Below are 71,527 nucleotides of genomic sequence, written 5' to 3' on the forward strand. Positions count from 1 at the left end.
TAACATGTGAGGAATGAAACAGGGCCAAAGGAAAGTAGCTCTGAGACAAGAAAAGAGTCCCTTCCACACTCTTGTGCCTATGACCCTGTGGTTACAAGGTCACCATTCAAATTTGTGTCAGAAGCAGTTTATATCTCCCAATGTCTTCAGTTTCAAAAAAAAAACCCAAGTTCTGCAACTTACAGAATTGAAAATTAAGAAAAAAAGACAAAACATGCAGAAATAAATAGTACCATCATCTGCTTGAAGTGGATTACAGTGACATACAGGAAAACTTAGGTGTCTGTTAATATTTGCCACTAATACATTTAAGGCATGCTTTATAGACAAAGTAATTTACATTATATGAAAAAATTTGATTATTTAAGAAAAACGGCTCTATTTTTAGTCAGAAGCATCCTTTAGTCCAATTTATACTAGTAAATCAGGGAATTTTAAATCTAGCTCTACATCCGACAGTATAGCTGCAATTATAACCCTTATGTTTTATATAAGCTGCCTTTTTTAATAGAAAAGCCTCTTCCTATTTGAATCAAGTGCCTAAATAAAGAGATTAAAAGATCTGGCAGAAAAAAATAAAGCTATTAGAAGCCTGCCCTTATTTCCTTGGCTTTCAGAGGAGTACATTGAATTAAAATCTCTTATGTGTCGCAGATGAAAAGATCGTTTGTACCAACAGTTAGGAATAAGTTAGGCAAAGCCAACCCACAGAAACAATTAGCAAAACCAACCCAGAATAAAACTGTCATGCAGTTGAAAGTTAATTTGCATTAACATTAATGCTTAGGGGGGGAAAAAGGGTTTTTTTAAAATTCAATCGCATGAACGTGGTTGCTGACTGCCTTGGCAACAAGCAGCCAAGCGCACTCCTCGTGCCTGCCCTGACCTCATAAGGGTTACTCTGACATAACCTACAGCAGAGTATCTCTGCAGCCATCATAATAACCATTTACCCCCATCACAGAGTCACAGAATCATAGAGTACCTTGGGTTGGAAGGGACTACTAAAGATCATCTAATCCAACCCCTCCTGTAATGAGCAGGAGCATCTTCAATTAGCTCAGGTTGCTCAGAGCCCCATCCAGTCTGAACTTGAATGTTTTCAGGGATAGGGCATTTCTGGGCAACTTGTTCCAGTGCCTCACCACTCTCATAGGGAATAATTTCTTCCTAATATCCAATCTAAATCTACCCTCTTTCAATCTAAAGTCATCACTCCTTGTCCTATCACAACAGATCCTGCCAGAAGGTTCCCCTCCAGTTCTCTTGCAGGCTCTTTAGGTACTGGAAGGCTACTATAAGATGTACCCAGAGCCTCTTGTCCAGGCTGAAAAACCCCAGCTCCATTAGGGTGTCTCCAGAGAGATGCTCCAGCCTTCTAAGCATCTTTGTGGGCCTTCTTTAGGCTCACTCCAACAGATCCATGCCTTTCCTGTGGTGAGGACCCCAGAGCTGGATGCAACACTGCAGCTGGGGTGCGACAAGAGCAGAGTACATTAGAATTCAACATGCTGGTCACTCTTTTTTTAACACAGTCCAGGATGCAGTTGGCTTTCTGGGCTGCAAGGGCAGTTCAGAAATACGTAACTCCAGAACACATTATTCATACACACTTGCGTTCAATAACATAATGTTCTCCCCTGGAAGGACAAACACCTTCAAGGCAACTGATGACATGAGTGGAATAATCATCCTCATGACTTCTGGCAGTTCTGAGTACCTCTTGCTTTCATGGCTTACAAAATGGCACATGGTTGCAACAAGCAATTGCTTCACTGCTATTTAAGTAGCTTCAGGGTGACCATGAAGACAAAGCCCTGCTGGACATCTCCAAAATTTGCCTTAAGGTGTGCCTCAGCTACTAGCCCAGGAACCCAATGGCCTGCTACCTTCCAAACATCTTCAACACAGCAACTTCTTGAGGCATTTGATGTAAATAAGCACAGCTCTCAAAAAACCAGCCTGTTTGTTGTACATCATGGCCAGGAAGCAGCTTTTTGTGTAGTGCTGACTTTCAGCTGCATCGGGTGGAAGAGCTGGTGATACAGAGAAGGCAGGATTATACAGCAAAGAGGAGGAAGGCCTGGACCACCTCTGGTGTCAGCAGCCCATCTTAGAACAGTTTAAGCTGATACCTATGGATATGAACAAGCAGAGCAGCCTCCACTTGACAGCAACAACTGCTACAGACAGATCAGGAGAGTTTTTGCAAATGTCCTGGGCAGAGCATACAGCTCTTGGGAGATGCTGAATTCACCAGGAATTTTAGCTATCTGTTCACGGTGGCCATCAACCTAAAGGGGTTGTCATCCACACCATCTAATAAATGTATTTCTATATCTTAGGACAGGTTGTCACGGCTTTTGCTTGCTTTTACACAATGCTATATAAACAGCCTATAGTATAGGAATAACTTACATGGCCAAGAGGTGCTAAAGGCAGGAAATTCCACCCTTGTGTAATGGTTTCCTCCTTCTAGGGAGTTCACCCCAAAATGGTGCCAGAAGTGACGAGATCCATGTATGTAGGGACCAGACCCCTCAGTGAAGTCTTCTGATGAAGGAAATAGGGACTGGAGAAGTCAGTGAGCCAGGTTCCTGTCTGCACTGTTGTGACATGAGCACTCTCTGTCTGCTGCTCCATGTCCTGTACACAGTGGTCTCTTTCCTGCTGGTGGACTGACGAGAGTTTTGCCTGGCCTGACCTTTAAACAAAGAGGCGAAGGGTGACAGAACAAAGATGCTGTCAAAGACCAATCCAAACCATTGACCAGCTGTCAATTTTGGGAGGAAGAGGCATACGGCTAAGGATGCCACACTTTATTGATCAGTGCTATCAAGAACTGCATAAAGAGAGGAAAAGTTCAAACAGCTGAGAGCAGGTGGCAAACAGCACACTATGATGGCTAGAACTGACCATGCATAGGCAGGTCTGCCAAGGGTCTCCACCTGCAGTCAATGTCATTAAGGAAACAAGAATGTTTAGATACATCAGTTGTGTCCTTTAGGGTCAGAAATTCAAGGCAGCAGTTCCAAACTTGCATACACAAGATGCCTGGCTTCCAGAAACAGCACAGTATCCCTGTTAGTGGAGGAAGGCATGCACCCAGGGGCTTTTGCTATACCCCTTTCCCTGTACACACACTGGCAGGATACAGTGGAAGATGCTCTGGGATGTGCCTCTGCTGGGCCAGATGTACCAAGGCATTAAATAAAAGTCAGTCCAGCTCTTGCAGCAAGTCACACTGGCAAAGCAGTGGTCATGTTCCAGCAGCTCTCACGTTCCCTGTGCAATCACCCTTCTAAAGTAACACATGCCCACACAGCCTCAACCTCCTTTATCAACTTAGAGGCTAAAACCTGCATTCCAGTGAGCTAGAAGTAACTACCCTCATTTTTATTTGAACCCAGGACGTGAAGAGAAGACTCTAGTCCCAGAGCCTTCAGAGCACATGAGGGTAAAGGCAGCAGAAGTATGAGGCCCCCACTTCAAGAGCCCTGCTCTCCTCAAGTGTGGAGGTCATCACCCTGTGCCCTCTGCACACCCCAGCATCCCCCTGAGATGCCAGGGACACGAGGGAAAGATGGCTGCATGCTTCAAGCTATCCCAAGTGTCACTCTTCTCTTAAGCTAAGCAGGCTCCAGCTCCAGCATCTTCACTCATCTGAAGCACCGACAAGCATCCCTGTGCACTTCTAACTCCACAGAGGGTAATAGTAATTAATTTTGGAGCAGCTTCCAAAGGACGAGAAACAGAGCTGTGAGGTGCAGCAGAAAAGCAGAGTAATAGCCAAGTAAGGAGAGGGGGGGAAAAAATTAGAATGGTATTGTTTATTGCAGTGTAATTTATATGATCTGGGTATTTGGGAAAAGGATAAATGACACAAAGGGAAAACCTCGTGTAAGATGTACTTCTCCTTAGTCTGTTCTTGACTATTAGACGGAAGAGGCTCTATTTGTGTACTTTGCTCTCTGCCATCTTAATTCTTCTGAAGCAAAAAAGATCCTTCCATTCTTTTCCTTCAAAATACAAACTGCTGCAGACCAGGCCACCTCATTAGCAGTAAAAGCAGTGTCTTTTTTCACCACTGTGCCCTTCTTAATCTCAGAGATGTCAGCATTCTCTTGGGATTCCTTGCTACATTCCTCAGTATTTGTCACTGCTTAATTTTTAAACCAACTGAAATAAATCTGGACATTACAAGCTTTTATATATAATATACAAGGGCATATTATGTCAATAATTTTTGGTTTTGCATCATATAGCAAATGTCCTATGTTTGCATAACTACATACATAATACACATTAACTTTAAAAAGGCCAAACTATTCACAGTTCAAGGGACTCCAACTGATCTTTTTAAAATGGATAGCAAGTGTGTATTCCATAGCAAATCAGTGTATTCCATGAATTCAGAGCTCTGCCTGCAATTTTTACAAAGATGACAAAACAGTGATATATTGGGACTGTTGGGAAGGATTGAGATTTGTTTCTAATCCATGAGAGACTGAAAATAGCTCATGCAAATGTGCAGTAGCACTTCTCAGCTAGTGACACATGAAAATCTGAAAATCAATTGCGTGAAAGTACACTGTTCGCAAAATCCCACAAACACAGGGAAAAAAAAAGTAGTAACAGAAAATCCAAATGGACATAAATTTCAGTGTGTAAAAAAGACCATTTTACTTAACATAGAATTAAAAAAAATCCGAACATGTAATAATATTTGGCAAGGTCTTAAGATATCTCATACCTCCTAAGTCAGGACACACTCTTTTTTAGATCAAAGAGCAGTATTACACATCTGTCGTCCTTGTTATACTTCACTGCTAAGATGGAAAAGATCCTAAATTGAACCTGCCCTGTAATTCACTAGTTAGCAAGAGAGAGCCTTGTTTTCTTGTGGTAAAATGTACTTTTACAGTATCCTGGGGAACTGTACCTCTGTCCTAAGCCACTTGGTACTCTGACCGTTTCTCGTCCTTACTGCAGGTACAGTGACACACCTATGGGGTCACTTCCAGCACGCCAAGTGCTTTAGCACAGGCCTTAGCCCGGCTGAACCCACCGGGGTTGTGCCTGACGCTGCTCCGCATGGCCTCACAAGACGCCATTTTCCAGCGCACTTTCTAATCTATTCTTTCTCCGCCTCCTGCTTCCCGCTGCCACCCGGGGACTTCTCGCCCAGCTGCACACGTCGTCTTTTCCCGGTCCCACTCCAGCAGCCTGGGGTGCTCCCCCTAACAATCGGCTCTCCCCCATCTGCGGTGGGGGACATACATCCCCACATCCTTCAGGCTGGCCACGGTCCGCGAAGGATGCCATAACCTCCTTCCCCCACGAGGTGCTACCCACTGAGCGCGTTTGCATCTCCCAGCCCCGTTGCTTCTCTTTTAGCTTTAAACAGCTCAGCTCAGCCCCCCGCGGCAGGGCCTCTCTCTCGGGACCTATGGCGCCGGTGACGCGAACCCTGCGGGAGCCGCGCGACTTCCCGCGGCCGCCCTCAGCACCTGCCCTCGGCCCCGCCCGGCCCAGGCGCGCGCCCGCGCCGGAGAGCGGGCGGGCGGCGCGAGGCGGGGGCGGGGCGGGGCGAGCGCCGGCGCCCCGCCCTCCCGGCCGCGTGCCCGCGCGCGCGCGCGCCCCACGCCGTGACCCATTTCGCCGAACAAAGGATTTGCGCTGGAATCTCGCTCAGCGCCGGGACCTAAAATGGCGCCGGCGCGCCCGCCCCCGCCCTTTCCGCGGGCGCCATAGAGACGGGGCGGGCGGAGCGGCCTCTCCTCGCCGCCGCTCTGTACGCGGGCGGAGCCCCGGCTCGCTGGTGTGGGCGGGAAGGTGCTGCCGCGGCATGGCGGGCGAGGGCGACTCTGAGCCGGGGAAGGTAATGGAGGACGAGGGGGGAGCGGCGAGGGGTGAGGAGGAGAATGAGGATGATGATAAGAAGGAGGAGGAGGAGGAGTTGCGTGGCACACGGCTGGCCGCGGCAGCCCCGCGCAGGGGACGCGGGAGGTCATTGCAGTGACCGTCCCCCACACCGCTCCGCCTCGCTGTTTCATCGCCCGAGGAAATAATTAGGGAACAATACACGGAAACCCACGGCAGAGCTGAGGCTCTGCAGGGCCAGGTGGGTGGGGCGGGGGTTTGTGTCCCCCCGGGCCCCTCCGTGAGACTTTCTCTTGGTGGGCGAAACTCCGTGGTGAGACTGGAGGGTTCTTGAGGCCGGTGGTGGGACACATAACAAATGATGCCCAGCCTGGCAACAGGTGAGACGCTATTTTAAAAGGATGCATCACGCTGCATGGATGTAGCAGGGGTACCTTCTTAGCCAACAACAGCAACATATCAAGTGACTTCTTCCACACGAGAGCACTTGGAATGACTCATTAGGCGATACAACCAACATAGACTGCATCCTTTCTGTCTCGCTTGTACACAGGGACAGCTGATGGCTGTCCCTAGGGAACATGGATAAAACTGACCATGGGGATTTCCATGCTTGCCATCCCAATTACTACAGTGACACAGTGACTGGTCTCACAGAGTTGCCAGCCCTCCACAAGCAGTTGTTTGTTCACTGTAGTATTCCCATCTTCAAAATCTGCTTTGACCAAATGGAATACCTTCACAACAAAATAAAACGATCACCTTTGATGAATTTTATAAAGTTGCACACATGGTTCTTCATGCTCTAATGATTTAAGCACAATAGAACAAAACGTGTTCTCACACTGTCCCTGACCAAAGGTTTGAAAGCAGAACAATGTGCAGGTGTTACTGAGGGGCAGCCACCTTGACCCTGACCCAAGTGCCCAGCCCCTGCCTAGACATAGGGTTAGGTCATAGATTAGTGGTTTGTAAATGTTTTTATTCAGTATTCAGTATAAGGTTCTCTACTACATGCTCATTCTCTAGTAACTTAACTTCTTTCAAGCATATTTGCTGTTTTGGGCACTAAAATTACATGGTATGGCTAACTGCATACTTGACTGTAACCTTCCTTGTTTGTTATGATGTAACAAAAATACCGGCTTCCTAAGGGTCTTCTCCCTTTCTTTTTTGGGGAATGTAAAGATAAAAAGTGAAGTAGTTATTTTTTAATATTCAGTAGAAAGGATAGATCAACAGTTTTGTGCAAAACTATATTATGTAAATTAATAGTTAACTCTTCCAAAAACATCCCTGATATATCTGTATTTGTTCACTTTTGGTCAGCTATAACCCTGGAGGCAGTAAGTTCTCAACTGGTTATACTTGACTACTAAGAAAAAAAGTTTTACAGTGGAGTTGGCATCATAGACTTCTACAGAAGTGATTTTTTAAATTAATGGTTGGTTTTGTTTTTTTATTTTGTCTTACAGTCCTTTAAACTCCTGGGATTTCTTGATGTTCAAAATGTCCCATGTGCACGAGAATCAGTGCTCTATGGTTCCCTGGGGTCTTTAGTTATGGGTCTTGGACATTTTTTAGCAACTAGTAAGTACTTACTTCTTTTGGGTTTTATATATCTATTTGCAAGAAAAAAATAACTTCTATTTGCTGTTGGGTATTATTAATAATGAGAAGTCATACAAGTTGTTTTCTCTAACTTTCATAAGATTTTTTGCCTTTTTTTTTCAGGTAGAGTTAGAAGATCTTGTGATGTTGCAGTTGGTGGCTTTATTTGCACAATGTTAGGATACTGGTATGTAAAATGCTTCTTCAATTTTGACAGGCCTGTGTTGGCTGAATTGTAAAACATGATCCCTGTGTTTCAGTTTTCTGAAACAGTGTTTCATGTTGGCTTTGAAACCACCTTAAAAAACCTGCCTAGCAAAGTGTCTTCTTCCTTCTCCCCAAAATACTTACTGTCTTTAAAGGAAAACATTTCAATGTCTTTGAATGTTTATATTTTAAATACTTTGTATTGTTTCTTGAATCCTAAGCAATCAACCCCCCCCCCCACTTATTTCCATTTTTCTTAATTCTTTTTTCCTTTGCATATCCCATTCTCGTGTCTTAATTCCAAAACCAGCATGCTGAATTTTCCTAGCATTATCACATGTGGTTGTAACTTGTCAGCTGCCTGAATGACTCTCTTTTGATACTGCCACTCATATAAAACAGGGAATTGTGTTTTCTTTTTATCCCCTCCTCTAGGTTTTACTGCAGGTACAACCTGGCCCAGCAAAGGATCCGGCAAAGAATGCTTAAAGAAGGAATGAAAAACAGAGTTTTATTTGAAGGCAGTTATCTTGATCCAGAAAAGGAACAAACGGGCAGTGAAAGAAGCGATTCATAGGTTGCTCTGGAGGAGTTGTGGTTTAATACATCTTTGGGAAAAGGCGGTCCATAAACAAGTCAGTCTACACTGCAAGCCTGTGAGGTGTCTAAAGCTGGTAAATAGTGGTTATCCTAGCAAATCTGAGCAGGAAATTCATAGTGAATCTGTTAAATCTGCACAAGCCTTGCTTTGTTTCATGTATGTATATATGTGACTGCACACATTTAGAATGATGTTAAACATCTCTGAGCTCATGTGTTCTCTTGCAGGGTCTCAGAGGATTAGTGAGACAGTGATTTGGGAGTGCTTTAACTTCCATTATAAACAGAGTGTGGTTTGTTTTAGCAAAGTTGTAATTACATCTCATTTAAATACAGGAAAATATTTCCATCACCTGTTGATGTGTATCAACAAATGTATCCTTCAGGGCTATTATTAACAGTGCTGTTTGTAGAACAGGAATATTTAAACAATAGAAGAAGGCTGTGCTTGTGCAAGATGGGTTGTATCAGCAGCCTTTGTAAGATTTCAGCTGCAGGATAACCAGATAATTTACACACACTGTGAAGCTGAAGGATTTTCATCTTTGTTCTGTCTGTTTGAAACTATGAATAAAATCACACTTCAGAGCAGTCTACACTATGTAAGTAAATAATTTTTTACTTCATTAAAAATCTTGCTACTTAAGACACTCCCCTACTCTATGTGGAATAATTTACATTATTTGTAAGTAGCAATGTTTGTTTTTTATTGTATTTTTTTCTTTAATGGCATTCTACTTAACTATTTCACTGTATGTTTTTCAGTTAAAAAGCAGTATCACTACATAATTTCAAGGAAACCATCTTATTTGGAAATACAGTGTTAGGTCTAATAGCATATTGGTAAAAAGATGAGTGATGACATCACTCGCTTCTGCCTGCATGAGTTTTCATTTTTTCATATCATGATTTATAGTCTATTGTGCTGTAAGCACTTTCTGATCTAAAGGCATTTCACCAAGCAAAAACAATCCTTTTCCCCCACCCTGTACTTTGTCTGAGAGAGTTGTTGATCTGTTATTAACTCACATTGGTGCAGGGAGGTTTGGGAATCCATATGTAAACAGCAGCATTGCTCCACTTACTTATTTGGAAATATACTTGAGAGCACTAAATAAACGTGCTATTTACACTGAGAAAATGAAACTTTTACCCTCTGTGGATTAGCCTTTTATAAGAAGAAAACAAACCTATATACTCTAATTCCTTTTTGCCCCTCTTTTCCTCATGTTTCTTCTGGAGGAAACAAAGATAAATTTTACTGGGGATATTGACTTCAATATTTTTTTAAAAAGTCTTCAGAAGAATTAATGCAATGAAATGCTTCAAGTCCTCACCACTGAGTCCAAAGTGAGAAGTTAATTGGTAGCTAATTCAGAAGGGAAAAATGTTTCCCGTGGTTCTGTGTTGGGTGGGGGGGGCAAGGGAATGGGAGGCTCCTTCTCCTTGGGGTGGGAGCTGTTGCTTCGTAAAGCCCTTGGAGCGGCAGTGGGAAACCGAGCGAGCCATTAAGCTGGTCTGTAACAAGCTCCTGTTTTAATACATGGTTGAGTTCTTTCCCATCTGACCTAAGAAAAGAAAGTGCAACCTAAGCAGGGGGTCTTTTGGCTGAAAGGTCATAGGTCAGATGGGGGTGTTTAGGCAACAAAAGCATAGGGATGAAAATTTACTCTTTGGCAAAGAGCAGTTGTAGAGAAAGAAGAGAAGGGTGTTTTGTGCTGATGGGAAAGAAGTTAGCATGTGCATAATGGCATCCTTCAAAACACACAAACACTGTGACTGCTGAGAAAATAGCAGCAGTGTTATGATGCTGTGTAAGTCAAAAAAATCTGGGCAAAATTTCAGCGTTCAATCCTCTCTGGTGTTAATTGGTGTTGGTACAAGTTACTGCATTTAAGGATATTAGCCAAATAGCAGCTTAACTACAGTTTTAGCAATAACTGTGGAATGCTAGATGTATCTGCATTGCGTAGATAAGCCATCTAATACTTCTGCTTCACTGTGCAGAGTGTAAAATGAGCATGCCAGATGTTCACAGAAAAACTGGGGAAGAGGCAATGTGCAGGCAGCCTGGCCAGCACATTGGAGCTTCAGTGTTTACTAAAACTTGAGGTGGAATTAACTACAAGTCAAGGCCTTTGTGGAATAGGGCAGGGCAGGGATATAAGATAAGGAAGCAGTGAGCAGGACTCAGTTGTTGTGAAAGGGGGGGTCTGCAACAGCAGATGGAAGAATGCTCTCGGTCAAACAGGCAGGGGGAAAGGTCTGGCATAATTCCTTAAGTGTTGGCTCCAGCTGCTTCTGTGCCAGATATGGAGAACAAATTGAAAGTGACTGATGGGTTACCCCAATTAAAGAGTGAGAGACAGGATAAAACAAAAAAAAAATCTCAAAGCTACTAGTTGTCATAAATTAGGATACATTGACAAGAAAACAAAAATTTCTGTTACTTAAGTAACTGTAACATTTGAAAACAATGATGTAGCTATTTTTTTAAAATTAGTGAGTTGTATCCCTATTTATCTGTTACTGCTAATTTCCTAAGTTTCAACTCATGGGTGGAAATACGGAGCACACCTCTGTGTTTTATTACCAAACTTGAAATGTACAAGTATTGCAGCTAATGACAGATATGATAGTGTTTGCTTTGCTTTGCCTAAATTAAAACTTACCAGACAGTTACTAGGAAGGAAAAGAAATAGTAATTTTGAAGATGTTTGGTTTTCAGCCCCCTCAGAATAAACCATAAAAAGGGAGAGAATAAAGTGTAGCAACTTTGAAACTGTAAGGTGTTAAAACCCCGTTTATTTTACTGACAACAATGTTACTTGGTCACTGAACAGTGACAGACAAGCAGTTAAGTTTTTATCCCTGAAGTTAGTGAAATCCTTCCTTTAAGCAACCTAAACCACCAGCAAAATCAAGAGACGGGTTTATGGCCCCATTGCTCCTCCACTCCTTTCTCTTCCTGTTCCCCACCATAGTGATACTCTGGGAAAAGATGTTTGCAGCCTCCTCCAGCAGGAACCCACATTTGGGACCCCAGCAGTGGCCAGAGGCCACTTGTGCAAGGTGTATCCTGCAGGTCCTTCGAGAAGGGAAGTTGCTGTGGAGACTGAAACATTGAGATCTAAGGTTAATTGTCAGCCCCATTCCCAGAGCTCCGTGTGATCAGGTGGCCTCTGCTCTTCGGTGCCTCTCACAGAAGCAAATGTCCTTCTTCAGCCATTGACAGATGCAATATGCTCGAAACTCAGAAAACTTTCTGAAGGTGACAGCAGAGGCAATTATAGTTGTTATCCCAAACTTGTCATTTATCTCTTTACCCAAGCAGAGGTTTTTAGGGAGGTAGTGGGAGATATCACTGCATTTTGCAGGCTTCCAGACTCTCTGTGTGTCACCACCCACCCCAAGTCCTCAAGTGCTGCAAAGGAAAGGTCATCTGTCACTGAGCCTGGCTTTTTATTTGGGTCTGGAGGAAGTATGTTTGTTATTTTTGGTATAAGCAATCCAGGTAACAATGAAGTACTGTGTGAATTGAGCTGCAATGAGCTCCCAAGCAAAAGATTTTCTCCAGCTTAGTAGACTAATTCCCGTACTTCTCTTGTTCCTATCCAGACATTCAGCTCAAGAGCTCAGTACCCATGAAAGTTGTTCGCTTGCTCTATATAACTCTTGAAACAAATATGTTGTTCTTGCCTTGGAAAACTGATCAAAACAAAGTTTTACAGTATATTCAGATGCTCAAGAAGGTGATCCCTTGATTTTTTTTTCCTTGAGTGAAAAACCAAGAACTAAATCCGTATCAGAAGTGGAACTGAGGTTTAGTTAATGTGACTCAAGGCCTTAGAGCAGGTAACTTTCTTACACTTAAAATTAAAATGTTACATTAAGAACATGCAGCTCCTAAACCTTCAAATGGTGGTGGAGGAGGAGGCTAATGAGAGGTAGAACCTGGGATGACACAGTTTGAGCAAAACACAGACTTTTGTTCATGGCTAACAGCACCCTGACTAAAGGTAGCTCCCCTCTTTTTCACACAGTCCTTTGGTTTTTTTCTGCTTGAGTTCATAGTTTGCCTGAGAGCCATCCAGCAGGGGGTCTGCCTGTTCCTGTGAGAATAGGTCACAGCATCCTTATGTCTGCTTGTTTTCAAGATTAAGAGCAGTTTGTTCTGAGGCTATTTTAATCCTGCCAGCTTCTGTCATCTATCATGAGCAAGAGTGCGTCAAAACCCTCAGCCCTCCTGAACATGTCAGGAGCCCTCTGGCAGTACCTAAAATGTACCATGGGAGTGGATGATTACCACTGCAGGGATCTTTCTCTTTTAACTGGCCACAGCTCAAAAAATACCCGGATTGTGGTGATCTATTTAACAGAAACAAAGATTCCTCTTTTTCCTGCTCTGGAGAGAAGGAAGCACATGCTTTGCATATTTTTTAAACTCCTTGTTTATTTTGTCAAATGCGGTAACAAAGAGCAGCAGGTGTGCTCTCAGCCAATGTGAGCTTTCCCCCTAGACAACAGATCCTCATCTCTGCTCTTGGTGGCAAATGGCTTGTGGTAACTCTGGTGCTCCCGTGTGTTTTTATCCATGACACATCTTGGCCTTCAATCCTGCATATACATGCAGGGCAGGTCTTTGGGGTTTATTTACAAGCTTTACAACACTGGCTGATATTCATGCTTTCTGTCATCCAGGTCAAGAGTTCTTACAACCTTTACCTTTGCCAGGTGGCCACAGGGAGAGATCTTTCTCCACCATGTCATCACTGTGACACTGCATAGATTCTGTGGAAACAGGATGAGAGATGCACGAAGCCCACCTTCCCATTGCACTTTGTTATATTACTTAAGCAATTAAAGGGAAACTAATACCCCTCCTTTTGTTCAGGCTCTGGCTGAGATAGTGGCAATATCTCTGAAGATGAAAAGCCAATAACAGGTTTGTTATTGGGCTGATACATTACCACAAATGGCTGTTGCAGGAGTCCTTCACAGAGCAAATACAAAGCAAAAAAAAAAAAATTCTAACAGCCTGTTCCTCAAAATAAAGGGGAAAATACCCTATTCAGACCCCCAAAAGAAATCTGGAGCTACCAGTGATTGTTACAGGCTGTGCATATAATGCTTTCATCCAATATTTAAAGCCCTTGAGGGCTGTCCTGAGGCAGCACTGGGAGGCCATGACAGAACTTGCTTAACTTGGTTTCTTAGCTCTGATAGTATCCCAGTGTCGTATTCTTCCCTTACTGCCTACTGAGACTCCCAGATGGATAAAAAGAGCTCAGCTTTTTCTTCCCAAACCTCACAAGGTCCTGTTGAACCAGTACTGTAGAGGGCTTCTTACCCCCACTAACAAGCACAACGGCCCCTCTCCTTCCCAAAAGCCAGTCAGCATTAATTTCTACTCCAAAATGTTTCTATCGCCATTCATCCTTCTGCTGGGAACAATATACCTCAGTCTGTACATCTCTGTCACCCACACCTGTGCTCTCAAAGGGACTTATCTCGAGAGCACCTAAGTGGGTCACAGAGTGGTCACCTACCAGATGGCCAGGAAGCCGCTCCCTCGGAGCACTGCTGGGTTCCAGCAGAGCCAGGGATCCCCCGGCACACAAGCGGCACGCAGCTCCCCACGCTTCAGGAATGCTGTGAATGCCACAAACCGCAGCTCTGTGCGAAGTCACACACTCCTGGTATGGCACCAAAACGAACAAAATTCGGAGGGGTTCGGATACTGATATAGCAGTAGCACCGTCCGTCTACTGACGGCCTCCTGTGGGATCCATGCTAATTGGAATACAGCCACCATTTAAGGAGGAGCCCATGCACTCCCTTCCCCCACCAGCCCTTCAGTTGCTTTCAGCACTGTAATCTTCCCTGGTTTGTTCTGGAACTAGAGAAGGATGCTTGTACTTGGTAAATCATGCACCTTTCAAGGCAGTAAGTACCTATAAAACCAAGATCATTCCTGAAAACTTTTCTTCATTGTCTGCATGAGGATCTGCTGAAAGAAACGGTTGGAGTCTCTCGTTTCCCTTATGCGGGTGTTTCCTTAAAGGAAAAAAATAAAAAGGAACTGGCCGGCTGCCAGGCGGTGGAGGCACATAAATATCCCGGGGCTGTGCCAACGCAGACGCTGAAGCAGCAGCAGCAGCAGCAGCAGCCCCCTCCCAGGAATGTCCGGGAGCTGCTGGGGGGGGATGCTGATTTTCAGGAAGTGTCTCCCTGTCTCCACCACCTTCTCCACCGCCAAGCAGACTGTGGAGATTTCTCAGGGCTGGGCTCAGCGTGCAGCCCTGCGGACCGGAGCACTGGATCACAGGGATTGCTCCCACCTCCTTTTCTTTGGAGGAAGCAGCTCCTATCGCAGCCACATATGGGAACCAGCCAGTCATCTCGAGCTTTGGCAGCTGGTGTGATGCTTGGTGGGCACTGCTCCACACAGGAGATACTTCTCCTTGTAACAAAGGGGCAGGCAAGTTCATGCAAAACGTGTGATTGATGAAATATCCTGTATCTGGAATCCAAATACCCAGATTGTTACATTTAAATGTTGTGTTTACTGAAGTTTTTTATTGTGTTTCAATACTGAAGTATTGAAATAGTTCTTATTGAACTGTCACAGCTGCTTTCTCCAAGGTCTCGCAGACTAAATAGGGCTAACACACAAGATATTTAATTTGCACAAGTAATTTACAATTAATGTTTCTTTTTGAGGTGCTTGTCTCACTATTCAACAATAGATGTTTCTATGATTCTATAATTATTCTATTCTAATTATTATTGTTGTTGTTGTTGTTGTTGTTGTTTTATAGGGCAGCTGCTTGCCTAATGGAGTGTCCACTAGAGGCTGGGAAGCAGCTAGCTGACTAGCAGCCCAGCTGAAGAGGATGGGACTTAGAGTGGCTGCCAAGTTGAATGTGGGCCAGGAGAGTGTTCTCTCTGTAAATAAGTCAAACTGCAGTCTGGGCTCCATCAGGAAATATGTGGCCAGCGAATGAAGGGATGCACTAATTCACCAGTACTGACACTGCTGAGGAGTGCGTCTAATATTCCTCTTCAGCTTTGGGCTTCTTGCCCAACAAGGATGTTGAAAAACTGTAGAGGCTCCAGTGATGGGCTCCCAAGGTATCCACAGAGCTCAAGGCCTGCCCTCTGGAGAGACAGTGGAAGGAGTTGGATTTAGTCTGTGGGGTGAACTAATAAGAGCCTAGTATTATCTGCAGGACAGTTACAAAGGTGGAGCCAAACATCTGATAGCTGCAGGAGATGTGGCAGGGGCAATGGGCATGAACTCCAGCTTGGGAGCTCCAGGCCAGGCAGAAGGACAGGCCTGGTTTATTCTGAGGGCAGTGCACTGGGCAGCCCAGAAAGGCCATATAATTTTCACCCTTTGCAGGTTTTCAAGAGTCATTTAGACAAAGCCCCAGCTGACCTGAGCATAGGTGCCAGTCCTGCCACAAGTGGGAGGATGGACTCCATGTCCAGAAGCAAATCCCTGTGATTCTGCAGCCTACAGAGAGACAGAGAATCTGCAAAACCCAAGGCAGGAAAAGCCCAGTGCCATGCAGAGGACAGTCTGACTCATTCAAGAGCATCCCTTTTTGCCTTCAGGAATTGTTCTCTCCAATGCAGTGCTCCCAGGCTGTGTGGGAGTCCCCACAGCATCACAGGTGCTCTGGCAGCAGCAGGGAGCACACAGCAGACAAGACAAGGTGTGCAGCGTGTGGAGCTGCCAGGCTTTGGGTACACAGCTCTGCTGCTCACAACCTGCATGTGATGCTGCTTGTGGACTCACCTCGGGTAGCTCAACTTTTCTGAGTCTTGTCTCTCAGCATGATGTGAGCAAACCCCAAGTGTCACTTCTTTCAGAAAAAGATATTACAAGTAAATACCTCCTTTGAGACTTACTAATTTCTTTCCTCCATCTCTCACTACTTTCTTACTGCAAATACAGAAGTCCTTTTATAATATTTATATATATATAATATTATATAATTATATAATATTATATTTATAATATTATAATTTTATAATATAAAGCTTATCTCACCTGCTTGCTCAACAGCCCCCCAAAGCCGCAAGTTCAGCAGAGCCCAAATATAGCTCTAACTTACACATGAGTAGGTTACATGGAAACTGAAAAGAGAGAATCAGACCTTTCCTGCATCTCCCACCTTGTAAACAATCACTGGTATTTTAAGCGTGTATTTATGTCCAGGGAGATACTCAGTACCATTCTGGGCCTTTTAATTTTGTAATTGTCCCGGGCATCAGCACCATTTCAGAATTCCCCATGTCTAAGGCAAACAAATCTTTGTTAATACCTGGAGGAAAACCTCCAGAGCACAGTGTGTCAGAAAAGTTATTGCAGGCTAATGTGACATAAATGAAGGCCACACTCAGACTAGAGGACACATACTTGCATATTACATATGCCATAGGAGTTATCAGAGGTGTCCTAGTAAGCAGCCATCTGATCCTAGCTAAGAGAGAGTTAACACTGGGACGAGTACCCTTTTCAATCCTTTTGTGCTAACCAGACAGCAGATCCCCCCCCATCATTAGTGGAAATTGAACGTGCCCTCGGCTACCAAGTTGTAAAAAATTTTTGAGCATGAAAAAGTTTGAGGGAAAAACTGATTTGTCTTACCCATAGCTTTGATTTTAGCAACTTCTAGGACCAAAAGTACTCTGCAGATCAAAGATTGTCTCCTAAACCAGAAGAGGTAACAAAAACTTGCTCTAAAGTAACACTTGCATATCAAGTCACCCACAAGTAATTGTATTTCTAGATTTTTTACGCTTGCCTTTGTTTTTTTGCTATTGATGTTGACATGTTAAGCATTGGGCATCTTTTTTAAGCTACAGTAAAGTTTTCATAGCAACCAATTAATTGCTGAATCCTCCTGCCACTCCCAGTACTGGCAGAAAGACAAACTAAGGCAAGAGTCACATCCACAGTAAATGCTGGCCAAGTCCTGATTTCAGCCAGTTCCCAGGGCTGGCTCTGGAGAGGCCTTCTGTGCTGGAAGAGATGGCTGGTGCCTAGCAAAGCAGAGAAGCTGCACAAAACTAACCACTACTCTGACACTGTTTAAAGATAAGGCCTCCTTCCCCTCTCTACCTGCATGGGGGCTTTGCCTGGGATGAGGACGTGCATGAGAGAGGCACTGCTCTAACTTTACCACAGCCAATCTGCCACCTGCCTTACAAAGATGCCCTTCCGACTTTCCGCCTTCTCCTCAGTAGCTTTTTCTGACACCCTGGAGTTTTCCCCATCTTCCACAGTGCTTTGGACCAAGTTGTCTCCAGCTGTACTTACTCTTTGTAAGTAACTCTAGTTCACAAAGCGTGTGCATGCTTCTTTGCATGGGAGAGCCCAGCCCCTGGCAGTTAACATCTGCAGAAGTGTCAAAATATTTCACATCTCTGCAACTCAGCTTGATTTCTTGTGGCTTAGTCTGAGGTTGCCTTGTCAGTAAACACTGGTCTAATTTTTCAAAAGGTCATGGACAAGGAAACTTCCTAATCTTAAAAGATGACTTCATCACCTATTTCTATTAAAAGCATTGCTTGGAGTGTTGCAAGAAGAAAAAAATTAGTGGCTTACACCATGGGTAAGAATTTTTCTTTTAATGCAAGTGGCTTGCACAGGGTGTTGCCAGAAGACTGATTTAATTAATTTCACTATCAGAAAAAGCGGGGACAATGTCTAAAAACGTCCTCACTGATGAGCTGTCCTGCAGTAGGCACTGAAAGGAGCTCGTGTACATGTGCCACTTACACGGAGCTCCTACACACAGATGGCAGCACTGCTGAGTACTCCCAGTGCAGCAGAGGAAGCAGCCCAGCACACTGGTAAAGCAGCTCCTGACAGCAGAGCTGGGTTTGGGGACAGGGATCTCATAAGCCACCCCAGAACCAAAGCCTGCCCTTGATGTCCCACAGCTGAGTCTGTTCACAAAGTCCTTTCATGAAGGACACCACCCCTCGCCAAGACCCAGGAGCGCCAGGGAAGCATCTCCATGTACACAGTGTGTATCTTAGCGACTGTTACTAGCAAAGGCAGAAATACAACTGGAGTTTGGTTGTTATCCGGATGCTTCCTCCCAGGACATGCAACACAGTCCTGCCTTGGGCCTGCAGCTAAGCGTGCACAGCCCCCTCAAGCAAGGCAGGGTGGCCACTGCCTGCTGCAGGATGAGATGGCAGCAGCTTCATCAGACAGGGCTGCAAGGAGAGCACCAGCACTGGTACTGCCACCAGCAGCTGCACAAGGTACCATGTGCTGTGGCCCTGTTGTCACAGAGCCAAACCCGAGGTTACCCACGTTTGTACTGTTAGAAAAAAGCCCCATCTCAGTTAGAAAAAGCCAAACCCAGTTTGCAATCCACAAGGAAAACCACCTCAAAACATGAACCCAAACCCCGGTGTTGTATGCCACTATCTGTGCCACTGCCACCAGCAGCACAGCTGCTCTAAGCCAGGTACTTTTCTGCATGTAAACAAGCCCTTGTAAGCTGCAAGAAATCACTCAATATGACAGATGGCTCAGCCCTCTTGTTTTGGCAAAGTACAGCTGTGCCCTCCTCACCTTTCTGTAGCCACCAGCTAAGTTTCATATTGTCCTTTTTAAATGCAAACTGTGGGGTTTTAGTATTGATGACTCTTTAGGTATCTGCTTCTCTATAAAAGCCATTTTCACATGGCAAAATAAATCCCTTCTCTAGGAATATTCAGAACTACGTTGAGAGTCTGTGTGGGCAGACCCAGGCTGAACACACATGCAAGCACTGCTCTCCACTCAGCTGTGACAATGAGGAGCGGGATGTACCTAGACTTTTCCACCCCCTCTCTGAGCTACATGTATCCCAGTAGAGCATGTGCTGAAGCTTTTGTGAATTCTGTTCCTCAGATAGTGTTGAACTTACCAAAATGGCTTTTGTTGGAGAGGAGTATTTTTTAATAGGAGGAGGATACTCCTTTTGAGTGTGAGAGTTGAAGCACTTAATGTATGGCTGTTGCATTGGGGCTTTTTTTAAATATCATACAGCAAAGAAACTGAAAACAAAACATCCCAGACTTTTGAATTGAAATACAGGCTTTACAACCACATAGTAAGTGTAGGCTGTTGTATTTTTGTTTAAGACTATATCATTTTATAGAGTACCAAAATAAGCAAAGGATCAGGACTCCATACAAAGTGTTAGTTCCTGTGAGGAGGGTAGAAGGGAAATGGATTTTAATTACACTAAACTTTTTTGCAAGTCTAAAGAAAACTCCATTTCAGCAAAACATATTTGGGTTTCAATTTCCCAAATTTCATTAAGTAGTGTTTCGTTTAAGACAATTTACATTTTTCTCATTCAAAGTAAAGGGATGATTTAAAGCACTATTAACAAGGAGGTGGTGCTGTTAATGTTTAATGTCAATATGCAATGGCATCTGCTATAAAGGCTAGAAGAGCAACACAAGTTTATCTTTACTTCTGAAGACTACTAGAAATTGACTAACACTGGAGAAAAGTTGCAAGCACAGCACACGACTCTAGCTCTAGGCTGCTGCCAGGGAGCCTCTGCTAGTCCATACACTGCCACGGGGACTGCCAGCACACCCCAGGGCCCCGATGGCAGCAGTGCCATGTGTTCTCACGCGTAGACCCCGTGTCCCTCTTGCAATGGGTACATCTTTTCCCTGTCTTACGGCATTGAAACGCAAGTTAGCAGCTAACATTGCCACTACAATTTTACAGAAGCATAAAGCTGAACAAAATAGCAGTTAAAACAAATTGAAGCTCTCTGTTAAACTCCATGACAATCCTTCCTCCTGTCCTACTCCCTGTCCTTCTCCTACTCCCTCCCTAATGTCTATTTTACAATAAAGAGGTTAAGTGGATTTACATGATGCAAGCGCAACTCAAAGACTTTTGCCCTATACATATAACCATGTTAAACTGTGAATTATACATGTGATAGATCTCTAACAGCGCAACCACCATTTTTTTTTTAAAGAAACACAAGTATTTCAGCATGTACAGTAATGAGTTTAAAACTGTCCAACATCATCGCTTTCATACATTCTCTTCCTGTTTATAGCATTAACGGGATTTTAGACCTTGATGGTGACAATCCCAAACAAGAGTAAAATGAATTTATTTTATTGCAAACAAACGTCTAAGAGTTAAACTTCTCCACCCACTTTCTTTTAAAGAGAAAAGGAATCAGCAGGCTAAGGGAGATACACCCATTTGAGAATTGACATGATTAAAAATTAAGATATAAAATGGGTGACTCACAGTTTCATTAGCTTACAAAATGGTGGAGTAACTACTACAAGCACACTAGGTATACAGTATTTTGTGGGGAAAGTTATACAGACACACAGCTAACTTCATATAGATCCCATTAGACAACTGGATTTACAACAAGTTTTGTTTAATAAGAAATGGGCAAAGCCAGCTTCTTTTCAGAATCAAAATGCAGAACAAATGGAAAAAAAATTATGGTGTTGTACCTTCACAAGTTTGAGCCTCCACAAATAAAGCAACCGAGTTTTACAACTTTAAGAGCTTCTACATACACTCCACCATCACTACTTAGCCCCAGGTTCCTCTTTGCCCCCAACATCTTACTGAGTTCCAAATGTTACAAAAAAGTCCTAGTTATTGCCAGAAACTTTTGCCTCCCCTTCCTCCCCTCCCCACCCAAGAGCTTCATAGAGAGGATGGAGTGTAATAGGGAGCTTTACATAATCTCGTGGTATTTGAGGGCTACTAAGATGCCTCCATACGAATCTGGTTGCTAACATTTCTACTGTATTGTGACATGACTCACGACTGTTTCTTAGAAATTGGGGGATGGGGAAAAAGGAGAAAATTCTTTAATAAAAAGACACCAGGTACAAAGCAACGTTTTACTTTTGTTGTGGTAAAAAAAAAGTCACATTTTACAGATAAAATGTAGAACCCTGAAATACTGACACATTCTCTTTTCGTGCACAATGCTGAGGTTCTCTTACGAATCACTTTAAAACTGCAATTAAAAATGTACAAAAAAAGAAAAGAAAAAATCAACCCACAAAGCTTCTAAAAAAGGAACCCGCAGGCACTTCCTCTTGTGGAATGTTTAAAAAGTTAGCCTACTAAAGAAAACAGTCGACTTCTTGTGAAGGTTTTGGAGAAATATGTATCAGTTCATTTATTTGGGTATTCAATAATATCCTTGGTGATAATGCTGACTCCATGGCTTCTGACCCCAGAATTGCTGCAACAGATTAATAAATAGTTAGTTTTAACCTGCAATCACATAATGGTTAAGTTTCTTACTTGGGAGAAAAAAGAAAGCATTGAACAAACATCTAGTTCCCCTGGAACTTGAGAGGATTAAAGTCCTCTCCAATAGCAGCAAGTTCCTGAACAACTGAAGGCAGTTAAAAGTTCACTTCACAGCAGTAATGTGAAGCCAAGTACTACATACCATGAAGATCGTTATGCCACAGCTGGTATTTGATATATCAAGACCATCAAGGCAGATTAAGTTTTGCACAGGAAGCTATTTATAGTGATATCACCTAACATTAGAAGATTTTGCTATCCACTTTTGATTATGCATCTACTTATTTTAGTCAGCACTTTGCAACATTCAAGTTAACCATCAGTAAAAAGATAAAGTTGGGACTACTTACACCCTGCTGCCACTGGTTGTAGCCCTGAGATTGGTTTTTGTAGCCACGATTATTTCCCCTTCCTCTGAAGTTCTGCAAGAGGACAACAGTTTTTAACTACTTTGTCTATATGTATTTTTCAGCAGTGTCCTAATACTTTGGACATCACACACCATATAGAAGTATCAGCCCCAGGTTAATAGAAAAACATACCACCAAAAAATCCCTCCCTGATAAACACTAGAATATCAAGTCTCCTCCCTCTCCCCTCCTGAAGCAACTGCTTTTTAAGCATGGGGCAAGTACCTCAGAATTGATAAACCAGCTCAAACTGCTGTTGCCTGCTCTGGAAAGCTGGCTAATCCAGTTTTGACTCACCCTATTTCCAGCTGCTAAATGCACCAGGACAACTAAAAATACAAAAGCTTGTCTATTTTTAGTTAGGAAAGGCTGTAGTTGCTACAAGGGTATGTTATCTGATCAGACAAAAGGATATGGGTCACACAACTGAAAATAGAAGAGCTAGCCCACAAAACTTCAAACAGAAGTTAAGGTACAACAAAGGGACATTGATTTCCTCCTGTTTGTCAGTATTAGGCAAACCTGAGCCATGTTTACTGGTTTGGGCTCCATCTGCTGGCTCTTCAGTAATCCCAATTTTGTTTCCCAATACTTCCACCAATATTCCAACAGGTAAGATCTAGGCTAGTGTGTCTTTACTAGTTGTGCTCATTACCAGACACCAAAACAAAGACTCTGTGCACAGCTATTTCCAGAAAGTTCCCTACATGTTTGATAAAGATACACTTTGACCCTAAGGCCAAACAGCAGTTACTATTATTTGGGATGGAGAAGAAACACAAAAATCTAAAGACAACCCTTCACATGCATGCGCTAAAGTCTTCATTTTTTTTAACAGGACAGAGGTACAGCCCTAACATGAACCCCCCCACATCAGCAGTTGCTACGCAGCTTTCAGAGCCCTGGGCACATGCACTAAACCAGAAAGGCGTTGCAACATGGCATCAGTGTAGCACCACAATCAAGTCTGTGACTCCTCACAGGCACCAGAGCTGTCAAACAACATCATCCAAAGTACTGTAGTTCAACTTGTCAGTGCCCCCTCAAAAGTATCACCTGGTTGTAGTTTCCCCTGTTGGGCATTCCACCTCTGTTATAGTTTCCTCTGTTTGAGTAGCCACCTCTGCTTGGAAAGACAGGGCCGCGAGGATACGGGTAGCCAATTGCTCCGCTGCTGCCACCGCCACCACCACCACCTCCACCACCTCGCTGAGGCATGTTGCCTCCCCTCCTGTTGTATCCACCACGATTGCCAGGGACTGCAGGGAAAGAGTTACTTTAATTGTTAGGTCTTACATATTTCCTACACGAAGATGAACAGTGCAATCCAAGCTCTGACAAGCCTCTCACTCAAGCTGGATAATTAGCTATGCACTAAAACATTAAATTTACTGAAATTGAGATCAAGGTTCCCACTATGTAGTAATCGCAATCAAAATATTACAACCTTTTTCCCCAGCAGCAGCAACCTCCAGAAGTCTCAGATTTATTTCTAGGCTCACCTCCTCCTCTGAAGTTGCCCCGCATGTTGAATCCTCCACGTCCTCTCTGACCCCTATTAAACTGATTTTTATTGCTCTTCTTGTTCTTCTTTGAGCCAGTGTTCTGCTTCTTTTCTGGTGGAAGAGCTTTCTTACTTTCTTCTTTGTACTGTTCCAAAAGCTTCTGAGCTTCTTCTTTTTGCAACTCTACATAGATTATTTCATCAAAACATTCTGCTACCTCTGGCAGTGTGAAGTTCCCTATAATTGCAAAAACACTGAGTATTCAGCATCTACATTCAGCTACAATCAAAGCCTCAATTTAACCACCTTTCCCCCATTCTTCCTCCCACCCTCTCCATCTCCTCAGCATAGGGACAAAATTACATAATCTGAGCATTTAGGAAATGTAACAGTGACAAAGGTAATAAACAGGTCTTCATGGAGTTGCCAGTACTGTTCCAAACCTCAAAAACATTCTGCCTATCTTTTTTTTTTCTTTTATAAGCCTCCACTCAGAACACCAGTTTCTGCCAAATATGTCACGTATATAGGGCACTTTTATGCCAAGACAGCTTTGTGCATCTGCATGAAGCGTATCACCATAACTGAGTAGTGTTAAGGACTGCAGCAGAGGGAACACAATATAGTGTTATCCTACCAAGTTACAATAGTCTTCCAGTTTTTTGTAAGTACAACTGTTTAAGATAAAGTGATTTTTTAGACTTCACGTTTACTTAATCCTTTAAACAGATACTCAGCATCCTAAAACACAGTATAGGATTATGTTCCATGCCTTTCATTTTGAGAACTGCATGCTCTGGAAGATCTTTTCCCTCCACCTCTGCCTTCTTTTGTGTTCTTTGCTTGTAGTCTTCATCTTTTGGGCAAACAACAACTGCTTTGCGCTGGAAGCCTGCAAACAGGCACATTTTTCTCCTCTGCGCAGCTGCAGACACATTTGTCTGAAAAAAATGCAGTAACTTACTACACGTAGCTGTCATTGTAAGAGTTAAGGAAGTCAACTTATGGTGTATAGACTTCACCTCTACAAGAGCTTGCAATGAAGTTTACAAATAACTGGACATAAAGATGCTGCATAATGCAAAGTTACGAGCTTGTATCAATGTGTTAAAACACTATTCCTCCCACATCCCATAAATCTAGAGTTCAGACAAGCATTTGTAATAATATCTCAACTTTGTGTCCCCTGAATGAGTAGTAAGTCAGAAACTGAAACAACCGCTATTATAATGTAACTTTAATCCCAATTAATTACTACAACACAGCCTACAACAAATTTCCTTAAACGTTTTTCACTGAAGCTTCTACCTGATCCAAAATGAAATTCCGCTTCTTACGAGCTGCAATCTCAATGAACTTTCCAAGACACTGTGGAGCTCTCTGCAACAGTGTGTTAAGTTTTCCAGTGTCTGCCATCTGACGCTTAAAACCTGCAACCTATGGAGAGATTTCCCAGTTAGTCAGTGTAGTCCTGATACATGTGTGGCATTTTTCTTTGCTAAATGCTTTCCACCACACTTCAAGGGCCATTCAATTCAAGGCCACAGCTGCTGCAAACTCTTAATTGAAATTCTCAACCCTCTATAGAACATAAGAGATTTATAAACGAAGACTCCACAAGAATTGGTACCATTCAGTTCAAGGTATACTCATCACAATACCAATTCCAGCTAAATGTTGTATTCTGAGAACAGTGACGTACAGAGAAGTAGAAATACATTCCAGTAGTCAACAACAGCCGACTATTTCTTACATATTACCATGAAAAGCTTCAGAATCCTGCCATATGTGAATAAGCAGCTCAGCAAGATAATAAAATCTTTATACATAGTCATTAGGTTGGAAAAGACCTTTGAGATCATTGAGTCCAACCTATTATCTGACAGCACCTTGTCAACCAGACCATGTCACGAAGTGCGACAGCCAGTCTTTTTTTCAACAAGAATGGTAGCGAAGTTGTCAGTTTCTTTGATACCAAAGAACCATAGATTTACAGCAAGTTTTCAATATAACAAGAAATAAAATGACTTATCACTTACCATCATTTTGTCCATAATAGTATTTGTCCCAAGAATGTTGTATTTTCCAGGATTTGCTGCTGCATGTTTGGTAACCCATGTAGTCTTGCCAGCTCCAGGCAAGCCAATCATCATTACCACCTATGACAAAAAGTTCTGTATTTGAGATACTAGTTCAAAGATTTTCTTTAATACACAACTTAGCCCAGCATACCTAATAGATACTGAGGGGGGAAGTGGAGGTGGGGAAGGTAGTGGTAGTGTGCACGTCATAAGACACTAAGTATTAAAGCTCCCAAACAAAAATGTTTGGAATGAGGTAGAATAGTCTCCTTTACCCCACCATTTCCATCTGCTTTAACAACTTTTGAGAAGATCAGAAGAAACTTACTTCACAATCTTTCTTTTGCTCAGGTCCCTTTGGTCCTCGGACCCTATCTTCCAGGGGGACCTTCTGGATGAAGGTATACTCTTCAGGTACAGGGAAATAAGGTTCCTCCTTCTGACCAAAGTTGAACTCAACTGCACAGTTATGGCAGAGAACATGTGGAAAGAGTGGTCGTCCATCAAGAACTGCCTTGCTTATTTTGAATGCAACACCAAGCTCTTGTCCGTTCTTGGAATATGAGAGTTCCACTTCATCACCATCAAAATTCTGTTTTTTAGACAAAGTATTATTTTGGATAAAATTAACTCACTTTATACAGGTAATTAGTCACTTCAGTCTACCAGCTATGTTCATTCAACTTCTGTAACTATATGTTATTTCATAAAGGAAATAAAGTAAATTTTCTCTTCTAAATGAGACACTGTCAATGATCATCTTGTTCAAGATCTGATTTTTTGTTGAAAGGCTTTAAAGACATTTATCCACGAATATGAATTCACATTGCCAGCAGACACTGTTAGTAATAGCTGCTGCTGCTACTGCCTGCCTATGTTAAACAACTTGTCTTGCTCCCATGATTTTATATATTTACTCTACTGCTTCTAATGTCAAAGCAGTCTAAAAATTCAAGGATGTCTTCCCTTAAAAGAAAATATAAGTGGAAACTTACAGCAAAACATCCAATCACATCATTTTCATCAAACTTCTCACCAAAGTCTTCAGTCTCACAATTGCATGTCTTTATTCCTTTTAGAGAATACCCATAGGAAAATTCTTCTTCACCTGAAGGAACAATTTAAACTAATTACTAATAAGCTTTCCCATCTAACTGTTTAGACATAAATCAACTTACAGCTACTTAAGCAAGCTGCTGTTCAGAGTATTTTTATTAATGCCAAAACAAGCTATGTAGCCCCCCAAAAGCTATACAAGCTCCTTCTTCTATTCAATACTTTCACTTGAGATAGAACAGAAGTGTTTCCTTATCCCTGTTTAAGAGCCTTATGCTGCTGGCTCCAGATTCATGGTGACAACAAAAGCTGAACTGTCAGATAAAGACATGAACAAGTGTTTTTAAACTGTGAAGACCTGTTATGCAGTGGTATACCTGCCGTAACGTAGTCAGAAAGGCTTTCTGAAGTTAGTCTCCAGGAGCACTTACCCCTCCCATTTTAAAGGGAGTTTAGTAGACAGTCAGCCTATGCAACAGCTGAGGATGAAGCTGCAAGGAACAAGCTAACAGGAAGTGTCAAACACAAGGACTCAGGTGTAACTTAAGTAGAATGCTGTTGCTGATGTCAGAACATACCAACTCACCAATATTTCCCCCAAAGATGTGTTTCAGCAACAACTTATAAATATTATTATAATAATCATTTGTCATATATATATATATAAAATAAAGTCGTACTTCCTTCCTTTTCCTTCTGAAAACAGCTATTTTCAGAAATTAGGATTTTCCCACAAAGGAAAAAAAAGGAGAAAAGCAAATTAAAAAAAGATAATGTAGTTACCATGGGTTAAATTTTATACCATGCCTCATCCTTTAAAAGTAGAGGGAAGGAAACTCCCCCTTTTCTACTTATGACACTGCACTATATGAAAAAGACAAATCCTTTACCTTGTTAGGTATTCAAAAATGTTCTCCACAACCCATAAATGATCAGTGGAATAATTAATTCTTAAATTATGGCCCTAGCCCTTACAGGTCTGAATACTTTTGGACTTTATTTGGTCCCAGTAATGAACTTTTTCACACCATGTCCAGTGAATTACTCAAATTAAGACCACTTTTTGCAACAGAGACTACAATCACTAAGCTTGTTCCCCCTGCTTCAGAAAAAAAGTATTTAAAACTTCAACCACATTAACACAAAAGCAATCAAACATTTAAGCCTTACCGAGCAACATTCCACTTGTGTTCAGTGACCAGCCAACTCGCACTTCATGTATGTCAATGTCTTTTGTATAGAGGTGCTTAACAGGAATCTTTTCTGTAACCTATTTTTAAATTATTCAGTGAAAGGCAAGCAGTATTTATTATACACTAACAAGATGGAAGAACAAAAGATAATATTTGGAACCGTTACACTTTGGTTAAATCTGTGCTAGGTCTAAATCATCACCCTCTGCAAAAATAAAACATGTTCAAGAATATGAAGCCACAACTAGTGACTAAACAGTTCTACTGCCTGACTTAGCAATGAAGATAACATAAATCTTCATCGCTTTATCATAGCAGTCCCTTGTCAGTGGTCAAGACTTAAGTCCTTTTGACACAGTATTAAAATCACAATTAATACACGTTTATTTTAAAAACTCCCGTTGCTATCAAGTTGGGATTAACAGTAAATTAGTTAGCTAAGAAAATGCACAATGTATTAAAAAACCCCACTTCTTAGAGACTAGGGAAAGTATTATACTGACCATTTTCACTCTAAGCAGACTTCCTGGGCAAGCTGCCAGGTTCCAAACAACCAGGTTAAACAAAAAAAAAGGTAGCAACAAACACAACCACACCAGAAACCCCAACAAACCACCTAAATGCACTGGAATCCACATGCAACCTACTGTTCTTTAACTGTTTTTAGAAACTTCACCAAAATAAAGTGAAAAACCCATCATTATCCTATCAACCTCTGCAACTAATCCAGTCAAGTGACTTGAGCTGAAACTCTTTTCAAAGTGAACAGGACAATACACAGTGACATAAATTTCACTTCACTGGCCTTCCAAAGTTATAGGTATCAACAGACACAGAAATCACTCCATTCAAAAGGCTGGGTAATGGGATCACAGCTACATTTGAAAGCACTAGAGAAAGAGAAGAGATTAATATACACAGGCCCATCATATGCAAAGAAGCCCTTAACATTGTTAAGTAAAAAAGGAGTAAGAAATACAAATGCAAGCTTTGTGATCCTGTTCCTCTTCCACCAAGAAGCTGGAGAAATCAGTTTTTACTAGAAGGCTGACTGCTCTTTGCCATTCTTACCCTTCAGGAGAACTCTTGCCCTCAAAATTCAACTACCTGCTAGATATTCACATTCAATGCATCATGTCAGAGTTAATGATGTTGAAAGGGACCTCTAGAGGTCATCCAGCCCAAATCCCTGCCTCCAGCAGATCAAACTCAAAGACTAAGTAGAACCAGAAAGGACTGTTGGGGTAATTTATATCCCTTAAAAAGTCAAGCTTTCTCTCATCTTCAGAAAGTACAAGCAAACTTCTGACTAGAGTATAAAAATACTTTAAATGCTGAGACATAAGATGCAAAATAGAATTCATGGTTAAAAAATAAGACCAAAAGTCTCACATTTGGAATAAATGCAGTGTTTTGCAGGTTGTTTTTTTGTTTTGTTTAGTTGTTTGTTTTTTTTTTAATTTCTCTTTTTTTGTTTCAGTTTTGCAAACTGAGCCATCTTTCTTGTAAAGAAGGCTGTTTAAGAGTCCCGTTCACATCAATTAGTTTCAACCAAGTCAAAAAAATATGACAAGTATAAATATTATATTTAAGCATGCAAAAGTCTGCCATAAACATTAACTCACCTTCATCTCAAAGCAGACTTTGCCTTTAGAAACTCCATAGGAGGCTCTCCCTCCAGCCCAAAGGAAAGCAAAGCTTTCCATGGTCAGAGAGGAAGCACTAAACCGGTCTCTTGAGATTTTAAAATGCAGGTCACAGTTATCTGTTAACACAAAAATCATTCTGTTCACTCTGATTACAAAATAAAGTACAGGTGTCAAATTTTATGCATTAAAAATGATGCCAGCTTTCAAAGGTGATTTTGAAGACAAACTACTAGCAAGTACCCAGAAACTTTCAGAGAAGCAACATGTCTAAATGGAACTGCAGACTGAAGCTTAGCCTTCACTTCTATCACTCAATTTCCCTCTATTTTTTCCATCTGCTTAAAAACCCCTAACTTTCCCCATATCTGTTTGAACCCTTTGTCAGTTACCTCTCTCCATCAATACAGATAACAATGCCATCTGCATTGTATTCCCCACAGTACCCTCTAGAGACCTTGATTCTGAAGCAGTCTCATTGCTCAAGCCCAAACCTAAGGGCTGCTAAGAAGTAAATGTGAACACAAATGTTTTTACTTAAGTACTGAACGTAGTCTTTGGTTAATATAGTCAATTAGCAAGTCAAATTAGATTATGTCTATTAACATAAAAGCAGTTAAGTCAGAAGCAGATATGCTAAGCAGAGAGTGTGCTAAACAAACCTACTTCAGCCCAGAAACACAACATACACATTATGAATTCACCTATCACTCTAAGCGGAACCTCGGTTTTACAAGCATCTTCAGAGCTGCCAACAATGAAATTGCAAATGAATCTCTCAGTAGGTTTCAGAAAAACAATACCAAATGGTAACAAGAGGTGCAGCATGCAACACTTGAATTCCCCAGATCAAGGAATCCACAGAAGCAGCTCCAAACGTATCTGATGGTTACAAGAAAGGAGCAAAATGAGCAGTGAGGAATTCTGCTCTCATGTAAAACCTGCATGATGCCAGAATACACTAAAATGCCATCTGCCCTGTACTACTGGCAACTCTCAGGCACAAAATGTTGTTTTGTTTGCATACAGCTATCCCCAATTCCAAAAATACTATTAATGATTCAAGTGTCTTCTCATCAGTACTGCTAGCTCGTATTTGTTGCATGAAAAGCAAATAAAATCATACAGAAGAAACCCACCTTTGCAGGCTACCTTTAGAACAGGAGATGAGAACAGAATTTGAAGTTACAGGTTCTTTGTGAGACACAGGTAATAAAAAGTACATAAGAGTGGCTAAGCCTCTTACACATCTGGATCACTATCCAGAAGAGAGAATGCCACTTCATTACACAATTCAGCCTTACAGCTGTGTTTGAATCTTCTCTCTAGAATCTGTCAACACTTTAAATCAGAATTTGTCCAGTAACAAGATTTTCAATTAAAAAATTCTATTATTACTAGAAACAGTAATAATGAAAAGTAGCTATTTATGCAGCTATTGGAAAAATCCAAACCTCCCACAGAAGTGGCTACTCACCAGGTTAGCAGCTAGAAACTTGAGACTTAGATAGCAAAATGTCAGGGATGGCATATTCAGCAATTTACGTGACTGTAAACTAATACCTCCTTCCATTTCAAACCATTTCTTGTAGAGTAAAACCACCTGAAACTTCTAACAATATGCCAGACAATGCCAAAAGTTAAGCTTTCCTTCCATGGCACTGTAAGAATCCAACAAATTCAAGCATTACTTATTTTCTAATATTGTGCTGAGTACTTATACTTACCCTCAGGAATACAAATGTCAACTCTGCCATTATGTTATGTTACAGTAATAGTAATGTTTATAATTTGCCTGAAAAAAACCCCAAACAAACCTGTTTGCAGGTACTTCTCAACTTCTATGCTCTACTGACCAAGTCTCCCTGCCATCCCACTTACACAAACCACCACCCAAAGCCCACACACACTCACAGGTTACATGAATGTGTCATTTCTGAGGAGGCATTACCAGATTTTGTTAAATTTTTCAGTAAACAGAAATAACACTCCACTGGTTGGTACATAAACAGGGGAAGTTATGTAGAAAGCTCACTTCCCAAACTGTATTTTATAAGCAGCTAGGCTACTGACTCTCTGAGCTTTCTGGGCAGTAGTGCTGGACAGCTGTTTCATCAAGCTGTCCCTAGGGTGTTCCATGGGCACTCTACACTTACCCACCTAAGCTTCCAAACCAGATTAGTGTTTTGTTTAAGATTTCTTCACAGAACCATCTATCATTACAAATTTCATAGGAAAACCAAGCTTATTACTGCTAACATACTCATATGTTACTCATACTCATCTTTCTGTTCGCTTGCTAAAAACAGGTGGAAACACAGTATTTTTCTAATTTTTTTTAAGTTACCTGGTAACGAAAATGAACAAATGTATCCTCCCTTTTCAGAAAGCATGGCACTAAGATTAAAAGACTTAACATCACATTTTTCCAGAGCAAACAGAAGTGTGTTTACTCACAAGTATCAAGACAAACCACTGTGTCATCAAAATGTTCATCTTCTTCTTCAACAGGTGGTTGAGGGGACTTGGCCCTGAAAGAAACAAAACCAAACAAAACATAATAAAGTAACATGTATTTTCATGAAGTTAAAATGACATTTTGGTACTCTACTCCTCCTCATCACAAAATGCTGCCCAGCAGCAACTCTGTTTACCTGCTATACTTGTTTTCCTCAATGTATTCAAAGTATCCCCGGCCATGGTCTTCACGTGGTCTCTTCACTCCTCTCTTCTTCTCACCAGGCTTTTGCTCCGTTTTACCATCTCCTATAACAGAAGCGATTATTTATTTTTTTTAAATTTTAGTTTAATTGGGAATAAAATCTATAGGATGGCTTCAATTTGCAGCAAGCTACAGCATGAGATAAGCAGTAACATCTTTAAACGGAATATTACTATGTTACTAAGGTAAAACCCTGTATCTTGAATTTTTACGGGAGACTTAAGCTTGTCACCAATCAAAAATGATTTAGCATACGGAAGTTGCCAATACACCCCGCAGCAGTACGGCCTTCAGTGTTACTATTCCACTGAAAAGCACACCACTTCCCTCCAAAAAAGTAAGGAAGATAAAAATAAAAAAAAAAAACAAAAAACTGAAAAAAAACCCCACCTCCTGACCCGCCGCGCCTCCAGACCCGCAACACCACCACCACCCGCCCTCCACGGGGGCGGCGGGACATTGCCGGCCTCTCGAAGGGCACCGTGCGATACGCACGACTGCGCCTCCTCCCGGCGGGCCGCGGGCGGGAGCCCCAGGGAAGGCATTCCTCCTCCTCCCGCCTCCATTGTACCGCCAGGCCTTCCCAGCGCCATCCCGTGCGGCGGCGGCGGCCAGCCCGGAAGTGACGTCACGCGCGCCCAGCGCACAATGCACAGCGCGCCCCAGCGGCCCCTCCGCCGCCCCTCCCCCCGCGCCCCTCCCCCCCCCCCCCCCCCCCCCCCCCCCCGCCGGGACAGCACGAGGCGCGGGGCCGCCAACGTCCTCCCGCGCGCGCCCCGGAAGCCGCCCCCCCCCCCAGCCCCCCCGGGCGGGCAACCCCCGTCATGGCAGGGGGGATGGAATTAATGGGCCCCCCATCTCCCACCCCCCCACCTCGGTTCCCGCCGTCACGCTCACTCACCCCCCGCTCCCTGCCCCCCGGGGCGGGCGCCCCCCCCGCCCCCCCCCCCCTTCTTCTGCTGCTGCTGCTGCTTGGCGGGGCCCGCCGGGCCGGAGGCAGCGGCCGGCCCCGAGGTGCCCCCAGCGCTCTTGCCGGGAGCCTCCTTGGCGGCGGCGGCGCTGCGCGGCGCGAGGAGCGGCGGGGGCTGCTGCGGCTGCTGCGGCTGCTGGTCACCGTGGCCGTTGGCGTCCCCGGCCGCGGCCTCCTCCTCGTCGGCCAACTCGTCCTCCCCCTCTTGGAAACCCTGGTCGTCCCCGTTCTCATCCTCCTCCTCCTCCTCTTCCTCCTCCTCGCCGCCCGCCTCCTCCTCCATGGGGCCGCCCCCGGCCCCTGCCCGTTCGCCGTTCTCCTCGCCCAGCTCCATGGCGTCGCCATCGGCGGCCTCCAGCCCTTCCTCGTCGTCGTCCTCCATGGCGGAGGCCGCGGCCTGGCCGGGGCCTCCCCCCTGGCGGAGCTGCGCTGCGCCCCCGCCGCTCTCTGCCGCCTCCCCTTCCACGCTGCCGTTGCCGGGCTCGGCCGCGCCGCTGGCGGGGCCGCCCCCGCCGGCCTCCTCCTGGTCTAGCGCGGCCTGGAGCCGCTCCATGAGCTCAGCCTTGAGGCCCTTGTCGGAGAGGCGCCGCTTTTTCAGCTCCTCCTTCAGCTCCGACACCTTCAGCTTCTTCACGTTCACGGGCGAGCAGCTCATGGCGGCGGCACTGGCGGCTCGGTCCCTGGGCGGCGCGCGGGCGGCGGCGATCAGGGACAGACGGGCGGCTCTGGCTCTGCCTGCGGTGTGTCGGTGCCCCGGCGGGCGGTGGGTGCGGGCGGGAGGCGCGGGGGGTTCGTGCGGCTGCGGGAGCTGCGGAGCCGGACCCGCCTGGCGCCAAATCCTTTCACCGCGAGCTCGCGAGGGAGACGCGCCTCGCGGGGCCGCGCACGCACCGGCGCCGCGCGCGCGCCGCCCCGCGCACGTAGGCCCTCCCGCGCTACCGTAATGACGCATTACCGTAAATACCCACTGGAGCGCAGTGTAGCGCACACCGCTGCTCTTGTCCTGGCGGGTTCCTTGGCAGCGGCGGATCGGCCGATGCACCGCTCCGGCACAGTGAACCCGCTCCGGGTAGCGAGCCACTCCTGTGCCAACTCCCGCCCGCGTGAGGCCTCAGCCCGACCGAAATGCCCCCCATCCCCTCACGGGCCCGCATTCCAGCCACACTCCTGATTCCTGCAGCGCCCTGTCCTGATTCCCCTGGCTGCCCTGCACCCGTGTCGGGCCTAGTCCCGCACGGTTTATTGCGTAGAGGCTTTGAAAAGGGGCACTGCTACTCGAAATAGCCTGGCACAGCCCTGCTAACGCAGTTACGTAAGGGCGGGAGCGGGGCTACTTCGTTCCCCCAGCACCGGGAGACAGGCACGGGGCTGAGCCTTAAGCAGAGCCGGCGGTAACAAAGGTTCTCCAGTGCATGAACTAGTCTGGAGCTCGGTACGGGGCCACTCTGCTCACCAAAACTACGCAGCTTTTCTTCTTCCCCCTGCCTTCCTCTCTGCACAGCGTTAATATGGGGCTCTCCCCAGCCACACAAGTTGTAGAGTCACTGAATATTTGATTTTTTCCAATTCGGTCAAAAGTAACATGAAACAAACAGTCACACGAGCGGAAAGACAGCACGGATCCACAAGTCGGCTTCCTTACGGAGCCCGGATAAAGAGCTAATTTTCACTTGCAGGAAAAGAAATGCAAGTCAAACCGCCAGGGAATCAGTACGAGGCACAACAGAAGGGAAGGTGTGTTTGCCACGAAGTTGCCTTGTGTTGGTACGTGGCCTCCTGAACCAGAACAAATTACGTTTACCTGCCCCAGAGGAAGGGCAGAGAGACAAGGAAAACGTCCTGTTTTAAGTGCAGGAGGAAAGGGCTCTTTCACACACGTACACACACACCGCTCTGTCCTCAGTCAGGCTACACCTACCTGGAGAAAACACGATTCGGTCGGCAAGGTTAGCTCAACCCAGCACTACACAAGAGCTCGTTGGAACATAGACAGAAGAGATGCAATATGTACAGATGAGGAAAAAAGTTGCCAGAACCTTTCTCTTATTTTAAGGGCAAGTTAGTAGTTTTTATTTCAGTCCGGTAAGTCACAGTCACCTCAATAGCAGAAGGGTAAGAGTAAATCAATGCAAAGGAGAGGTCAGTGTGTGATTAAGCTGTACCACTCTAAATCATTGCCTTTGTCCATTTTTTCATGAAAGAACAATCTTAGCTAATCTGCTGATGGACTCCTGCCATATACTGTCCTACCAAAATGACAAGAAAATTAAACTAGTTAATATTGCAAGATTATGGACTGAAACATACAGATAATTCTGCATCAATATAGATATCATTTGCCAATCCAACCTTCATGTTCTTGATTTTTTTTTTTGTACGTAAACAAACAGAAAATACATCATTAAGTCTTTATGACTTGTGTTATCTAAACCTCAGTCAGAGCCCTGTGTTTAGACCCTGATCTTGCACAGGGCTTTTCACATGTTGAATCATATTTCTGGAAGAGTTTAATCAACCGTGATATCTGATAATCCCTCCCACCACTGCAAACTTTATGGATTGATAGATTCTTTTAGGCCAGCTTTATATCCCTAAGCCTTGCCTTAAATGAGCACATCTGCACATATTGACAATGCCTGTGTGCTGGAAAACACACTCATTCAGAATCACCCAAGAGCTGCAGTCGTCACATGTAATCCCATTCCTAAACGATGTCATGTCTCCCTACTTCGGTAACATGTTCATACTGCTTTATACTCTTGTTACCATAGAGAAACAAAACAGCTAATAGCTTTGAGGCATATAGAGAGATTCCTTACCCTAAAGCATCCAAGCCTGTATATAAAGGCACAAGTAGATATAGTATAAATCATTTCCCCTTCCTTCCCCTTGCTGAAATTTAGCACTATTAACTTGAGGCATTTTTTTAAAGTTACTACAGCTGTCTATTTATTAAACCACTGAGAAGGATAAACTTATTATTTTTAAAGGAGGTTAACTCATACCATCTTAATAAGGGTAATGCTTACTATCTGACCACACATTTAATTACACTACCAAACAGGTGTAGCAAGACTGTTTTCAGACTACAGTTATGTTACCTGTTATTACAGAAGTGAGAAATCCCAATTGATTTTCAGATGTCAGGTGATTTAATTGTAAACAATAAATAAATAGTTGTAAATAATCATAAAGCTAACTAAATAAAACACACACATAACAGAAATAGATGTGTAACTTTATTGACTACCTCTCAGTGTTGGAAAAAAAAGCAGCTTTTTCTATATGTAAGTTAAACACATATTTATAACACATCTGTCCCCGGAAAAATCTCTCTTAAGAAACTCCCCTGTCCTCTTTGAGTCCTGTGTTTCAAGAGTTTGCCTTTCCCTTATTCATACTTTGAAGGAGAAAAATGAGTTAAGGATGTATATGGTCTCCTTGTTGCTGTACCCTCACTTCTGATACTGAGTGAATCCTTCAATTCTGCTTTAGAACATAGAACATGCAGATAGATAGATGCCAGCCATATAAAAAATGAGTGTTTGGTAATGCAACCTCCTGAAATAAGAAAGCACTAAAGAAAAGCACTTCAAGCTTTAATGTGCAAAGCTGCTACTTGTATGATGATGGCCCTAATAAACAAAACGTGCTTGCTGGTAACCACAATATTCCTCCATTAAAATTGCCTTTTTTGGTCTCAAAAGATATTGAATCATAATCTTCCTTTCCATTTAAATGAAAAGTGATGTGCTGCCATATATAACAGATACAATCCTATGCATTTTTTATCAATCATATAGCATTTTTCTCCTACCTGTGTAACTTTCTAACCTAAACTGTTTTTCTCTCCAAACCAGTCTTCCCTCTCAAAAGTAATTTGGGATCTTCCCTCTGGGACTTGGCCCTTCAACAGATCAGTTACTCTGATTTCCCTCATTTTTGTTTTTTCTCATTTAGACTTCAGTTAGTTGCTCCAGTCCCCTATAATGTTCTTTCCATTATTCACCCTTAGTCTCTCCAAATCTCTCTCCTCTTCCTGATTACCAAGAGCAGTGACAAAGAGGTAACAAAAAGAAGGGCAAGCTTTCAGGAGGGCACTGAACAATCACAGGAGTACAATCCCACCTGGGCTTCGAACCTTTCCACACCCCTTCAGTGTTGCAGGAGAATCCAGGCATTTGTGTTTCCCTGTTCTGCTTTCTTAGATCCTTGTCTGTCCTGTTCTGACTCCTCTTGTTGTGCTTTACCCTACATTTGACCATCACCGTATGTTCCTGGTCTCTTCTGCATGTCCTTAATCCATCTACTCTCAATTAATACTGCCTTCAGATTTCCACATTCAACACACCATTACTTTAAAAGAGAATATCATTACTGAAATACTCTGCTGCCTTTTATGATAGCAGGCAGTGTGTGGAGCGAGTCTTTTTCTTTCTCCCTTTCCATCACTGCTCATGAAATACTCATTAATCATTACTAGACACAATGAGAAATTTTCAGGCATTTTTAAATTGCTAATTTGTTCCAAGTGAGGTTGCATGGCTAATGGGTAGTTCTGATGATTTCTTAGCCCTTATTTATTTATCTCCATAGGTGTGGTCCATCTTAGGATCTGTCTGCCAGGAGCCAGGAGTTTGTTTTGGAGAAATAGCATTATGCTCCTCTTTCCCTGACATGCACTACTGCTTACCATCAGAGTCAGGATGCTGAACTAGATTGACCTTACCTTGTCTATCTGTAATCTCTCCATGATATTTTAATATCAAAGGAGTTCAGTTCATCTCAGAAATGAGGTGGTCATATGCCAAAATAAGGCCTATTAATTGCACAGGAACCAGATTAGTTAGGTCTGAAAGCATCCTGAGGACCTAAGGGGTAGTTAGTGTCTAATTACAAGTAGATCTGTCAGGGTTAAAGTGACTGCAATTCAGGTTTCTGGCACTGGTTTGGTTAGCTAGTTCACTCCTCAGAAGCATTTTCTCTTATTACACTTTCTGCCGTAGCACCCTTTGGGCCTCCAAAGTGAGCTGTCACTTCAGAGTCAGTAAACAAGTCCTTCTTAAGAGACTAATGCTATTTTGCTTTTCCTGTGTGCTGGATGGCATAGTTGAGTTATTCCACCAAGCAGAAGGAAGCGCTGCAAAGCTGCACCGGAACATCACATATCAGCACAACCTGTGTTGGTCACCCTCACTGACCCCATACCAAAAAGAATCCCCTTTTTCCCATTTCCAAGGAGTGACTTTTTTTTTGTTAAACAAAAAAATCCAAAACCCAAGCCCATGAGTTTCTGAGAAACAGTTTCTCAGTTCAGAGCATTCAGTGACTTACAGTTTCTAAGCCTGGCCTTGGAAAAAAAGGCTGGATTGTCCAACATTAAAACCAGGATTCATTCTGGATTTATTCAGAGCCATAGAGAAGTTTATTGACTACATATTTCTCAAGTCCTATATATGAACTTGTTCATAAGAAGATACTTAGCTCCACAAATCAGACATCTGCAGTTCCTGAAGATTTTTTTTTGTAACGTGCCACATATATACATTCTCTAGAATGGAGCTGTGAACTCTGGAAATTTAGATTGACTAAACCCCTCTGCACAACAGTCAGTCTGTGAAGAGGAAGTAGCATTGTACATCAACTTCCAAAAATATGTTCTCCAGAGAGAAGACTATGTAGAAGAACCATTTCAAGGGAGTATCAATTAATCTCTGTAAAGGACTATTAAAACAATCATAAGTAGGTTTTAAGGTTGGCTATCAGTTTCAGTGTACCTTTCTGCTCACATATGAAGACACATATGGTCAAGATCTGTAACTGAACCCAAACAATCATGGAGACAGGACAGTTCACAACTGGCAGCCACAGACAGCTCTTGCATAATGTGACTTTTCTGTTCTACCTATTATAAATTTGTATTGTGATATTGGCTTTCGCAGATGAATATTATATATTAAATACTTTTTAGCTATGTATGTACTTTTTTTCTTGCTAACAAGTCTTAAGTTTAAAAGAATTCCCTAGGTACAAGGCAAGGAAACCCCAGAGGGCAAGGACACTGGGGCCCAAGCTGTTATCAGGAGAACAATAGAGGCCAAACTGTTATCAGCAGAAGATAGAAGCCCAGCTGTCCTCAGGGGAAGGATGAAGGGCCCGGATGGTTATCAGCAAGTGACCATTTGCAAAAGAAAGGAAACCAAACTTCAAATAATGCTGACCAGCAAGAATAATGATGACCAGCAGGGATAGTGCTGACCAGCAGAAAATAAAGATTGTGCAAAAGCATATTCTAGGAAGGCGGAACTAGGGAGGGGACATGTTTTTGAATATGCATAGAATCCTCGCAGCAGGAGGGGATAAAGGGAGTGATCCCAAGATACCAGGTGTGTTCCTGGCAACCCACCAGGGCACCCAGCCGTTTTGACCCTTTGCTTTATTTCTTTTGTCTCCTAATTGTCTTTTTATTTATATTAAATTATTTTTATAATTTATTAAGTGAATCTCGTTTTCAATAATTTTTGGGGGCTCATCCGGGATAAGCACCTCACCTCTAGGACCACCGGAGATCCAGAACGGGGAAACAGGCGTGCCCCTGCTGAGTTCAGCAGACCCCGCTCCGTTTCTCCTAGCGTGGGCCAAGCGGCTGCAGGTCAAAACCCCGAGGACAAGAAGGAGAGGGATAAAGCAAAGGAAAGGGGAAAAAGGCTCCCTAAAAACCGCGGTATTTTTGCTCCATAATTCTTGTGCACGAAGACCCAAAGAAGAAGACAGATTGTAAGTAATCTTTGGGGGAGCGGGAAGCGGGGGTTGCAAGATACCCCCGGGGTTACTGGGACTGGGTCTCAGGGGAGGGGTTAGCCCCTCGGGAAAGGGAGCCCAAGGTTTTCCTGGCACAATCCACTGGGAAAACAGAGTAAAATGTGGATTCTCTAAAACTTTGTCAAGTTGAGGATTAAATCCAAGAAATTTGGACTTAAAACTGCCAAATTGAGGAATAATCCAAGAAACTTGAGATATTTGACATATTACAGTGCCCATGGGTGTATATTAACAAGTAACTGGGAAGTAAAGAGCACCTTATTGTCTTGCTGTGACTGGGTGGAGTTGAATGAACAGATGTGAGAATTCGTAAATAGGTGTGATTGTTGCGTTAAAGTTTGTGGTTTTTTTTTTTAATTGTGTTGCTAGAGAGGAAAGGTTTCCTGTGCTGTGCTGGAGTAAGAGTGAACACAGGTCGATGTTTCCACAGGGACTGGATCATGGTGGGGACACATGGAGTGATTCGCTTCCTCCCTGCGAACTCCTGTCTTGGAGCCCCGGAGGGGGGGGGCAAACCAGAACTGGGGCTTGTAACCCAGGAGCCGCGGGGGTGTTGTATCAAATCTGTTCTCAGCGGGATAGCAGCACTGGTCTCAGAGCAGAGCCAAGGTTATCTTTAGTGGAGATCTTCCCTCCGCACCTTTCCTCCCCCCTGGGCAACAAGAGCTGTTGGCGGGGGAGGGGTTGCTTTGGTGAGCTGGTATGTGATTCAGCGTTTGAAGTTGTTTGTTTTTTGGTTTTTTTAGAAGTTTTTTTTTGCCCCACTGTGGCGGCGGTGAAAGGTTTTCCTGGGAGATCGTGCTCCCAGAGCTACTCCCTGCCGAGCTATTGGGACGGAGGGGCGGGTTAGCCTCAGGAGTGCAGGGACTCCTGGAGCTCCAGCCAGTGGTGAGTTGGGCCGAACCCTGATAAGATCAGGGCACGGAGGGTGCCCTGAGGGGATGAGTTCAGCTCATCCCTTTTGAGTAAAGTGAGGGCAGGGGCCTTCTAAGTCTTGGTGCCCCTGGATTGTTTAAATTTATTTTGGAGCTCTCAAGCTGCAGAGCTGTGTTGGCAGGCTGGATTGAACTACAGATGCTGGTTCGGGTTCCCTGCTCCAGGCACAGGGGGATCGGAGGAGCTCTCAGTGACTCCTGGAACCTCCTGAAGCTGTGAAACAGGCCGGGAACATGCCCAATGGTGAGAGAGCCAGGTGAGTCCCTCTGGGACCCAGGTTTTCTATGCCGGGGTCTTACGAGACCTTGGGCACATTAAGTTCTGTGATTCTGGGAGTAAGGACTGGTGTCAAACTGTCTCAGAGAGCTTTTTCTTAGCCAGATGTGTGAGTGAGATATGGAACAGTACTGGCGTATGGTATCAGCTCCAAACCAAGGGAGCTGCAAGTTGCAAGCCTTTGTTTTACTGGGTTCTGAGAGAATTCCGTGTATGATAGTGCTGTAAGCTTCTGCAGCAGTAAGCTGTGTCGGTGCTTAAAATTTGAGATTTCAGGAAGAGCAGAGAAGTTTTGGAGAGAAGCTTAGAAGAATTCCAAGAAATGCATCCTGGGAGAAAGTGGAAAAAGAAGTAAGCTCTGTTTGTTTTTTCTTGAGTGACTGCAATATTTATTTTGTAGAGAAACAAACCCATTTCTTAGTATGCCTTCCAATTTCTTTACTTTAGTGAATATTGTAGAATTTTGTGGTTGATTTTAATTTTAAAGGCAAGTTACAGTAATTTGCATAGTAGTCACTTCTTGAGGTGAAAACTTATCAGGTTGTCAATAAGTGTGAGAGCTGTTAACCCTAATGTTGTTTGTGTCCCATGCTGATGGGCACAGCCCATGGTTCTTAACAGCAGAACCTGGTGCCAGCCTAAAAGCAAAATCCTGTGGATTGTTGTAAATCTTCTTACTGCTGCTGAAAATTATTTTGTCTCTCTTTTCACAATATGAAATGCTGATCATCTCTCTGATGATTTCTAAAGAGTTATTGTGATAGTGTGTTTAGGTGAAGATCAGGCTCAGAACTGCCATGATTTCTTGTTCTTTTGAATTTGCCAAGAAAGCGCACATGTCTCTAGGAGTGCTTGTGTTGTTTTGCAGCTGTGCTTATTACAGAAGCAGAAGTGGACCCAGTTAAAAGATTAGAATTAAGATTGTTGGTGTTTCGAATTGAGAAGAGAATTGTGGAGACTCTAAACTTGGTCTATTTTAATAAGTACATGTGTTTTTAGAGATGAGTCTTATTTTGTGAAAGAAGAGTTTGAAAACAACTGTAAGACTGGTTCTTGCTATAGATTGTTCATAGTATATAAGCTGCAAGTACTGTTGAAACATAAAGGTATTGTCAGAAACTTGTCAATGTATCTAAATGCCTGTAAAAATAAAAGACCTGATCATATCTTGTCTTGAGAAAAGTTACACTAGAGATTATTCACATTAAGCAGCTGTGTGAAGATGGATTCCTTTGTACTTGTAGAAGAAAATTTAGAGAAGAATGATGTCTGTGTCTTCATTTCTAGCTTGACTGAAGATCTGTTCAAGGCAGTGGAAATAGTAATTGCAGGTTTGTTTTAGTTGGTAAAAGTAGCTGGCTAGCTGACTGGTCTCTGTGTCTAGTGCCTTTGATGGCTTTGGGGAGGGTCCCCAAAAGGAGGTGTTAGAATTTGTAGTTGATTCTGAAGCAAAGTAATTTGTGTAGTGGAGATTCTGGAGGGATGTGGTGTAAAGAGGGGCGAGATGATAGTGGCCGAGAGAGAGAGAGGTTTGCGATGCCTTTCATTAGAGTTGTAAAGATTTTTAGAAAGAAAGCAAGAAGTGTCTTGTTGGCTCCGAAGAGTGAGCACTGGCTTGTGAGGAGAAAAAACTTCAAGCGTGATTAGAGATGAGAATTGTGCCCGAAATAGGAGATGTTAGGAGCATCTGGAGCGCTGGGTTAGGAGTTGCTAGGTTTAGGTGTTGTTTTATTGCTTTTATGTAAAGCGGCTGCAGCAGGACCCGGTCCCTGTGAGTGGCGAACAGCGGGGCCCGGTGTGGCGGCTCCCAGTCCTCTCCCACCCGATGTGAAGGGTGGCAGAGCGCGGTTCGTGAGGGGCGCTGCTGGAGCGGGACCCGCCGTGTCTGTGCCGGGGTCTCGAGGGGTGCGAGGTGCCGGCAGCGCTCGCCGACCTGGCAGCGGTGCTGGGTGAGGTTTGCTGCTGAGGAGCGAGCTGGCCCAGCAGAGGAGCCCCAGACCAGAGCACTGTGGACTCCGGGCTCTGCCCCTCGGCTGTGGTGGGAGCTGAGTGTGTTTAAACATGCCAGTCCTGTGTGTGAAGGGACGGCACAGCAGGGAAAGAGGGGACACGAGCTTTGCCCCAGGGTCTGCACGCAAGTGACAGCCTATGGGCCCCTCCTGCAGAGCGAGCGGCTGAATAGAGCCTGCTCGGCCCAGAGCTGCAGCAGCAGGAGGGGGAGAGAGATAGCCTGAAAAACTGCTGTCAATGGGAAAGAAGGAACAGAACAAAAGCCGAGAAACAGACCTGTGGATGATGAGACCAAAGTAAAAGTAGTCTTGCTCGTTAGGTTCTGAAAACCTCATCAAGGTGTTTAATTTCTTGAAATAGGATCTCTTTTTCTCTTATTTTTTTCCCTTTCTTTCTTTTACTCTTGTTGTTAAAAGGAAGGGGTTTGTTCTAAGAAACTGATAAAAGAAGTTTGTGAAGCTAAACAAGTAAATATTAACCAAAGGGTAAAAAGGTAATGAATGTAATTTATTTGAAGTCAAAACTAACCTAGCCTTTCTTGTTTAACTAATTTGAACGCGCAGAAAGAGATTGGCTCCTATGTTAACTGTTAAATTTCGCTTAACCCAAGAATTTTAAAGAATACTGATGGAAAATTTTGATGTGATGTTTTCATTCTCCCTGTGTTATTAAGAAATTGTTTTCAGGTACTACTGATAATTAAGGCAGAGAAGCTGCAATCTGGACCAAAGAGTGAAGTTGGATTCACACCAATAAGATCAAAAGACCTGAGGACTGGACTGTAACACCCAAACAGAGTGATACAAACTGGACTCTTGGATAGAGGCCGGCGGTAATGAACTGAAACAATCCAAATGACCCAAGGAATGAGCTAAGAATCACACCTAACTGGGAAGTAAGACCAAGCCTGTATCAGTAGTTTCAAGTCCTGCCTGGACAAGTTCTGGGACATTTTCGATATCCACCTTGGGGAGGAAAACTCCCACTCCAAACAGGAGGACTGGGGCTGTTTTGGTCGGGAAATCCTCGTATATTTTTGCTTTTGCCTGTGATTTGTATAAAGGAGGGGGGGAGAACCACAACTTCCATCAGTGCCACATCATATACCTTGTCTAAATCATCCCAATACGGGACATGCTATCTGGATTAAATATAAGTGTTTAAATTAGAGAAAAATAGGTATTGTGGTTCACAAAGTTAAGCTTCTCATTACAGGAAGTGTTGTGTGCCAAATCTATTAAGAATAACTTAAATGATAACTTTTTTTTACAGATGGGAAATTACTAGTGTGTGTTGAGTGGGAAATACCTGAGGAATGATGGGAAACTGCTGTTGAAAGGTGTCAAAAGAAATTTGCTTGGAAATTACAAAAGAGGAAGTGACAAGGAAATAGGGGGCAAGACCAGACTGACCACTACAACTCGCCACCGAGAAGAATATAAAACACCTGCTGTGAGCTGCAACCTCATAGGCAGGATTGGTGGGGGTGTAAGCCATACTGGACCCCTATTATTCCTTCTTCTGTCACTTCTCCTTTTCCCTTTTGGGACACCAGCAAAGCCATGTTACAAATGCTATCAAAAGCTTTACATGGAATGACACCGGGGTTTCTTTCTTATTACCCACACCAGTATCGATAATCACTGCTATAACCCATCCAAATTAAGTACCTGTATGCATAAAGGGAAAATATTAGACCACAGAAAATCTAGGAACAAGTAGTAACAGATTAGAAAACAACTGCCCAAAAGGAGAAAAAAAGATGGATTTGCTTCACAGTTGTTGCCAGGAGAAATAACCAAGATTTGGTAAGAGAGCAAATGGTAAGTGAAAAGATAAAGCCAACACAGCAACCTAGACCTGTATTAACCTCATGTCAGGACCTGTAAGCAAAGCTCAAACAGCAATTAAATGGAGAAAATTTCTTCATGAAGTGAGAAATACTCCTGGTAAAAAGTATAAAGTTGGTAATAAAACTTGTACATAGTAAGTTCCAGAGAAACCAACTCTGTATTAGACCCAAAGGAAAGTAAAGGAAAAAAAATTGTATACATGGTAATAGAACCAGATTCTCCCAGTGTAATAGTACAGGGAAAAATCCTTACTCTGGAATCCCAGAAATAGCCAAATTTTGGGGAAATATAAATCAACAGAAAAATGACTATTAGAAAGCACCAGATGTCTTATTTTGGGATATGTGAGAAAAGGGCATACATTCTTGGGCACAAGATGGAAGTTGGGGATATCGAACCCCAATTTTTGCATTATGAAACTCCAAGCTGTTGTAGAAATCATAACCAGTGAAACAGCTGGAGCTATAGAATTAATAGCCAGTCAGTGATGAAAAGCCAGAGCTGCAATTTATCAGAGTAAGCTGGCTTTAGACTATTTATTAGCTAAAAGAAGGGGTGTTCTGTGAGAAAATTAATACATAAGATTGTTGTTTTCAATGACAATAAAAATGCCATTCTAGATATCGCCAAGGATATCAGAAAAATGGCCCATGTGCCGGTTCAAAAATGAAAATCAGTAATGACCACTAATTGATGGGATAATGTATTGGGGATAGAGTAGTAGAAGAAGCTAAGTTTCTTCCCCTTGTAGCAGTGCTACAGCTGGTTTAATAGTTCTTCTTTGTTTAATCCCCTGTTTAATTTGGCTGATCACCAATATAGTTCAAAGCATAGCAAATGCCTATAGACCTGAAATTGGCTACATCTGGAATGGCAAAAACAAACAAACAAAAAAAATCATGGTATTAAGAAAACAAAATAATGTGAAAGATCCGTTGGAAGAAGCTAAATTGATTTGTGAAAAAAATGAATGAGTGCTAGAAGCTAGAAAACAAGAATTATTGCTCAAGCCAAATGATTTATAAAAAAAGAAGAGGAGGGGTTTGTTATAAATTTGTATTGTGATATTGGCTTTCGCAGATGAATATTATATATTAAATACTTTTTAGCTATGTATGTACTTTTTTTCTTGCTAACAAGTCTTAAGTTTAAAAGAATTTCCTAGGTACAAGGCAAGGAAACCCCAGAGGGCAAGGACACTGGGGCCCAAGCTGTTATCAGGAGAACAATAGAGGCCAAACTGTTATCAGCAGAAGATAGAAGCCCAGCTGTCCTCAGGGGAAGGATGAAGGGCCCGCATGGTTATCAGCAAGTGACCATTTGCAAAAGAAAGGAAACCAAACTTCAAATAATGCTGACCAGCAAGAATAATGATGACCAGCAGGGATAGTGCTGACCAGCAGAAAATAAAGATTGTGCAAAAGCATATTCTAGGAAGGCGGAACTAGGGAGGGGACATGTTTTTGAATATGCATAGAATCCTCGAAGCAGGAGGGGATAAAGGGAGTGATCCCAAGATACCAGGTGTGTTCCTGGCAACCCACCAGGGCACCCAGCCGTTTTAACCCTTTGCTTTATTTCTTTTGTCTCCTAATTGTCTTTTTATTTATATTAAATTATTTTTATAATTTATTAAGTGAATCTCGTTTTTAATATACCTGACTTTGAAAATACAACCCCCACTGATGTTCAGATAACCACCTTTTTGGGCTGGTTTTCTCTCCTGGTACTACTACTCTATAGTACACACAGTACACACCTATCATAATTTTTACTCTTTAAGCTTCTTCAATGCATCTTTATCCCTTCCCTCATAAGATGCTCTTGCCAAAAAAGAAAAGTTGCCATACACTTTTTGTAGCACCAGAGTACTGCTATCTCCTAGACCATCTCCTCTCTCCCCTCAGTTCACAAAGAGTGGCTTCTATAGATTGGGAAGGCCATATTAAAAAATGAACATAAACCCCCTAGAACTTTTCAGAATATGTTATGGAAACTAAAGGTACTACCATGGTCCAACTGCATACCTTAAATATGTGATAGGCAAAGCTGAGCAAGCGAACTATTTAAAAATATTCATGAATTCATGTTAGCATGCTTTCAAGATGGCCACTCCAGCTGTATGACACACAGCTGGAGCTCAGATAGATGGATAGAACTTGGGTAGCTTTCCCTCTTTAGGCACTGCCCTGGCAATCCCACAAGGCAGCTGTTAAAAAATTCTGAGGTCTGCTAAGCAGACTCCAAAGCACCCAAAATTAACTTGGAGAGTACAAAACTGCCTTTCCTCAGAGTCTTGGTTTCAGATCTCTTGGCTTTTACCTTTGGAAACAGTATCCCAAGTCCAACTACTTTTCTTTAAAGCCCCAAATGAAGTCAGCTCAATAAAGAAAAGGAAAGCTCCTCTGCACAGTGAGTGAGAAAAGGAAAGGGAGCCTTTTCCTTTTTGCCCACTCACTTCCCATCACACATCATGGGCTCAGAAAATTACACAAAACCTAACTATGCACTAGCAAATTGCAGCACAACCATTAGCAAAATTTAACTTTAAGACTGTACACTGTATCATCTTTAAAAGGAGAATAAAGAAATTAAGTCAGAGGTTTTGTCAGTTGATTAATTTTAGGAAACTGCATTAGTTGAGTTAACTTCACTGTAGAATGTTCTCTGGAAAGAAAGCCATTTTGTCATAGACTGCTCTTTAACCCACTCTGCTGGAGCAAATCTGCTCAGCCTTTCTTCTTTTTTCAGGCTGAGGGAAACCAGCCTCATTTCGTATGAAAGACAACAACAGAAACTCTTCTGGCAACACACTAAAGCAAGTGCTAGCAAATGACTACAGGTAATTTCTGAGGAAAGCATAAAAAAACTCAGTGAGTCCCCTACAAACTCTCTAAGAACAATTATTTGACAATAAACAGCAGAAGAAAACCTTGCTGTTCCACATCCATAGCCTAAGAATATTTCTGGGAGCACACTCTGGCCAGAAGGCAGGCAGTCCTTCCAGCATGTATTATGAATCACAACCAGGTATCCCATCAGGTCATCCTGTTCTGAAGGAAAAGTGCCAGTAAAGTCAGGGAGGAGGAGGCTCAAAAGTTTTCTAAGAGCTTTCAGTTGCAAGGTAGCTAATCCAAGAATTAACAAGCTCCTAAACTATTCATCTAAGATTTTCTGATAGGAACATAAAGCTATCCTTTCAAATAAGGTCAGGCCAACATGTTTTGAGCAGCATCCTGAATTATCAGTATTTGCAATCCAGGGCTCTCTATCCTATAGCTTTTCCTGTGTCCCCAGACCGATGTGACTGCTGAGTTCATTACAGGGTCAGGGCCTCAATGAGATTCTGGATTTTATGAGTTCTTTTTCATACAAAAGAAAATAGAACTGCCTAGCAGCTCCTCTATGAGAAAAGGCATCTGCAGTTGTTTCTCATGCTTCACATACCAGCAAAATAAGAGATTCTCAACAGCGAAAGTTAAGAAAGTAAGCAACAAGATGAGCACAGCATGCCAGTCTTAACAAATAACTGTTTTAACAATCCTATTATCATAGACAGGACAGTGTTTCTGAAATAAGAGCTGGTTGCTGTGTGACAACAGTGTGCATGTCTATAATTTACAAACTTGAAAAATTTACAACCAAAAGCATCATTAAAAAGGAGTGAATAGAGACATGCACTTCAAGCACGAATCTCACACCTTCAAAACAGAAAAGAGGCAGATTGTCCACAATATCTTGGAAGATTTTTTTAATCACCAGTATGTTCCACATGGGAAAGTCTCAGATACTCTAGTAAGAAACAAACCAAAAAAACCACAAAACACTGGAAAAATAAGCAATTACAGGGAGAAAAGCTGTTATAACTGATCAGCTTTAAAGGAAATTAAGGCAGAGCCTTCAGATGGCAAGTCTTTAAATGAATGCTTAAAACCAGCTTCTTTTCCTTTATCCTCTTTCTTTTCTGAAGCTGGTCTCATCACAAAAGCCAACATTTTTTTTTTAACTCCATAGTAACAAACTCTAGCCATCCCTGTCCAAGTTCTTAGGTTTAACAAGATGGGTTACTACCTAATGCCATGGTTTTGCAAACAGCAATATATCAGAAGCAAGCTTTAAGTCCATTGTTTATTCAAAGCACCCTAATTATGAGGAAATATTTCTGGTAATATTTCCTTTTGTTCCTTTGTACTTCTCACATGCTCATTTATAGCTTTCCCTGTATTCTTCACCCATTTGTATGTATCTCAAATGCTTTCATATACTTGAAATACTTTATCATAATGATGCAGAACTTTGCAGGAACATTGAGAAATCTGGCTTGAACCTGACCTGCACTGGCAGCGGATCACAGCTTGCAGCAGCCCACATGAAATGAGCTGAATATCTCTGTCTGCTTCCAAGTGAACGAGGACTGCTTTGAAGAACTCTACCCCAGATAACCCCCAAACTGACAGCCTGGGAAGGAAGTGAATGAACATGGGTGCTGAGTCACTTTTCACTTTCTTCGCTTTAAACAGGTAACAAATCCAAAGAAAACTATTTGGATACTCACTGGCAAAACTTGTGAAAATACCCCTCCTTCTCTCATACCTTCCTGCTCCTCTCCCCAGCACACAAACTGTTACTGGTGTGATGAGGGACCACATTGGAAAGCTTGCACTTTTGGACCCAGGGACAGAGCACTTCATTTTGCAAGACAGCTAAATGAAATCCTGCAAGAGCCAAGAGCTGGTATGCACTCATCACCCACAGCCAGCAGCGCTTTGGGCCCGATCTGCTCGGGAATAAGCACCTTGAGACCAAAGGTACCGCTAAGCCCAGGCTGGAAGATGTCTCATCTGCAGCCTGAGACGAGAAAGGAAAGAATTTGTTTGGGATGTGTACTACTTTACTGGGAGTCTGTGGCTTTCAGTCAGAGGGCAGGAAGGAAGAGAGTGAAGTGCAGGAGCTGGAGCAGCCCACCCTGCGTGGGCTGCAGGAAAAGGGCTGGTGGAGCAGCAAGGAGCCTGCCTGCACACACGCACAAGGGTGGGCTGCCAGCTGCCTCATTCTGGGATGTTACAGGTTTTTTTCTCAGGTAGTATCCAGAACAAGTTTGAATAAAGCAAAGTTTAAAAAAGACATTTAATAAATACCAATGGTAAACACCGTGCTCTTCCAGAATGTGTTCTGGATTTTAAGCATTTTTGTTGAAAATTGAAATTTACTTTCCTTCTTTGGTCAAGTTTATTATACTAACTTATTGCTTTTTCCTTCTGGAATCACTTCAGAGATTCTGATAATTCTAGAGATTATCAAAACTGACAAACTAGAAAAAGGGCTCCTTAAGAAACTCCTTAAGAAAAGAAAATTTATGAGACAGTGTTCCAATTAGCAATAAAGTTGCATATTGCAGGCACCAGGATCTCTTAAAACCCTAACAGTCTCTTTTTCAAAATCAAAAGATTTAAAGCTGGGTAACAGTATGTTGGTTTTCCCCTTTCTGCCCTTTAGGTCTTTTTGGAATCACATTTGTAAGGATAAAGAAGTATTTTCTTTCAGTACTTTTAACAGTCTGATGTTTTATATGAATTGGAAATTGCATTTCATTCCTGTCTTCTTTTTCCCCCAGCCTTTACTGTGGCTGCATCTGCTGAAACTGGGGGTGTAAGAGAGGGAGAAGTGTGATTTACACTGGTGGATCTTACTGCTGAACTCACTGGTGTTGTGTGAGGTAAAGCTAAGCATATATATTTGCCTTATGACTGGGATGGTATATGAGTATATGCCTCCAGACTGGGATTTTTCCATTAGCCATTTAGATCTGCTGATATTTTGTATCACTAGATCATCCTCTTTTCAATTTTTGTTTGTTTGGTTTTGGTTTTTGTTTGGATCTTCCCCTCCCCCAGAAATTAAAGGTTCTTTATATCTTTATATATCACTCTGACAAATACAATTTTTCTATCTGACTACCTACATGAAGTTTTACTTTCATGTTCACAATTTTTCCTGATGCTTTTGTTTCAAGTATTTGTGGTTTCTTTTCACTTCTGTTATTAATTTTTGTTCTATTTTTAAATCCTCTCATTTAGGTTTCATTCTAATTCTTCCAACAGTAATACCTCACAGATCTTTTTCTTCTTAGTGCATATTTCCATTTGTTTTTCTCAGTAGATAGCACGTATGCTCTCTCCAGCTTCCAGAAATTGGCACTTTTATTCTTGATTTCCAAGTGACAATATAAGTGATTAATTCCATGCAATTATTTGTGATCACAAAGTTGACTAAAAAAGGGCTCTTACAAGCTAGAGTTGTCTGTGAAACCTTATGCTTAATATAAACCCAACTCTCATCTGCTGCAATCCACCAAGCTATTGAAAGATGTGGGGAGGATGGAGGAAATGATTTCGTAATGGTTCTCTTAAAAACAAAAGGTATCTTCCCAACCACTTAATTGCTGCTAATGGCACTGGCCCCTCCAAAACCAATCACACCTTATGCAGATAAGATGCCAGGCCAGGAGCTTTGTGTGAATTTGTGGAGGTCCCCCAGCCTCCAAATCCTTTCTAACTCTGATATTACTGAAGATTGTCCCTATTGAGAAAAAGAGATGGATATTTATTTCTTTCAAAGTCAAAAATCAGACATACTCCTCTGTGTTTCTCATTTCTCAATTAGGCTGATGGTATTATGCATTTACATTTTATGTCAATGAATATAGGCTGGAAAGTGATAAAAACAGAGCTCTGAAAATCAGCTTCTTGCTTCTACTACTGAATGCAAGTAATTCGCAAAGACAAAAAAAGTCTCTTTTAGTACTTTCTGGGACTGTGTTGTATTTACCGAGGAGCTCTTTAGTTACTCTGGGAATGGGACTTCTGAAAATATACTAAAAAAATTGGCTGCTAGAGTTGTTTAGGAGAACAAGAGGTTCTCAGACTTCTGAAATTTTAGATTAGAAGAATCATGTGTATCTCCATGGCTACCAGATCAGTTCATGAGCATCCTGGCAGATTTCTGGTAGCCATTTTGGAAGGTCTTATAGATAAACTGCTTAATGAAAAGTCTTTTGTGGCCATGCAGGCTTGCTGGGGAGACCAAGAGAGGTTGGACCAAATGACCCCTTCTGTGGTCCCTTCCAACCTTAACCACTCTGAAGGCTGTAAATATTTGACCATGAGTTAGAAGGGAGAACATGTCACTGCACCACCTTGTTATTTGATCCTGTTAAACTTGCTGATGTCAGGGCTAGAGATCAACAGTGTGGTAGGTTTAGTGTCTTGGGATCTGGTGATCACGGGTCTGTCTACAGTTCTGTGAAACCTCTACTTCTAGCATGCAGGTGTTTCACTATGGGAGGAGAAAAAGTGGTGGTGCCACTGAAGGGAACACTTCAAGTATTGTGTCTGATGCAAAGAAGCATCTTTGGATGTTTAAAGAGGCACAGGAGAGAAAAGCAGAACCTTTTCAGAAGGCTCAGCACTTGGGTGTGCCATCTGTACCTTCAATGCATCTTGGATGCTCCACGCTGCGCATAAAAGACAGACTACTTGCGAAGGGGATGAGGAGAGAGAAATAAATGCTTTCTTAAAGATATCCTAAAATACACAACACTGATACTCAGCCTACAAGCAACAGATGTATGATACAATACTCTTCAGGTGCGGCATCCTGAGCTGTTGGAGGTTGGTTCTTAATCTGGCAAACAACTGCAGATGAACATTCACTTACATGTCTTGGTCTTTGAAAAATGGGGGTAAAATACTTATCCAGGCTCCCAGCTGACATCTGGTAACAGAGAACCCACAGTTAGTAATTTCAATGGCAGATTGTCTCTAGTTTAGCTACAGTGGTTTAAGATTTTACTGTCCCAGCAGCTGCACTGTTTGAGAAGTGACAAAACGGGATGTATGACCACTCCCTGGGCCACAGCTATGTTTATCAATTTATATTCTAAATGTTCTGTGCTGTGTGGAACAGCCAAGGTGAGGGGAAAGAAGGTGGAAGGAGACATACCAAGACATTCACACTCATTGTTACTGGATTCTTTGGTTACAGAGTGAGAAATGTGAGGTGGCAATGGAAGATAAGATCACTAAGAGACATTATTGCCTCAAACCACTGCAGCAAGGTTTGGTCTTCTGGCTTCCAGAATTTGTGGTTTAGTTAAAAACTGAACTCTGTCTGCTTGAGTTAATCTGAACTGACAATAACTCCAGCTCTCTAGGTGTTACTGATATATACAGCAATGCCAATAAATACTATTGGATCATGCAAGTACATATAAAGTACAGATAAAAACTGTTCTATTTTAATATATATTTCAATAAGCAATTAGGAAAAAAAAATTATCTTGCACTGTAAGTGATACCACTTTCAGGTTTATTTCCATAGCCATCCTCTTCCTGATGGTAAAACATGGCGCTAATGAAACAGAACTGGGAAGAGTTTACCTGTCTAGGGTTTATAGATCCATAGTTTCAGATGGATTATTAAACTTGTAGGACCACTTTGGAACATTCAGTTAGCAGGTAAAACTTATGTATATATTAAGTAGTCCATTTTCACTATCCTAGGTAGTCTTAGCCATGACTTCCTTAAGTGAGGAGGTCATTGATCACAGCTTTTCCATGCTTTAAATCTTTATATGCTGGAATAATTTTACTCACTGACCTGTGTATGACCAGTATGTCTGACAAGCAACTGTCTCATCAGCAGCCATGGCTTAAGCAGTTGTTGCTTCCTGCATTATGCTGGGCATATCTTTATGAGGCTATTCAGCAAATGAGAACGTCCCACACAGTAATAACCCTTCGGTACTTTGTGGCCTATTTTTATTTCCTGGGTTATTTTTCAGGTTGTTTGTAATTTCCCTGGTGTGGTTCATTGCACAGTTTCATAAATTCTTTAGTGATGTAGCTCTGAATGTCCAAACCAAAGATAATTTAAATGGCTTTAAGTATCCTTATCAGGATGCTTAAGTGCCTCTTCCTGTTAAGCCTCTTTATTTGCATCTATCTGTGGTATCTATTAGAATCAGGTTAGCATGTTGCAGTTTTCCCTGCTTCCAAGGGCTCTGCACATGATAACTGCCTGTCTTTTAATCCCCAAAAGTAATGTCCTTACCATGTTTCCCTTTGCAAACACTCATCTCTACCTTGCTGCTCACATCTAGCCATTTCACTCCAACAATCCAAATTGGATAACAAAATAAAGCTGCAATTATTTGGAAATGATGACCAATGCACTCTGTTGAAGGGATGCAATTTTTTTTCAGAGCTGAAAAAAGGATTATATGTTTAAAATCACCGTGTTGTTGTTTTGTTTTGTTTTTATCCCCTCAGCTCTGTCAGCTAGTTTAATAAACAATGATGTTTCTTTTTCCAAGCCCTGCTTTTGGTTCCTCTGTGCACCTCCATGTGAATGGAGCATGACTGGAAGGCAGTTCAGCAGCCATCTGAGTTGGGAGAAGGCAAAGCCAGTGACGGAACAAAGGCCCCTTCTTGGAGGATTGTGCCGAAAGTATAAGACTGCTCCTCGGTGGCAGGACTGTTTTCTCAGCCCCTGTCAGTTGTTCTTACACTGTCCTTTCTGCTACACTAGCTCAGCTCGCAACCTGGTAACCACAACCACAAAAAAAGAAGAGTATTTTCTAGCTGAGTCAGTTTTCTCCTCAGATCCTTTCATGGCCATTCCTCGGATTATGGCAGAGAAGGTGATACAAAAGGAGGTACATCTCTGCTTGTCCTGGCCCAGGTCTACAAAAACTCACCAATCCAAACTATTGTTACTGCTCTTAGTTTGAGTTACTGTGCCTAAATGATGCAGTAGACAAACACTTCCTTTTTCTAGATTTATGCCATATCTAAATAGCTGCACTGGCAAAATTTACAAGTGGAGGAGTGGTTTTGATAGCTTATTTTCTCAGCTCCCTAGAATGAAGAATACAGCAAAATGTCAACTCTTTCTGGTAAAATTGGCTGAACTTCAGCTTTTGACAGTCTAACAGTCTATTGTGGTATGAATATTTTACATTTATAGCCAACATGCAAAGTCTCTGAGCACACATTAGATTTTCATTAATGCAGCTATATATCTTCTTGCCACAGTACATCAAAGTTCCCTATCCCTCCTGAGGGAATCAAATATGAGTTCAATTTCTTTCTTATTCTGAAGGTATAGAAAATGTTTCTGGGATGTGTCTTAGTTTTGTTTCATTTTTTCCCCTTTTAAAATAACAAAGTATATTTTTATTTCAAAGCAACTTTCATTTTACAATAGTAAGTCTGTATAGGAAGTCTACAAAACACTCTGTACAGTATCTCTAATTAGATCAGAGTTAACTTTATCTAAATATGGAAATAAATTTGATATCTGCAAAGTTAAAGTTTATATTTAAGTAATAAATGAAAGTAATGAACCTGGAAAAACAAGCTAGCCATGCAATTAGTCTTCTGAATAAAAAAACACTGAGATGAATGAGAATTGAGGTGGTGCTTATGCTGTGACTCTAGGCTTAATCCTGTGCCATTTGTGTTAGTGGAGATGAGTAAGTTGTGAATTAAGATCAGTCACCCAGACGTTAACTTTATTCCCACTGAAATTCTGAAGTTAACCTGAGCAGGTAGCAGGGTCAGACTTGTAAAGTAAAATCCTGAACACAATAATGGCACTTGTTACGGAAGATGATTTTCTCCCTTATTATCTTACTGTAGATTTAAAAGGATAGTGTTACATCAGTTATCCAAACATTATGTTCACAAGCAGATGGTCTAGAATTTTTTTTTAATAAAGGAAGATTTGCATTCTGAAAAAAAGCAGAATAATCACAAGTGCTTAAATCTTCTATACCCAGGTTGATTTTGGTTTGATTATTACTAACTTAGTGAATGCTGCAACATTTTCATGCCCAAATAATCTTGACAGGTGATAGAAAAGGAAGTAGTTCTGCTACTCATGAGCTAGGAAGATTTTTCTAAGTATTAAAATGTATTATATCATGCCTCAACTGATTAAGTGTCATATATGATCATTCAGATGTATAACCTTTAGTTCCTTCTCTCATCCCAAGGTTAACTGCTTCTGTGTCTTGGTTGATATCTTTGTGAAATGCACTTTGGGCATATTTATCTCTGCTATGGCTTTTATACTCTTAAATTGCATGTTATGATACAGCAAAGAACAAAGTAAGAGCTTTTTTTAAAAAGATTAGGTTCACAATGTTGGTAACATAAATATAATTCCAGTATTCAACAGTCCCATTCAATTACAATTGTTCAAATGTCAATCTGAAACCTTGAATTTGTGTTTTCCTCATGAATCTGTACTTTTAAACAGCTTATAGATAACCACATTATCCGGGGTGTTCCCTTAAATATTAAATAATTATCAAGTAATCTTTTGCTTTTTAAGAACAGCAAAATTAACCTTCTGGGACATGTCAAAACCTGTCTCTGAGTATCATTTCTTCTAATGAGGCCCAAAGCATGTGATCAGTGGAGAACACACAAGTGACTATCTTAAATACTCTGTCTCTCAACCTCCTACAAATAGCTTGTGATTCAAAGATCTCCTGAGCTAGGGATGTTGTAAAGTATTTCCATGTCTTCAGTACCACTCACAGGTTTTTCTTATTTTCCTCAAAAGAGTGAAAAGTCAGTGATTTGGTAGTATGTTATCGGGGATTTTTTGGGTATAGTATTAAAACATGGAAAGACCTTTCTCAAAAGAACAGAGAAGGGAAGAATGGAGCTTTAATGGTATTGATGTTCCCAACATAAAGCTTTTGCTTCTTGCAAGAGCAATTCCACTGGCATTGTCTCAGTACTCCAGAAGTCCCTCATTTGTAAATTTCAGGCTGCTGGCTGACACATTCTAGGCTCCAGAGGAAGGTCTTGGAGATGGAATGCAAGGTCATCATCTGAGGAAGCAGGCTTTCTTTACCAGTACGGGGCCCTTGAGCTTGGCTTGGCATTCAGTGGTGAGCCCCTGTTGCCTGTGGAGCACAGGGAGAAGTACTCATGGCAACCCATGTTGCTAGGCAGATGGATGATTGTGTTTTGTTCCTGCTACTGTGTTCTTGGGGATCCTGGCTTCACTTCCAGATATAATTAATGGTAATAAAGTCTGAAGGTTAAAATATATGGATCTCTAGGGCCATTTCTGTGCCTGGGTGGGATGGGGAATAGTATCCTGACACTTACATATAAAAGAAAGAACCTTTTTCTGCTGCAGCTCTTTAGGCATAGTCCCAGAGGCTGAGCACTGCCAGTAGCTCCATGACATTGAAGAATATTGCTGCAGTAAAGAAATGCTTCCTTTTTCCTAGCAACTCATTTTTAATGTATGTTCAGTCACTTTTCCTCAAATGCAGCTTTGTTGAAGCTGGACAGGAGGAGCTAAAGATCCATAGGACTGTAGCTTTACATGAGCAGTAAGAGATATTTGCCAGGACAGTTCCAAAAGCCATCTCATGGACTGAGAAGGGCTTGAGATGCTGCTATTATCAGCAGCCTTCAAACCTGATTTTCCCCCTTTCTTCCTCCAGTTTCTTTCCGTTTCAGTTCAGTTTTTCTTATGGACTCAGACAGCCACTGAGCTTTTTCCCTCCAGAAGAATATCTCATCCTTCCTGCCTTCCCCTCTATTTCTTCCTCTCTTCTAGTTGCAGGGTCCAACTTCCTGGATGTGCTGATTGAGATGCCTGCCAGAACTTTTTCTGAGTTTCTTAATAGGGCAGAACACTATTCACTTTTTGATGGATTGTATTTTTACTACCTCTGTGACTCAGATTTGCTCAGTGAATGGCAGAGCCAGCACAAAGTAGAAGGAAGATGTGCAGCCAGCAGGAGGAAAGGAAATGCAAGACCTGGATTTTCCCCTTTCAGCTCTGGTGAACTCCATATGTGTCAAGGCATCATACACTGCCATTTTATTTAAGAGGTCAGATTCTGGGCTTCTAGGTTTATTACCTGTATGAAAAGTAAAGGAAATCCCTTGTAAATTTATGTACTTTTTGCTGTTCCATAGATGAGAACAGGAAGAATTATTTTTTTGAAAGAAAGCAAAATTATGACAGATAAGGTTAATATACTAGCAGCCAGGAAGAGGTCAGTGGTAGAGGAGATAATGGACGGCATGCCTGTATGTCTGTCTCTGCCCACTCTGTTAGGCTTCTCTTCATCTAGTCTAAGCATAGGATCAAAGCCTGCAGTTACAAAGAGAACAAGCCAGAAAAGAAGCTGTCTTCCCCTCCTACACACTAAGGAACAAGGTAGCTGCTCTCAAGTGTAATTTACCTAAATTCTGTAGGGAAAGATACAGTATAGACAAGGAAGGATGGAGACGTTTTCTCATTTTTATCTGGTTACTGTGTATTATTTGGGTGAACAGCTATTGTTTAGATAATACTCTGTTTTGAAGAGTCTGAGTCACTGAAATCAGCTGCTGATCCCAGAGGAAGAGCGGAATGAAGGTACACTTGGGTCATTCATGTCACATTAGTGAAAAAGGGTAAAGTGACATGAAAACTACTGAACAGCTGTACCCCTTTAGCTGCAGAGGAGCTGTAGGTAAGAGTCCTGTCACAGAATCATAGTTATCCACCTACTTTCTCTGTGAAGAACAAATGAATATGCTTCTTTGCGCCTTCAGTTATATGGTCCTCAAGGACCTACAGAGGGAGTCTATAGAGAAGGTCTTTGGCAAATGTTTGGAGCAAAGATATGTTGAGATGATTGCAGCCCTGAAGCCATGGGGGCACACAGCTTTGTAGGATGTTATTATACCTCCTTGAATGGCTCTCTCTTACTTCACTTCTCCCATTTTTGACCTGTTTTTTATTGCTGAATAACATTTCTGAACATATGCACGGAAAATATGCAAAATGTGTGATAGGACCCTGATAGCTGAGAGGAATATATGTGATGAAATTAGGCGTGGAGGTAAGGGAACCTTATGTCGATAAGACTTCAGTGGATTCACGCTTTATATCAATAATGCTGGATTCTTCCATAATTTTCCTGAGATATTTTCTGACATTTTTAAAATGAAAAATCACAATTTTAAAAGGGTATGTTCTCTTCAGAGGAGCTCTGTAAAGATCTTGCATGCAGCAGCTGATATTTCAAGCTGTTGAATTAGTAGTTCTGGGTTTCCTTTTGTACTTGTCTGTGCCAAAATGTGATTAGTTGTTTCAGCCCACTCATAGCCTTGGTTTGAGATATCTGTGCATTAAGTTAAAAGGGAACCAGCTATATGGTTCAGGTCCAATATTTCATCTGCATTATAATTGTTAACATTTTTTTTCCCTACACAGATTTTTCAAGATACATTGCCAGGAAATTTTAAAGCAGTGAATTCTCATTTTGAAGTGCTTTCTCATTCATATTTTGTTCTGCTTCTGGAGACAGGCAAGACACCAAAGCCCAATGTGTTAGGAATTGGGAGAATAAGGATGCTTGGCGGTGAGCTACTGGAAGCAAAAGGAAACTCCAGGCTAGAGCAGACAGTACAAATGAAGCACTTTGATTTACAGTAATTGTCCTGAGTGGAATCTCAACAGCACAGGCAGGACAGTGCAAAATGCTGTTTACTGAAATTTGTATGAGCTCTGAGTCACTGAAGATTCTTCAGCTAGGCTAAAGTTATCAAACTTAGCAAGTCTGATACAAACATCCAGGATTTGAGCAAGGCCTTTATATGCTCATAACAACACTTTCCCCAAGGAGCTATTCTAGCAGCTCATGAGGGCCAGAGTCAGCAGCTACAACAGGACGTAGATGTTATGGTGTAAATGTCATACCTATGACATATTTCACAATTTCCCCTTTCTTCATTGGCATTTACACACTGCTTTTCTTACCATCCAAACAAAGATTAGCACCTGTCAAATAGGAAGGGGTTGTGAGGAAAGCGATGTGAAAGCCCTGGAGAAGTTGCTGGGAAGATGTTAAAGGTGGATGCCTGACTGGAGTTACTGTCTTATCGTGCCACAGTTTCAGTGACTATCTTCCATTCAAAGTCTGCTATAAACACACAATAATCTCAGTAAATATGCACAACATGTGATACCTGTATTTATTTTAAAACTAAGAGTTGTTCATATTTTGGGCACGGATTTGTCATGAAAACCTGAACAACTAGAATGGGATTTTATTAGGCTTTTTTAGGGATATATAGTAAATATTTTGAATTAGTGTAGCATTAGTAGAAGAGCTGTAAGTGTCGTATGATGAATGATTTGGAAAATAATATAAGAAATCTAATGCTGGGCACAGTATTCAAGAACATGAAATTCTACATTTGGGGTAGGGGAGGGAAGAGATAAGAGCGGTCCATCCTGGCCAAAACAATGTATTTTGCACTCTTCTTCAGCTTCAAACATGTGACTGACCCACCACCACAGACCTACAATCAGGAAAGACAAGTTTTCTGTGTGGAGGGGTTAAGAGAATAAGAAGTAGGACCCCTGTGAGACTGAAAGATAAAGCCTTTTTCTTCTGCCGCTGTATCCTCTAAATTTGTCTGCCATGCTCTTCTCACCAAAATTTCTGTTAACAATTTGAGAGGAAACAAATCTGTACTCCTCCTGTAGTCAAACATGCAGTTTGAAATATTTAGTTACTTTAATAAACTGCTCAAGTCAGTAGATAACCTTTCAAAGGTATCAGCTTTGTTAGAGAACATAATCAGCTCTTTTCCCAACAGAGTAAAGATGTATTGTCTTGGGTACCTATTATACCCTCTTTACTCTGAGCCACGTTCAGTAAAAAAATGCAAAAATAAGTGTCTGAAAGGTAAATAGCAAATGTTAAAATGTTATAAAAAAAGTGTTTGTTTTTTTTTTTTTTTTAATCAAGGTAGCCCTGTTTGTACTCCATGTGTTTTTTGGAATTTCAGGCTTCCATGAATACTAAGAACATCATTAACTGTTTGAGAAATGAAATTGTACATGAGGAGTCATCCATAAGGGCTTTGCAAAACTGAACATCTGACAAACAAGCACCTTCTGTAGTGAGGTCAAGGTTTTAGTTCTAGGAATTTCATAAATATTTATTTTCTAGGAATATATGGTTGCATCTTTCCAGAATATTAATATTTGTATTTTTTTCTACGTTCAAGTTGTTTTAGAGTCAGAAGAAGCAGGCATCGCAAGCCTGTCTGCTAAAACACACAGCTAAATTTAAACCGCACAGTTTTATTTAATATCACTAAGAATATTTTAGCTGTTTTGGCGTGATAGCATTTAGAAGAAAATGTTCTTTCACTTTCTAAAGCTCAGATACATGGAAATCTACGCGATTGCTGGAGAAAGCTGTATTTTTAAGAGAAAGGGAGGCCTTTGAAGTGGCAGGTTGAAGAGGTTCCCTCGATCCCTGCCTGGAAGGACGGTGGGGCGCAGTGGGGCCCCTACGAGGGGCTCGGGCACATTTTCCGCCCCTTCAGCACAGCGGGAGCGCCGCCCGACACCCGGGGTGTGAGGAGAGGGCCCGAGCAGGCCCGCGTCGCCATGGCGACAGCACGGCGCTGCGGCCATGGCGAAGAAGGAGGGGAAGGACAACGGTAAGGCCGGGGCCGGGGCCGGGGCCGGGGCCGGGGCCGGGGCCGGGGCCGGGGCCGGGGCCGGGGCCGGGGCCGGGGCCGGGGCCGGGGCCGGGGCCGGGGCCGGGGCCGGGGCCGGGGCTCCCCGCCCGGCGGAGTGTGCGGACGGCCTGGGAGCCGGGCGCCCTCGAGTGACGCCCGCCCGCCCGCCTCAGCCCTCGGGCGGCGGGCGGGGTGGCGGCTGCGCGGGCAGCCTTGGCCGAGGCTGGGGCGAGGGCGGTGCACGGACGCTCATCGGGGGACGTAGACACACACACACACACCACACACACACACACACACACACACACACACACACACACACACACACACACCACACACACACACACACACACACACACACACACACACACACACACACACACCCACACACACACACACCCACACACACACACCCACACACACACACACACACACCCACACACACCACACACACACCACACACACACCACACACACACCACACACACACCACACACACACCACACACACACACACACACACACACACACACACATATATATATATGTATATATATATATACTCAGCTGCGTACATACATACATATAAACACACACGTGTGTATGTATATACGTGTGAGTGCGTGTGTGGGCGTGTATTGAGGTCTTCGGCTTCCTCATGAGGGGAAGAGGTGAGACAGACACTGGCATCTTTCCTCTGGTGACCAGTGACAGGCTCCAAGGGAATGGCCTGGAGTTGTGCCAGGGCAGGTTTAAGTTGGGTATTAGGAAAATGTTCTTCACCCAGAGAGTGGCTGGTCACTGGAACAGGCTCTCCAGGGAAGTGGTCACAGCAGCAAGTCTGACAGAGTTCAAGAAGTGCTTGAACAACGCTCTCAGGCCCTTGGTGTGATGCTGTGCAGGACCAGGAGTTTGACTCGGTGATCTTTGTTCCTTCCTACTCAGCTCATTCTGTGATTTTAGATAATGTGCGTGCATACATATCTGTGCGTGCACGTGTGTGCATGCATGTGTGTATGTACGTACGTGTACATGAAAGCACACGTGTGTATTTACACAAACAGAAGTACAGCCCCTGACTTCCCATCCCATTCAGGGTGGCCACACCACTGCCTCCACCTCAGGGCAGGGGGCTGCCCTGTAGTGCTCCCTGCCACAGGGGATGCCACCAGCTGTCTGTTAGTGCTGGCAGCCTTATGGTGGTGCTTCCACCACAACGCCGACTCCCTTGTCATGGCATGAGATGACTGCCAGGGCAGCTGGGGTGGCTGAACCTTTTTGGCCCCTTGCACTTTTTTCTGGATGCACTGGGCTCCTCTGACAGAAAAAAAGTAATCTGTGCTGCTGATAGCACCACGGCTTATTTTTAGATGCCACTGTGTTCTACTTTAGGGACTGTTGCCAGAAATTCTATTTAATAGGCTAAAGGTAATTCCTTCTTCAAGAATATTCAAGTATCATTTCAAGGCAAACATATTTTCTGTAAAGCCCACAATAGTGTGACTTTTAAAATCTGTCCTTTCTGTAACTAAACTTGAGTGTGTTGCAATAGTTTACAAAGTCTGAACATTGTAATTCAAATAATGTAATCAATGGATTTTTTTTTTTTTTAGGAAATAATGTATGCTGCAGAAAAGTCTTGTGTAAATGGTTGCTGCAGATGGTGCTAAACGTGTAATTTGATTTTGGTAGAAGTATTTCTAGCTGCACTTTGCAACATAGATATCTTGAAGAAATTAATAAGACGTGTAGCTTCCTTGAGGACTGCTCTTAAAGTTTTTTGGTTTTTTTTGTTTTTTTTATTTTAATACTGGTTTTAATTTTTGTTTAGTCTTGTTGAAGCCTATCTTTTGCATCTTTCTAGTGGTGCAAATGAAACTGAGCCACACTACTGGCAGAGGCAAATAGAAATGATAGGATAATAGTCTAGAAGTCTGCTGAACCATCTGAGATGAAAGTAGTATTGGGAAGCCTGTCTCCATATATTTTGGGTATCCATATGTATAATATGGAGATTCTGTGCCATTTTGTCAAGCCACAGCCATAAACTGTTGGAGAAGAAAGGTCATGAGTTTTTGATTGCTTGATTAAAGACTTTTGACACCTTTTTTTTTGTAGTTTCAAAATAAGAATACTTTGTAAGAAGTTTAATTACTGTATTACTAAAGACAGACTCTCTTGGGGTTTTTTTTTATGCTTCATGTTTTTTAACATCCTATAAAACACTGTTCCCAGTAGACCATCAGATGTCACCTTCTAGAGGAGAATTGTAGTGTCATCCTAAACGACCTTGACCCATAAACTCCATTCCTGGCCCAACCAGTGGATCATGGAAAGTGACATACTGGACTTCAGTTTCTTATCTGTAGAATGAGGATGATAACTTGTGTCACAGGGACAGTAACTTCTGTCACTCATGAGAATCCCAGCCTGTTATTAGGCAAACCAATTGCTTATTGCCCTACAAAGCTGCCTCATTACTGTAAACATGGCTGAGGAGAGCTAACAGTCAGTGTCTCGTTAACAGAAGCAATCCCTTAGGATTAAGTCACTTACACTACTTCAGAGTTGCTATTAGCCTTCCTGCTGATAGCAGTTAGAGGGTTAATTAGGATTCACTGATTCTGGATTCACATATTGATTTCGCTTTCCTCCAGCAAGTACTCCACATCTATGCAAGCTGCAATTTAAACTTTATTATGCTTCAAAGTAATAGCATTAGTTGTATTGTCAAATAGTTAGTCCTTAGGGTATTCCTCTTGGTGCCTTGCAGAACCAGCTTTCATGGAAAGGTTTCCTTTAGGTCCTATTATTTCCTAGCTCTGTCTTCTTCGAAGCTGAAATGCCTGCTCAAATGTTTTACAGATATACATGAAGTACACAAGGAAGAACAGTGAAAGGCCAAACCCTGCTACCTCTTGTACACACTACTTACATGAGTATTACCCCCTAGGTTATGCAAATGTTGTAAATAAAGCCTTCTATGTGCGTGTTAATGGGACCATGCCCATACTATATGTAGCTACATGTTTTATGTCTGAATTTATATCTCTACATTTGTGCTTTCAACGAAATTTAATATTTTTTCTTTACACCTATCTGATCATGCTAGAATATTTGTTTAATCTTTCATTTTTTGTCCCTATCTTGCCTCCTATCATTCTGTTTCTTTCCCCTTTTCTGCTACTTAATTTAGTCTGTCTGTTCTTCCGTTTGCTCTCAGATACTGTCTTTGTCATTTGACATAGCATGTCAGATTTTCTAAGTTTTAATACCTCTGATCTCAACGCTGATGTTGCTAGGACATGAAAGCAAAATGTCAGACTAGTAGTGCCTCAAGTAGAAGTAGACTGAAGACAAATTATTCTCCATCTGGAATTTAAAAAATCACATGAAAGTACATAAAGGAGAAAATGCTCAGTGTTCCTGTATCATTATGGAAATGTTACGTAATTGATCAGTATTAGAGTATTTCAAAGACCATATTCTTTGTGTCAGATAGCGCATATTTAAAATGTAATTAATAAGTAATGAATTTTAATCCAAAGGGAAATTTATTAAATAGTCTGAGCTCCTACTTCACCCACTTACACCTCTATGGAGCCATATAACTGGCTGTGAATAACAGGTGTCCCCAGAAAGTGGCTTGATTCTGCTGTGAAAATCTATGGAGAGGTACTGGTCGGCAATGATGGTTTTCTCTGGTAAATGATTAGTACTTGTTCTGGGTAGCAATTTGTAATCAGGCCTCACAGAACCTCTTTGCGCCACAGATGAAGACACACCGTCACATGGATTTTGGGAAAGAGTTTTCACTCCTATTTCAGTGCGTAAATACAGTGACAGTGTGTTCAGTTGTACAGATATGTCTGCTCTTTGCCTGCAGTTTGCTGCCTGGGATGCTGGTGAAATCAGAGATACTGGAGGTAACATTTGAGGCGAATTAGTTGCACATTCAACTACTACCCTCTTTCAAAGAAGCAGAGTTACGTATCACCTGCATTGCTGAATCTTCTTGTGCCTAGGAGGAGGATCTAAACATTCCCTGTCCACACCACCTCACCTGGCTTTGCCTACCTTTTGTAATGCTGGAGATACTGAAACTGTGCTCTTACTTCTCATTCTGTTTTAATGGTTTGAGTCAAAGCTGAGAGAGCTGCCATGAGCACTGTAGGCAGTCATAACCATGAATTCTGCTTGGAGCACACTTAATAACATGAAAGTTTCAAACCTGACACAGAAAAGCACTTAAGCTTTGCACGACTTTGGGGAATCCCACTGAAAGGGATAACGTGATGCACATGATATTGAAGCACATGAGTTCTTTTAAGAACTTTTTATACTGAGGATTTTAAAATGTATTTTTGAGAATTTCAGAAGTGAGTACCAGCATTTGAGAAGTACAAAAGCTCTGAATTAAACAGAATAAATGTTCAAGCTAAGCTAATCCATCAGACAAATTGTCTCTAATTTAAAAAGTGTCAGTGTTTAATTTATGGGGAAAAAATACGAAATTAGTATGAGCTGTTAAAAATAAATAGCTTTCATAGGGCTCAAGCAAGCAGTATTTCAGCTATAGAAGAAAATCTGAATATATGACATCACTTAGCAAATAAGTGTGCAGTTTTATCACAGTGGAATTTATAGATGAACACTTTGAATATTTTTATATCCTCTTGTTGACATTGATGTAAGAAATTACATGAGGAAAAAAGTTTATACTCTTTATTAGATTGTAATGCAGTTTAACACACCCTGACATCAGTCTGATTTATGTTTTAATATTTGTTCTTATTTGAGAGCAAAACAAAAAATAAATTATGTCTATCTCCCATGACAAACAGAGGTTGTAGATCTGATCCTGTTGGCCATACTCCCACAGCAGAAATTGATCTCAAATAGATGTAGAATAGGTAATTGCAGATTGGCAGGTTTCTTGTTTCCATGGTGCATAAAATGGCAGAAATGTTTTAGTTTGGCTCTACTTCTAGCTGATTTATTGCATTAAAAATTGGATGGTGTGCAAAGAACGGCTTAGAACTTTTTGCCTTTTCAACAGTGCCAGCCAGTGAGCTCGAAAACTCCCACAAATTATCTTCCCAACAATAGTTAACATGTTATTAAGAATTTCCATGTCTACATACTAATTACTCTGAGATCTGATGGGTTGTGAGGTTTCTTCAGTTTAGCAGTACCTGTATTTTGTGTGAACAGATACTGCTTTGCTGCTATTGGCAATAAAATGTGTTGGGCAAAAGACTGTGGAAGGAAAATGATCTTTTGGATAACAGAAATGTGACATGAACCTGTTGTCACAGCCAGTGTTTAGCCCCCAGCTGGGAGACGGCCATGCAGATGGGGGTGTTGGTCACACCATTGCTCTGCTTTGGCCAAATCCTGCCATGGGGTCCAGCTGTGCTGCTGTTTTCTGCCTTGAGATAATGGCTGAAGTGGGGGAAGAAGCTTAAAATAGCTTCTTTACATCCTGTGAAGTATCCTGAGGGAAGCAGCAGCTGTAGTAATGATGTCCCAGCTCAGGCTGTGCCGAGTTTGGCCTTGTTCTCAACATGGCAGTGATGTGAGAAGTGAATGGGACAGTCAGTGACAGGGCTTGGAGTGCTGCAGAGGTGGCCAGAGAAGTGGAGCTTGCAGACACCCAGTGGGAAGGTAAAAGCTATTGTCACAGGGAGGGACTGGAGATCCCAAACCAACCTCAGGACTATGTGCTACCTGATGGGTCTCAGCAACGTTTGTATAAATGGCCTTAAATTGTCAATGCCCATCTTTAAGAAAATACAGACTCCCAACTTTTTAGAAATGTCTTTGCTGTTCAGTGTTGCATAGGTGTGGGTAGGATGTGACAGCTTCATGAATATGAGATTGGAAGGGATTTTCTTGAATCCAACTTAGGGCTGTATGGAATCATAACCTTCAAAAGCTCTCCAAGCACCATCTTAAAAAATTTAAGGGTTACTGTGTCACTGGTGTAAGCTCACAGGAGGCTCTGGACCATTGTTGCTGATGGTCAGGAAAATTAGAAATTAATGATGAGGTTCATTTTTGAACACCTTGTATACTTCTTTTCCAAGTTTGCTAGCTTTTTCCTTTAGCTTAGCCTGCCTGAAGTGAATGCCAGAAATGTCTTATTTCCCATTGATGTTAAATGTATATGTCAGTTGTCAGCTGAAATGTTGTTCCAATTCAGAATATTACTCTTAGGTAAACAAAAAGAAAATTGGAGGTTTGTATTCATTCATGGTATGTAAAGAAACTGATTTAGCACTGTAAGCGATATGTTCAAGGCAGTGCCTTAAAAACCAAGCAGCTGCAGCAGCAAACCCCTGTAATCCCTTGTCATTTTGTTTCACTCTAACAGTCTTCCTTTGCTTGGGCAGAGTACCGCAGATAGAATTGCAACCCATCTAGAAACTATTTTTTTAACCCATTTAAGACACCAAATTGAAGGGTTTCTGATATATAACATAATAACAGCCTGTATTAAGTCCTACATAAACCCTCATTCTGCCATTATGTTGTAGATTGAAAAGAAGAACATTTACATACTGCTCTGTTCTAGCAGCAGTACTGTGGTACTGCAGTTCAAGTTCATAATGTCTTATGTTTAAAACAAATTACTTCTCAGAGCGCTTATATCCAGTTGATTCTGGTGCCTGGTTCTAGACTGCTTGAGCAATCAGTGTGTAGAGGCAGTTCAGGAGGAATATTCAATTTACAAGATGTTTGCTGCTGCCACAAGTGCAATTGTGCGTACATTGTCAGTGGCAAGTGACACAGTGCCCTGTTGGGACTGTCCCACATCCTCGGCAGAGTGAGCTGCTTTTGTGGGTCCTACAGCAGTGTGTGCATTGCTGCATTTTGGTGAAACTTGATGTGGTGCATATGTGGGTGTCAGAGCTGTCCTTTGCAGCTCTGCCATCTGCTTGCGGGGCCAGCACTGTGGAGAGTGCAGGAGAAATGGAGATGGATGACAGATGCCTTCTATGACCGCGCAGCACAGCAGCAGGCCTGCGCTCTGCCAGTATCACAGCCTATTTTAGGTGTTCTTTTTCAGCTGCAGCTGGAGATACAGCAAGACTCAGCATCACCAGGAGAGCTATATATCCTCGCAGGGCAGGTTGCTGTTGGGGGTGAAAGAGGGTATAAACATGGGCTAGACACAGCTCTTCCACTATATCCCAGATGTGGCTGAGATGAGGCATGTAGAACAAATTGCAATGAGATTACTCTTTTTGCCAGCTCTGAGCTGCCACAAGGGTGCTGGCTGGTGCAACTGCCAGAGTTGTGATTTCAGGGATGTGCAAGACATTCCTAATGGAGATTTATGCTGAGTTTATTTCTGCCTTGTGAGGAGGGACACTGCATGCAGCTGGTATTGACTTTAAAAAGTATCACTGTTATTCTTTGCAGGCTAACTAATGTCAAGTGCTGACATTTCTTTCACTTCACTGAAGGAAGGATAACATCATGAAGTATAAGATAATCATTCCATATTACCTATGAATCACAGGTGTGCAGAAAGCAATCCAGATATATGCATAGATTGGACTTCCTTGCTTTCTTTGGATTACTAGAGGCACATCTCCACATCATCTGCTCCGCATCTCTTCAAGAGAAGATTTTTTGTATTAAAAGGAAACTATTTCCCCCATAATTCTGGTTATGTTAGTGTGACAAAACATGTTGTTTCCCTGCCCTCAGTGTTGGCTGCATGCAATAGCAAGTGTTTGGCAACTTGTCTGCGGACACCAGGTAGCAGGAGAGCTTTGCTGTTAGAGCTGGTCCTGTGCAAATGACTTCAGGCTTTGTGAAGTTAGATGTAACCGCTAGCTGACTAGCTGCAAAATGATGCTGTGCTTTGCTGGCTGAAATTCAGGTCATAATTGAGACCAGTTAGGTCCAGTTTGGATACATGATTCTTCTGAAGAGTCCTTATTAAGTGCTGCTTCCAAAGTAATAAGCTGCAACAGTTGTGAGGCCTGTGAAGCAAGCAGTGTGGCTATGGCTGACTGCTTGGGAAGATAGGCAGGACCATGTCCTGAGAGCTGCAGTGGAACATTTCATGCTATGCCTCTGTTGTTGCTTTTAAAATGCTACAACTACTTGTGGCATAAAATATTTGATATCTTATCAAATGAAAATGTGTGCCACTGTAATCCAGGAGTCAATAGCCTTTTTTGTCCTGTAATACCAAGGTAATTTTCTCATCCCAGGGTCTTGAGGACCCTTCCTTCTAAGAAGTGCAAAAAGGCTAAATGGACTTGAGGAAAAAAAAATCTGTTTCAACATTTGACCAAATACTAGGGTGAAAAAAGAAGAAACTGTCTTTTCTGCAAGGACTCTGCAACAACAAATGCAAAAAGCGTGGGCAAGCAGACTTGTGTGAAATCTGGGAAGACAGAAACCCCCAGGGCCAGGGTAGGTGCTGTTGTATTATGAAAGATGCTTGGGAGGACTGCCAAGTGTTTCTGCTGTAAGTAATGATGACCTCAGATTCATTCAAGCTCTAAGAGATTATCCCTAATTTTTATCTGAGGTTTGAGCATACAGAGAAGCCACTACACACATTCCTTCTATTTCCCAGTGTTATGTTTTCTCCAAAGGATATAGGCAATAAGATGTATGCTACAGTTCACATATAGTTCTCAAGTTATAGTCATGCAGCATGACCCTGCACTATTTACAACAGGAATTAGGTGACAGTGGGTCAGGACACAAAAGGGATAAGGTGATTAAGAAGATCAGGTCAGAGCATTAGCTCTCACTGTTGAGTATCTCAGAGCTCAGAAAGGTTTCATAATCATGGTGATAAAAGTCCTTGAGCTGTAGCTACAGGGAAAGGTGCAAGACTGAGCTATGAAGTCACACAGCAAGGTGCTTTTCACTGGGCATGAGCTGTGGTACCTCCAGCAAGGGATCATGTGGGATGACAGGAGGAGCTCAGGTCTGTGGCACCATGGAGCAGGAGTAGAGCAACAGTGAGTTGGAGCTGGAGAAGGGCTGGGTATTTGCTTGTGCACTTCCTTTCTACTTAAAGAAGGTAATCACAGTAATCTCCCTGCCTAGTGTCATCCTGGCTGGTCAAAACAGAAAGAAGAAAACCTGCCTGTGCTGCTGCTTGTGTGGGAATCCAACTTGCATTGCATTTTGTGGTGGAAGAGTTTCTGCCCACTGTCACTGGCAAGGTAGTGGATGATGACCTCCACCGGAACATTCTCCTATGTAGATGTAAAAAGAATGCTCTAGAATGCCTTAAAAATCATTCATTAGAAAATGTGTCAGAATGTCTTGCAGTTTTAACTGCCAATGGACCAACTTTTCTGATTTTTTTTTTTTTGGTGGACAAGCTGGTAGGTCCAGAACACTTAATCAGCAGGAGAATCTGGAGCTGTAGCCAAGTTCTTGCCCTAGCCTACACACTTCCAAGATCTGGGCTAGCCCATCTTAGCTAGCTGCTGCTATGGGCCACTGCCTGGGCTTGTGGCAGCTCAGGAATCCCTGCCAGAGTCTGTGTCATCCTAATTGCTTTGACCTGGAACATGATGTACGCTGCATCCCAGATGCATGGTCACACCAATGAGCCAGCCACTGCACCTCCATTTCTCCTCTTCAGCAGATGTGGATCAAATCACAAATTCATTCTGTGAAGTGCAAGTAGGAAGGACTCCTTCCATATCATCCTAGCAAACAAACAAAACCCAAATCAAACCAGACCCTAAACAACCCCCACCAAAAAAAAAAAAAGGAATTAAAAAAAAAAAAAAGAGAAATCACTCATCCATCAAACCTCAGTGCTTCAGCTTTGAGAAGACTGAATTCC

At 42.4% G+C, this 71,527-nt stretch overlaps 3 protein-coding genes across 3 annotated transcripts in view; 2 read left to right on the forward strand and 1 right to left on the reverse strand.

The window, feature by feature from the left end:
* Positions 1 to 5,663: 5,663 nt before the first annotated feature.
* On the forward strand, positions 5,664 to 8,951 carry COX20 (cytochrome c oxidase assembly factor COX20). Its single transcript, XM_005530581.3, has 4 exons — positions 5,664 to 5,881; positions 7,359 to 7,473; positions 7,618 to 7,681; positions 8,137 to 8,951. The coding sequence occupies exons 1-4, from the start codon at positions 5,849 to 5,851 to the stop codon at positions 8,276 to 8,278; spliced, it is 354 nt and encodes a 117-aa protein (XP_005530638.1). The 5' UTR covers positions 5,664 to 5,848; the 3' UTR covers positions 8,279 to 8,951.
* A 10,766-nt stretch (positions 8,952 to 19,717) lies between these two features.
* Positions 19,718 to 34,114, reverse strand: HNRNPU (heterogeneous nuclear ribonucleoprotein U). The gene is made up of 14 exons (XM_014259364.2): positions 33,158 to 34,114; positions 32,189 to 32,300; positions 31,992 to 32,065; positions 29,514 to 29,653; positions 27,866 to 27,965; positions 26,635 to 26,747; positions 25,968 to 26,231; positions 25,598 to 25,717; positions 24,867 to 24,995; positions 24,331 to 24,499; positions 23,556 to 23,795; positions 23,110 to 23,312; positions 21,994 to 22,065; positions 19,718 to 21,572 (listed from the first exon to the last, which is right to left on the reverse strand). The coding sequence occupies exons 1-14, from the start codon at positions 33,879 to 33,881 to the stop codon at positions 21,519 to 21,521; spliced, it is 2,514 nt and encodes an 837-aa protein (XP_014114839.2). The 5' UTR covers positions 33,882 to 34,114; the 3' UTR covers positions 19,718 to 21,518.
* Positions 34,115 to 61,594: 27,480 nt separating this feature from the next.
* DRC8 (dynein regulatory complex subunit 8) overlaps positions 61,595 to 71,527 on the forward strand; it is a 32,458-nt gene continuing 22,525 nt past the window's right edge. Inside the window, exon 1 of the mRNA XM_005526946.2 lies at positions 61,595 to 61,670. Within this exon, the coding sequence (XP_005527003.1) occupies positions 61,643 to 61,670 (28 nt within the window). The 5' untranslated portion in view covers positions 61,595 to 61,642. The remainder of the gene's footprint in view (positions 61,671 to 71,527) is intronic.

This window comes from Pseudopodoces humilis, chromosome 3, assembly GCF_049639895.1.
Source record: "Pseudopodoces humilis isolate 2021_Gansu_Grassland_sample_001 chromosome 3, ASM4963989v1, whole genome shotgun sequence".
Classification (NCBI taxonomy): Eukaryota; Metazoa; Chordata; class Aves; order Passeriformes; family Paridae; genus Pseudopodoces; species Pseudopodoces humilis.

What these genes read in the sequence shown, in the direction of transcription:
- COX20 (XM_005530581.3), top strand. Translation starts at nt 5,849, where the DNA reads ATGGCGGGCGAGGGCGACTCTGAGCCGGGGAAG. An exon ending in TGGACATTTTTTAGCAACTA is followed by an intron (nt 7,474 to 7,617) that starts GTAAGTACTTAC and finishes TTTTTTTTTCAG; the next exon opens with GTAGAGTTAGAAGATCTTGT. An exon ending in TGCACAATGTTAGGATACTG is followed by an intron (nt 7,682 to 8,136) that starts GTATGTAAAATG and finishes CCCCTCCTCTAG; the next exon opens with GTTTTACTGCAGGTACAACC.
- HNRNPU (XM_014259364.2), bottom strand. Translation starts at nt 33,881, where the DNA reads ATGAGCTGCTCGCCCGTGAACGTGAAGAAGCTGAAGGTGTCGGAGCTG. An exon ending in AGCAAAAGAAAGATTGTGAA is followed by an intron (nt 25,718 to 25,967) that starts GTAAGTTTCTTC and finishes TTTTTGTCATAG; the next exon opens with GTGGTAATGATGATTGGCTT. An exon ending in ACAGGGGAAACTACAACCAG is followed by an intron (nt 22,066 to 23,109) that starts GTGATACTTTTG and finishes GTCCTCTTGCAG; the next exon opens with AACTTCAGAGGAAGGGGAAA.